Source organism: Panthera uncia (assembly GCF_023721935.1).
Source record: "Panthera uncia isolate 11264 chromosome D3 unlocalized genomic scaffold, Puncia_PCG_1.0 HiC_scaffold_8, whole genome shotgun sequence".
Taxonomy (NCBI): Eukaryota; Metazoa; Chordata; class Mammalia; order Carnivora; family Felidae; genus Panthera; species Panthera uncia.
In genome coordinates, this window is record NW_026057586.1 from 21,384,503 (window position 1) to 21,456,591 (window position 72,089).

At 37.3% G+C, this 72,089-nt stretch overlaps 1 protein-coding gene across 1 annotated transcript; it reads right to left on the minus strand.

Annotated features, from left to right (window-relative positions):
- Positions 1-15,136: 15,136 nt before the first annotated feature.
- Positions 15,137-58,535, minus strand: LOC125914296 (netrin receptor DCC-like). Its single transcript, XM_049619553.1, has 7 exons — positions 58,529-58,535; positions 57,680-57,818; positions 54,857-55,083; positions 50,465-50,581; positions 36,707-36,862; positions 26,971-27,183; positions 15,137-15,300 (listed from the first exon to the last, which is right to left on the minus strand). The coding sequence occupies exons 1-7, from the start codon at positions 58,533-58,535 to the stop codon at positions 15,137-15,139; spliced, it is 1,023 nt and encodes a 340-aa protein (XP_049475510.1).
- Positions 58,536-72,089: the final 13,554 nt, after the last annotated feature.

Consider the following 72,089-nt stretch of genomic DNA (forward strand, 5'->3'; position numbering starts at 1 on the left):
ATCTGACTTGAGATATGGCCAACCAACCCTGAGACTAAACAAATATCGTACTAAACAGCCAAATCCTGAAAAGTAGTGCAATGGATTCCTATAAATTTGAATCTTTTTAAAGCATACAAAAAGGTATGTTAATCATATAATATACTTGTGCCATTCACACACATACACATATTCAGTAGTTTCCAAGTAGTTAAAATATCTTATTGTTTGCAGTACCGAAAACAATAAAGTTAAGAAAAAAAAATGTACATTCAAATGAGATGATTCTAACCTGTTATTTCATCTTTTTTCCCCCTTTCACTGTGATTTTTCAAGGCACATATGTCAGTTTTTTGCTCTCCTTTCAAATGCTTTCCCTTGAATTATATTCAGAAACACTCCAGAGTTTTCTAAATTTCTGCTTTTAGGTAGCATCTTTTCAAATCTCCCTTACAATGCATTTGGAGAGAACTGTTCTGCTCTCAAAATTTAGATTTTTGGTCTCCACTGATTTTCTTTCTGAGTTTTCTAATGTGATCACTTTCTAGCTTTTTCCTCTAGCTACAAACTTTTCCTCTCAAATAACTAAATAAAGTCACACATTCTGTAGTCATCTGCTTGTGTTTTTAAGATTGCTTTTTGAGTACAGCAGTAGTCACTGCTTCACCTGATGCAGCATAAATTTCAAGGATGGCCTTACGTTGGCTGGATCCTCTGTTGCTTTGTGGCTTTCCTCAGATACTTCAGGAGCTGTTGGCACAGATACAGGAAGCAAAGGAGATCTTGCCTTACCAGCCAACCCAAGAGAGGCTGTTTTAACATGAGTCTTGGGAAGAGCAGGCCCTGAAATAGAAAACACAGAGTGATGAAAGTAATGTATAAAACATTCTGGGGAAAAATCTCTCAAGTGTGTAAGCCAATTCCAGTGGGTTGGCATTGATTCTAGGTTATTGTTCATTCTGTAGTATAGAGATGGATTATGACACAATAAATGGGCTCATTTTATTTCTATTGAATGGAAGACAAATTCTGATTAGGTCTCTTCAGATGAATCTTCACCAGTCACATGTAATTTCAAGTGGATTCCAAATCATGCTGTGAAAAGGTTGCCTGGGCATTCCAGACTGTTCATCACACCCTACAAAGTGTCAGTGGAACTCATTTGGTGCTGGTCTCAGCTTTGGGCCAGAAAGCCCTGTGTTAGCCCGCCTAAATGAAGCCTAAATTGTTGAACAGTACCGAGGGATATTTGTGCAATTAAAAGGTATGGTCACTCCTGGTCTCCAAAGAGTATTAGATGTTATAGTAAAACAAAATCCTTCATGGCTAAAGTGATAGAATCTCATTATTAATTCTCTTTTGGGGGGAAAAAAGTTATTCTGTCCTTACCAGTATAGCTTCTCTCAATAAAAGAAATTCTAATGTTCATGAAAATCATTTGTGGGAACTGCTGAGTTTCTACTAGATGACATTTCTGTTATAAACAATGGCTATCTTTTCTTGGGGGATCTGAAATTTGCCTTATAAATCCTGCTTAGCTTATAGCAGTGATATAATTTGTCCTTAGAACCTAAAATAAAAGTTTTATGAAGGCTTACTGAATCAGCTAGTATACCTCACATACCTAAGGACTTTGTCATTCTTAGCTTTGTAACCAAAACCTCAGCATAGAAGGTATTGAATTAAACCATGGAAAGAAGTTTGCCCAAGTTGTCTTGTATCATCAATAATGACATTTGAGTTCTAATGATCCTAACAGTGTACTAATGCAAAATCTGGGGGGGAATTTTTTGTTTTGATCATACTTTGGTCCACATAATCCTAGTTAATAAAACTCAGAGGTTATTCTACAATCAAAGAAATAGCGCACATTTGCTCATTGGGAAAAAATAATGCAAACAGTCTAATAGGCCAGCACTTGGGTATATGCTAGGCAAAATAGCATGATAAATCATAACAAAGAACCTTTTCTCATCCCTTCATATTTATATGGCTTGGCATGAATTCCTTCATACTTGTTTTCTTTCACTCTTAAACTTCAGGGATCAAAAGTTTGCAGTTGGAGTGATTTATCACTAGAGGGTGATCTTAAGTTTTTGGTAGCTCAGATGAAAAGAAGTACAGAGACAGGAGTATGAATCATTTTCTTTAAGAGAGAATATAATATTAACTGAATGTCTACTAAACTCTAGACCTATGCTAAGTACTTTGTCATTTTAGGGAAAATAACATAGTGGGGAGAATTTGGGATTTATTAGTCTAATCTACATTCAGATCCTAGAAAGCTCAGCTGTGTACTAGCCATGTAATCCCTTGGTTAACTGACTTAACTTCCCTTGCCTGTTTAGTCTTCTATAAAAGGGGAATGATAATTTGTGAGGATTAAATAAGATGAGGTAATTAAGGTGGTTGGTGCCTATAACTTGTTCAAAGAGGGCAAGCTATTATTAATATTTAATTTTGAAAACAATTCTACCAAATGCCATTATTGTCAGTTCATATATGAGAATGCCAAAGTGGAGAGAAATTAACTTACCCAAGCTCACGCATTTAGAGAAGGGCAGGCAGAGGAAAGGTTTGTACCAAGATATAACTAACTCCACTGAACAAATTAAGGTTCTATCATTAATGTGTTGATCTAGCCCATCCAATATAACTAACTTGAGGGTAGAAACTATTTACTGTATTATGGTTTCTCATGGTTGAATTGAGTTTTAACATAAAGGGGCAAACAAAATTCTAATAAACCTCTGCATGAATTTAAACTACTTTTATTACAATTCTATTTAAATATATATAAACATAACACATGGCATAGCTTTTATAAACTTGTAGTTCTTATACTGTGCTATTAAACCAAAACACATTTGAAATCAAATAGCAAAGTCCTATAAAATTAGCACAATTTAAAGTTACATCATTTAATATGACGGATGAGGTAGTTTGGATAAAACAAAACAGCCATATAAATGTGGTACTGACTGCTATGTCAAAAGTCATTTTGGATTTGTCTTACATGCTCAGTTTTCACTACCAATTTCCTCTGGTTGAACAAGAGGCAAACCTTCTTTCTTCTGCAGAATGTAATGCCAGTTAGTCTCCATTGGATATGAACAAAATATTTGTATATTAAACCTACCTCTTTCATTTTTCTCTTTAGACTATGACTATAAATGCAGTGTTCTTGGAGCCAACTTAGTTGTAAACTCAAAGGCAGGAACTAAAACCCCTGGCAAAGTGATGCTATAAAATGGCTCTCCAGATGCTCCAATATGTGTGGTTGACATTAATATTGTAGATAATTAAGTGAAAGCACAAAGTTTAAAGAGGAATTTTCATAGAGGGCTGGTGAACCTTGAGAAGGTAGCTATTGAACCCCTACTTTGAGTTACAGTTTCTGGATTATGTTTATCTTCCCTTCTAGAATGTTCACCATGCTTTGCTTAAATCTGAGTTTAGCTTTATTGCCACAGAAAGCTGCTTCTCTTAGAACATTCCACGAGCCACCTCTTCCTTCCCTATATTTAATAGAGTAGGTGCACTTTAAAAACTAACACGGATTTCTGTACATATCCTTATTTATCTTTTATTTTTATCTCTAATTTTGACTTAGGTTTTCTTGATTATGAAATCTACTTATTTATTTTTAACTTTTAGCTTTAAAATTTTTAATAAACTAAACTATGTCTGAAAAATTTACACTTCAACTCTTAAACATATGCAGTGTGTGTCTAATGCATATTGGAAATCAATTCACTTTAACATAGATATCTGCAAAGAGAATGACACAAGAAAAAGTCAGTAACAAAAGCATAGCTTATTGTGTAGGAAATTCAAACAAGCTGTGCCTGTTTCATCCTAGGAAAGATACAAGAATAAAGATTATTTTAGAATTTATTAGATTGTTCTATAGAATTCCCTAATATTTATTTGAGTACTTTTATTTTGGTAGTTTTGCATGTGGGGAAATTATAGTTCTCACTATAAAAGTATATTTTGATGGTGTATTTTCTGCCCTGGATCCTAAACACTTGGGGAGATCCACAGTGTATTATACTGCATCTAAAATACTTATATTACAATATGATGCAAGTATGCCTAAAGAGTACCATAATTCAGACCTATTATAAAGATCATTATAATAATTGATTTTCTCTAGTGTCCAGGCAACAGTTATACATTCAGAACCTACTGAGTGTTGAACAATATACAAGACACTGCATTTTACAAAAGGAACTAAAGACATTGTTTCAGCTTCAAAGACCACACAGAGTGTTTAAACCTCAAGTGACTGCCTTTTCTCAAGTAATATTCACAGATTCAAAGAAATTCAGAATGCTGGCCCCTTGAGAGCTCTTGGAGTTTATCTAGTGACCTTCCCTTTATTTTGCTGAACAGAACACTGAGGTCCCTGGAGATCAAAAGATCAAGGTTGAATTAAATTCCATGAAATTCCAGTATAGGTGAAGAATCTGAACCCTTGTTTAGAGTTCACTGTTAATAGGGTTTGTCTGATGTAGTTTATGGCCTTAAATATTTTTCTTACCCTTTCCTGGATGGGAATTAAGAAAAGACTATAAGGGAGATTTCTCAGGAGAGATCTTCCAATATCCAAAAAGACAACTTGGGTCCCAAAACTGCCCTTTAGTAAAGGGGAGCAGATATCGTAAAACAAAGACTCCTATGAAAACATGCTATATTTGAAAGCGGATGCTCATGTTCTTACATGTGCACTAGCTCTGTTGCTATGTTATATTTGCATTTGGATAGATTCAGCATTTTCTACTCTGAACCACCGCTGTTTTAAGCCTGGACACTGGTGAAACTTGGGCCCTTACAAGCTCACTAAGTTGAACCTCTTCCCTTACTTACGTACTCGTAGTTCACCATGTGTTACAGGTTCCTGTCTGGATTTTCTAGTGTGCATCCTTATCCTTCCACAGGGCCATGAGACATGCCTTTAATCCTTTACCTTGTGGCTTACTCCAATGGTTAAATTCTGAATTCATTTTCTACACCATTCAAACCAAACAAACATCTTTATATGAAATCACCAGTCTCATGGCATCAACTGTGTTCAAGTGAGAAAGCGGCATAATCATTTAGCATTTGTATTAGAAAGTGATGGCTGGGAGCTCAGTCCAATCTGAAGAGGACACTGGGAGCCATCTTGCTGCTTCTTACCTACTGAGGAATTCCAGTTGTTGAGGGACCATTCCTTCATACTGAAGCTTCCTAGATTTCAGTAACGGGGGGGTGTCGCCACACTTCCTCCATTGGGGTTTGGCCTTTTCTACACTGCCCTCAGAAACCAGTTTAAAAGCCAGCTTTGTTCTTGCAGCCCTGGTCCCCCCCTATTCTCTATGTACTCATTCTTCACCCTCGGCTGCCTTTGCTGTACCGGGGGGTATTTGGACACACTGAAAGAGAACCACAATCCTACTCTCCCAAAGAACTCATGGAAACAGTAGCAATTAGAAAAACCATTTACATTAGGGTATCGAACTTCTGTTCTTCAACATTGAGAATGACAGAATTTTTTTTTAATTTTTTTAAATGTTTTACTTATTTTTGAGACAGGGAGAGACAGAGCATGAACAGGGGAGGGTCAGAGAGAGGGAGACACAGAATCTGAAACAGGCTCCAGGCTCTGAGCTGTCAGCACAGAGCCCGACGTGGGGCTCGAACCCACGGACCGTGAGATCATGACCTGAGCCGAAGTCAGCCGCTTAACCGATTGAGCCACCCATGTGCCCCGAGAAATGACAGAATTTTTGATAGCTTTTCCTACTTTTTGTAGATCTAGGGAGTAACCAAAAGAAAGACAAAAATTAAAAGAATTCTTTCTATGGCTCTCAGCTACTAATCTAATATAACCTTAACCTGGTAGTCAAGATTCTCTGTGATCACTCCCAAATATGAAGGATGACTTTCAGATGTGAACAAGAAAACCCATGTCACTTTCAGAGAGGATGTGAACAAAGCTGAGGGGGGCAGAAGTGATAAGAGGGCTGGCACTGGTGCTCTGAAGAACTGTCTCCCTACAGACTGGCCTCTGAGAGATGAGAGGTTCCCAATCCTGAAGACCAACCTGGTCTTCATGACAAAAGGTTTCTGATTTCTTGTATGACTTACTTTTTTTCTTCTCATGAGAGTAAAATATGTATGATCTATACAATAAATTCCCAAAACAGAATGTGTGTTCAAAGAAATAAATATTGAAATTGACTCCTAACTTGGGACTTAGGAGTCCCAGTTGTATAGTTTTGTGACTGTCGCTCCACAGCCTACTCTTTTGGTCTCAATTTCTTTGTTATCTATAAAGGTCTAACAATCTAATCTTTAAGCGATTAACTAAAAAGTATACAAGGAAGGAGAACACAGCTGTTCTACCTGTACTTAACTTTACGTTTGGATTTCTTTGCTCTCCATAAGATTCAGGAAGCATTAGTTAATCCAAGGTGAAAAATGAATCCAAAGAAATCTCTGGCAAGTATATCCTTAAAATTCAATTACTATAATGTAGGAGTTGAACTGGTGCCTTCCACAAGAAAATGTTCTATTATTTTCTCTTAAAATTATTAATGAGAAACCATAACAATTCTGGTTGTTTCGCTGTTTTATTTCAAATTAACAATGGACAATTCAACTAAAAACAGGCAATGTTAAATTACTGTGAGTTTACATTACCCATGATTAATTGAAAAATTTAAATTTACAAATGCTCAATCTGAGACCACTATAGATTTCCCCCTACCCAGGGTGCATGTTGAAGAAGTGTTTCAGGCGACCCTTAGGTAGAACACATGATGCTGATGTGCTAAATAAATGGGCCTACAACGATATACAACTAATTAAGTGAGCACTGCTTTGGTTTTAATGTTACTTTCCTCAGCAGGACCCACTAAGGGGATAAAATACAAATGAAGCTGAAGATCTCAGATGGGCCAGCCGTGTGCATCAGGTGTAGATAAGCAGCCTCAGCAGGAATTTACTGTTTTAAGCTTTATTGTCACAGTACAGTTATTAAACATTTCATTTGCTCATTAAGTACATAATGTATGACTGCCAGGTGCAAACTCCTGCTAGCATCTTCCTGCAGAGGGTTCTCCCAACTCAAATGATTCTTGGTGAGAAATGTGAAATTAGGCTGCAGCAGGAATGGAGTGAGCAGAGTCCCATGAGTCAAATCAGAGGCCAGTGGGGAGCATGATTTTGATTTCAATATTAATTTTCACATCTTTGCCTACTTTTCCCCATTTTCTGTCTCATTTTCCACTTCCTCACCCTTAAGAATACAGACAAAATGGGTAGTTTTGAAGAGGCTTGGGTTCACATCTCCACTTGGTTTCTGACCCATTCTGTGATGCCTGACAAATGAAATGGCCTGTCTTGGTCTAGTTTCTACGTGAACCATAATTTCATTCTCACATATATTTACTATTAAGTAACTACTTTGTTCTTTGGGGGAAAATGGACGTATCATACAGTCATACACACGTCTCACATGCAAAGAGCTTTTGAGGCTTTGGAAGAAATAAGAAACATGTACACAGGAAATGTGTAATATTCTCTAGCTTTTCATGTTGACAATATATTGAACAAAAAGTGAGTGGCTGTATTAATCTCCATACAATAGCCTCAGGCATTCCTCCTGAGTGATCGAATTTCAAGCATGTAAGCTTTGGCATCAATCTTAAAGCATTTAGTCTACCATGTGTATTCTATTTTAAAGGTGAGAAACATACCTAAAAGTCACTTCTGGGCACAGAAGCTTTGTGCTCTTCTAACCTCCTCTCTCTTCAAAAATAAGGGAAACACCAAGGGTGTGTTAATGAGGTGTTTCTGCCTACCTCTCTACCCCTTTGTAACCCTCCCCCCCCCCCAATGTAAGTTGCAAAGGAGGGGCTACTGTGAATAACAAGTAAGGTGGCTTTCATTGAGCTACCTCTCTGTGGAAGGTGAGAGGGTGGGACTAATATGCTAATGGTCACCTCTCAAGTTCTTAAACCTGCCTGTGCTCTGACTCCTAATTCTTTGGCCTTGAACTTTCTGAAGGCTGCATTCCTTAAGCAAAGAAGGAGAGGCCCTAACTTCAGCAGGGCAAGTAGGTCTCTACTGTCTGTTCTAGCTCACAGCTCATGGGTCCAATAGTACTGCAGCCAGGGAGGGAGGAAGAAGTCTCCCAGCCACTACTACCCAGTTATTCCAGAGTTATTACATGATTTGCTAGGATCCCTGATTTCCATTTGGTTATCAGCATTTTTTTGTCTATTATATCCATGAACTAGAACCCAGAGAAAGAAAGGGTAAAACTCAGGGGTCCTCTCCCTGTCCCAGAGGTACATAAACTCCAGTAACACATCTTCACCTACATCGTCTTATATACTCTTTAAAAATAGGCCTTTTAAATAATATCTTCATTACTCATGTCTTGGAGATGGGAAAGTCAAAGTTCAAAGAAGATAAGGGACTTGCTCAAAGCTATTCAACTGGTAAGTGGGGGTTGACTGCTATATTCTTAAAGTATATGCTTTTTCTTAGACAAAAAGAAAAAATAAAATTCTACAAAGTAGGCTTTGAAGAAAAGCAGAGTGAAGTGGACAAGAGATTGTTATGCTGGAAAGAGAAGGAGAGTGTGGGCAGGAGAAAAAGAGAGAGAAGACAAGTTACAGTGTGAAATGGTGGTGGTGGTGATGATGGAGAGAGTAGCAGAAGGAATAAATCAGCATATTCCTGCTCTCTTCCCTATCTTGATCCCAGTTAGACTCCTTTCCAGCTAAGCAGTGAAACAGTGTGAACATAAACATCATAGCATCATATAACTGAAATCTCCTGATGCCTTGGAGAAGAATCATAAATATGGTTTATTATTAAGTAGATAGTTTGAGTTTGCCTTTGTTTGAATAATGCAAGGGTGAAAAATGTCTTTGAATATCTTTCCTCTTTTGTACCCCTTTTTCCTTTTGGGATGCCACTCCCCTACACACTGCCCCTATACCCTTCTTCCTGGATACCCAAAATGAAACACCAAGAGTCATCATACAGCACTACATCCTTCCCCATAAGAGAAAATGATCCAATAATTTAACTATTGACAAACTGTTAGTAGCTTATCATCTTTCCCTTCTTGGGTTTATTTATATTTTTTACAGTTAAATATTAGAAAGGGCAACATTTTGGATGCTTTTATTTTACTAATGAGTTTTCTTTCACCATTGCACCAGGGTAGAAGAGATGCTCTTGCTTCCTAGGAAATCCCTCAAATCTGATGTTAATATTTTTCTGTCTTTTTTCTCTAGGTGACAGGTGTCTAACTTATGCTTGAAGTACTAAATAATAATCCAACAGGTATGTTAATTCCTTCTCTGAGGTAATACCAAGATCTAATAGCCCCAATTAAGAAGACATGCTTTCTTAGTTCTACCTATTTGTGTTCTGTTGCACATTGGAATCTAAGTCCTGAATTCACTGGGCCAACAGTAACTGAAGAAAATAGCAAAGTTTCCAAAATACTGGAGGGAAGAAAGTGATCAACTGTGTTGAAGACATGAGTTAAATATTGTCCCAGATGGCTCTGAATCCATTAAAAACCCTGTATACAAGGGAGGTGTTTATTTTACATTTATAATGGGTAAGGGAGAGCTTTACAGAAGGATTTAAAGGGATCTAGAAATAGTCGTTCTATAAAGTTTATGTTGGAAAATAGTTACTAAGGATGAATAAAAAGCCCTCAAGGACAAAAACACTATCTAATGTGTCTTTTTGTCCTTAGGACCTACAGCAGTGCCTAATCAATACAGAGTAGAGCTGACATCATACTTTGTGGAATTTATTCCTGAAAACAAGCTAACAATAAGCAGAGGAGGCTGCAGAGATTCTGCACTCATAATTCAGTTTGTTTCTGCTTCTTCTTGATTTAGGTACATTCTAGAATAAGAAAGGTTTCAGGAAAATCATCAATGATCATGAGAAATGAATTCACCAGAACACTTCTAGATCTCCCCCTTTCTTTTGATGCTTTTCTGAGGTTTCCTGATCACTTATTAACAAGTAAGAAACTACAAAATCAAAACTAAACACCTGAGTTGTTTATTGGCAGGCTCCCACAACTCAAGTTATATAGGTCTACTCTGACTTCCTATGTTATTTTGCATATAATGCCCAAGTCAAGAGGCCTCTCAGTTAATTTCCTGGATATTTCAGATCATTTTTAGATAGTTTGCTATTAAAGGGATATTTGTAGCTTCCTCCCAAATTGATAGTTTATTTTTTTCTAACTTTTTCTAACTCTATTTTCAAGAAGAAACAACAGGTTTGAGCTCTTTGTTTATGTCAATTCATCAATTCAGATAGTTTATGCTCATAGGAGAAAAATTGTCAATTATATTTTTTATGAAAAATAGGTTTAAAAACTTTTCTGTATTACCTCATTTTTGCTATTCTAGTGATCAAACTTCAGAGAAGCCACATTTTGAATTCATAAAGAAATAAGTGACTCTGCATAAAATTTCCATATGGTTTCATGAAAACCTCAGAAAAATGCAGAAACAATGCAGAAATCCAGACATCAGTCTCATACAACTTTTATAATTATGTACTCTGTGGGGAATGCCATCATTCTAAATTCATCCGCATTGGTATGCAATAGATTAAATTTCTGGTATATTTCACATGATGTATAAATAGAATGATTTTTACTCTCCAAAAATCAATTTATTTTGTAAATATTGGAAATATCTCCTTTTATAAAGACAATTAGCCATAGAGGATTCTGTTTTTATAGTATAACCTTGATTATTCAGAACAAGATTTCTTAATATCCTGTAATACTTGATTTTTAAAATCTGGTTTTGTTCTTTAATAGAAGTCACCAAATCTCTCTTTGTCTCTGTCTCTGTCTCTCTGCCTCTCTGCCTCTCTGCCTCTCTGCCTCTCTCTCTCACACACACACCCATACACACACACACACACACACACACACACACACACAAATGGATATCTAGACACTGTGACCATAAATATAACTTCCAGATTATATTTTGGGGTTAGTGAACTATCATATTAACCCAATCTCTTCCAACTTTTACAAGTATACCTCTCAGACTGACCAAAGCACAACATGAATAGTATTCATGTCACAAGAACATTTTAAAACCTTAGAGAAACTTAATTAGTTAATGAGGCGATCATATAAGTCAATGACCATATAATTTAAAAATATTTTCGGGGCGCCTGGGTGGCTCAGTCGGTTGAGCGTCCGACTTCGGCTCAGGTCATGATCTCGCGTTCGTGAGTTCAAGCCCCGGGTCGGGCTCTGTGCTGACAGTTCAGAGCCTGGAGCCTGCTTCAGATTCTGTGTCTCCCTGTTTCTCTGACCCTCCCCTGTTCATGCTCTCTCTCTCTCTGTCTCAAAAATAAATAAATGTTAAAAAAAATTTTTTTTAAAAATAAAAATATTTTCAACTGTCAGAGTTAACCGCCATCACTGCTTCCACCCAAAAGAACATGTGTACCATTAAGGAAACCAGCTTAAGTGAGCATTTTCATTTTCCCCATCAAGAAATCAACTTCTTTTCTGTATTTTGCTGCCATATTTTTCGGGGTGGTCTATCTTGCACATTACCTATTTATTTATTCACCATGGCTCTCTCAGACATCTGGCTTTTGACCTCACCAATCTATAGAAATGTCAGATATAAAGGTCATAAATACTATCATAATTTTTCAGCCTAATAGGTATCTTGCCTTGTAAACCTTTCTACAGGATTTGTTGGTATTATGTTTTCTCAGTTCTAAGATTCATAGAAATATTCCTGAAACCAGGATACTTCTTACAATTGGTTCTGTACAAATACTATAGTTTTTATTTTTTCCCTTATGATTATACAATCAAATCAATGGAATACTCCAAACACAATAGCATCTTATACACTTGCTGAAGTATTTAGGGGTAAAGTGAATGGATGCCTGCAATGTCCTTTGAAATGAGTCAAAAATTAAGGTGGATGGATAGATGAATAGATATATAAGAGGCAAAAATAGAAAAAAAAACATGTTAATGATAGAATCTAGGTAGTGGGTGTAGGGAAGTTCACTGTAAAAATTTTCTGAGCATTTAATATTTTTATAATAAAATATTAGAAGGGAAAAAGAACTATGGGAACTTTGCATCAAGGAACCATTGTATTTAAAACTGCCTTGTCCTTGAAATTCTTTCCCTTCCTGGCTTCTAAAAATTATACCACCATTGTTATCCTACCTGTGGTACCTCTTTCTTTATTCCCTCATAAAATGCAGATTTACTTTAAATTTCATTTTTCAAATTTCTTCTTTTCCTTCAAATTCTTTTTCTGGGAGTTGTCATCTATCTATGAGGCACTAAAACTTTCACCTCTCTGAAAATGATTCTAGGATCCACTTTTCAGTTGTGACTCCATCTTGAATTCTTACCACTTCCCCACATCCACAGTATATCTGCATTTAGATGTCTCCTGCCCCTTCGTGCTCAGCAAACCCTACTCTCTGACTCTCCCTTTCCTCTCAGAGAGTACCGTCTCACTCACTTCCCTCTTTCCATTTGTTTATAACTGTGGTCCTCAAAACATAGGATTCAGACAACTGAGCCACCTTGGACTTCACTTCCTCCCTCATTCTTCATAGCCAATTATTCACTCAATTGCCTGTTTGTTCTTTTGGAAGATAAGTCCAGCCACTGTCTCTTTCATCTATTTTCACTTCCATCAATCCACATTACACACTTTCCATCTTAATCTCAGTTTTCCATTTGATCCTCCTAAGTCACTACTCTGCCCTTTTCTAGCTTATTATCTTGTGATTACTCTAGGAATCATCTTCTTTAGCAAAAGAGATTTACCTGTAGATTCTGAAAACATGTTGTACTTTCTCATCCCTGGGATTTTTTTACTCACTTTGGTCCTCCTTCCTGGTATACTTTTGTGATCCTCCAGCAATCAGGGAAAGAATATTACTGCCATGCAGCCGTACATCCTGTCCCTGCACATTAGTAACTGTGACCTTGGAGATGTCATTCAACTCTTCTACACTCTGGGTTCATTCCATAGAAAAGACATGGCTACTTTACAGAGATGGTGTGGGATTTACAGACAAGGCCTGTGCAGAATGGCATCTCCACAGTCCTGAGTTTATAGCTATCATAGAATTTCTCACTGATAAACATTTTTTTATTATAAAATAATTTGTATTTTACCCTGAGCCATCCAGAAATGCAATTTCCCGAGAACAGTCTATTCCCCAAAGCTACTAGTTAATTGAGATTTTATTCTTTATTTATAGTGGAACAAAATGTCAATGAAAAATTCTGATGAATCTTTGTCATGCTGGGCCAAAAAGAAGATCTCTTCAAGCCCATATATGGGAAATTATTTATAAGGAAAATATGTTCCTAAGCAATGTTTCATAAAGTTTTCAATATGTGACATGTTCTGCAGCATGAAGTTTCCGAATATCTCATATCTAGAAAATGATTAGAAGCTAGTTCCAAAAAATGGGCTATAGGATATCTTGTAATAGGCTAAGAAATAAGCCCATAGCAGTATCTCTGGGTTTTGACATCTATATAAATATTTATTTTAGTCTCCAATGAGAAATAAACTTTCTCTGGTTGGATGTGTTGGGCCAATTCAAGTATGAAAAATATGTAATCAATACATAATTGGAAAGGAAAATGAAAAAAAATGTGACAAATGCCAATGGAAATATAAATAATACACAGAGAAAACAGAAATTTAAAAAGTCCTTTTTTTTTCTTTTCCTCCTGTGAACATATCTGGAGTATTGTGTCATCGAATAGTATTAGCATATCTCTGGAGAAAATAACCTTTCTCTCTCTTTACATGTTAAAGAAGATGCTAAAATTGTTGAGTGTGTATATTTGTGACATTACTAATCATATAATCATTGGCCCTTTATGTATATGATTATAATATAGTTGTTCAGGAAAATAGGCTTTGGTTTCAGAAAGTCCTAGGTTCAAATCGTGGTCCTGCCATTTTAATACAATGTAACATGCAATTAACTATTTTATCTTCTTTGATCCCAAGGTTCCTCATAAGTCACCATGTTCCTCTTTGTGTTTCTGTGAAGATTATATGACATAGCAAATTCATGACTAAGTGCTTGCTAATGGTCACTGTCAGACATATCACCACGCAAACATATCACCATGGTTAGAATCAGTTCATTTTCTTCTTGAGTATCTACTGACTGGGTCCCAGCACTTATTAGGCTTTATGGTGCTAGTAAAGAATACTGAAAAGTGGTGTCTATTATGATCTTAAACGTTGGTTTGCATGTGTGAAATATTTTGTTAGAATCATACTACATATAGAATAAATAAAGAGATCAAATCTGAGATTAAATGCATTAATTTAATTAGGAAGGGACTGACTGTATGGCATCTGGAAGACAGTGAGAGCAGAGGAGCTGGAGCAGGAGAGTGGGACAGAGCCTGCGTAGCAGATGTAGCCCTCACCTGGCAGGGGGTTAGTTTTCAGGAACTGGGTCCTGCACCATCTGTCTAACCCGGGAGCACAAGGAGAAAGGTAAATATGTGCGGAAAATTCTAAAACATTAAAAATTTTTAAGCACTTTTCTCATGGTACTTCTCAATATTCTATCATTATTCCTCTCTCTGATCTGCAATTTCTCAAATACTCACGAACTGGTAGGTGCTTGTATAGGACCTGTTACCATTTAAATTAAGAAGCTGTGATGGGGGTGGGGTGGACACACCACCAGAACCTTCTAATACAAAAGAAAGAAAAAGAAAGAGGCCAGGAAGAGAGGAAAATGAGAAAGAGGGGGCACAGAGGGATGAGACTAATTGCTCATTTATTGGAGAAACGGGTTCTTTTTCTTTAAAAACTCCCCTCTTTCCCACCTGCTCTGTACTATCATAAAGCCTTCTCAAACATATATTTACTCCTTAGAATTATTTAGTACCCAAGAAATGATTTGTGATGATATTTTTCAGGATATCATATAATACATCCTCACTACTCAAATAAACATTTCTTTTATTACCTCCCATTCTCTGTGATTTATATTACCACTGTTTATAGGTTCGCTTACCCTACTACCACCAAAAAATTTTGTAAAACATTTTTTATAGGTTTCATATGCTAGTCATCCTGGTATGACACTGGCTGAATCTGAAATCTTTATTGAACGACGAGTCACCGTTTGAGGAAATGTGTGTGTAATCATTCGGTCTCTGCTGAAGTGCTTTCTGTGGCACAGCAGAAATGTGGGATGCCACGGACAGATTACGATGACCTCCTTAAAAGACAACACACTACGGTTTCCAACAGAACCTCCGCTTCTGGAGAAAATTCATCACAGACAGTTACGAATCTTATCTACCAGTCTTCATTTAAATAACGACAAAAGAAGAGAGAGTTTCAGAAGCAGAATCTCTTTTAACATAGTAAAATATTAATCTAATTCCTCATTAGGCACTGACAGATATGCACTAAGGCCCCAGGTGTTTGTACAAGAAAGTGAATCACTTAATTTTGCAGAATTTCATTTGAGCAGGGCCAAAACGTTCAGCTCCTGGCCTGAGACTCCACAAAGTTACTCCACTAAAGGCTTTTGGATTGGTCTAAAACACAAAATGAAGCAAAACAATAACACTTTGTGGTTTACATCGAACAGCTGAGCCTAAATGCAAGATGATGACACAGTGGCGGGTTAAGTGGCCCTTAACTTATTGTAGATCATGAACAGTTTGAGACTAACAAAAGCTATAAACCCACTCAATGGGAAAAATGTATGTGCACGTGCGAGGGCACACACACACACACACACACACACACACAGGTGAATTTAATTTCATGTGCGCTACCAGACCCAGGAGTTCTTCCATGAACTGCAGGTGAAGGACACAAGATATGTTCTAGAACCTCAGTACTCAAAATGTGAGCTACAGAGGGGAAGCATCAGCATCTTCTGAAACCTTCTTAGAAACGCAGAATTGCAGGCTCTCCTTCAGAGTCACTCAGTCAGAAACTGCATTGTAGTAAGATCTGCAGGTGATTCCCAGGCATATAAAATTTGAGAAGTACTTTTAGATAGTCATGTTTATGGGGAGTTTACAATTAAAAACCGACATGTCAAATCACATTTAAAATGGAATCCCACTACAGTGTTCCTAATAAGACGAAATATATTATTTGTAAATAAGAAGACAAAGGTGTCAGTAATGTTTTACATATGTTCAGTGAGAAATAACTTCTTTTTCCCACTTTCAATAGCTCAGCTCCTGCTCATTTCTTTTATTTATTTATTTATTTATTTGGAGAGAGAGCGAGTGTGAGCAGGGGAGGGGCAGAGAGAGAGAGGGAGAGAATCCCAAGCTGGCTCTGTGCTAATGAGGGTTTTGAACCCACAAACTGTGAGATCATGACCTGAGCCAAAACAAAAACTCAGACACTTAACTGACTGACCCACCCAGGCACCCAGCTCATCCTCATTTCTTACCCTTCCTTGTCCTGTTTTCTCTTTACAGAGGGTTAGCGCAGGGAATAGCGAAGTCAGATATTAATAGCTGGGATCTGGGAAATTCCATAGGCTTTAGTCACATTAAACTGGGAAGGAATTCAGGAAGCGTAGTGTTTCTAAGAGAGAAAGTCAGGCACATGACCATCAAATCTACCTTTTGGACATAAATCCTTACTGGGTTTGAGGAATGGGCCTTCATAAGAGTTGGTGGAGACACAGATTAAGAAATTGGAGGGGGAATGCTATTTGATGCAGTTTCATCATTTAAAGGAGCTGGTGGGAGCTTCCTGGATGTCAGATAGGTTTATAATTTGAGAACAAGACCTGTGCAACTGGAAAGGCCGTGCTTCTCTCTAGACTCAGGAAATGCTATTCAGGCAGCTCTGAGATACCACTCTGCTCTTTTTTTTATTAATGTTTATTTTTGAGAGAGAGAGAGAGAGAGAGAGAGAGAGCGTGAGTGGCAGAGGGGCAGAGAGAGAGACACACACACAGAATGTGAAGCAGACTCCAGGTTCTGAGCTGTCAGCACAGAGCCTAATGCGGGGCTCAAACTCACAGACCGCAAGATCATGACCTAGGCTGAAGTCAGACGCTTAACCAACTGAGCCACCCAGGTGCCCCTATGCCACTCTTGTTTGTTCACCATTCTGTCTTCATGCAAGGGCTCTCAGTTCACTGGCTGCCCTTTCTCTGTTGCACACACTTGTGGTGAAATATAACATTCAGGAGTTAGATCTTGTTTCACCAGCCACGAAACCATTAAAATTTACTTTTAACCCCGCTTCCACATGATCCTACAGCTTCTGAATTTAAGTTGTTGGCAACTTCACAGGCCCAATTTATAAGGCAATGTGGTCTCCAGCTTATATCAAATCAGAAGCTGCTGGATTCAGTGCTAACATTTTTAACTAGTGTAATTCATGTTTACATGAACAAACCCTTTCCAGAATAGATCTTATTTCAGCCATTTATAGTTGTGAAAAATGGAAGCATAAAGAGGTTAAGTTACTTATTTGAAGCTAACCCAGCCAATGAGCAAGGAAGCTGGGTCCTAGAGTTTTCTTATTTTCTTCCTGTAAATGCTTTTTCAGTTGCATTTGGCTCCAGCCAGAGAAGAGACCTGGAAGACTGGGGTACTTCCTCATCACATGACACCACTGTCCTGCCTTTTGTCTTGCACTAAGCAGCCTATTTCTATGAACTTACTGACGCACCATTCCAGAGAGCTGAAAAGAGAATAAACAAAGAACTACAATTTTAAATGCAACACCAACTGAAACTCAAGTTTAAACTGGCAATCTCAGCCTTGAAAGGTAGACTAGGTCAAGACATTACTATAGTTTGAAATATGCTGTTTCTACTAAAAATCATGGCTCAGGTGACCATAGAAGTACAGAGATACAAACAAGTGGGTAAGAGAATGGGGAATGTGGAAGAAGGATGTTTAAGGAGGGCACTTTGGAGTAGGTGTGAAAAGAGCATCCTTGTAATTATCATTACTCCTAATTCCTATAAGCCTCTGTGCAATTATGTCATAATATGTCTCTTGGTTTCAAATCAATAGGGCTTGCTTATCATTGTTTTTCACAAGAAGAAGAAGGAGGAGGAGGAGGAGGACGAGGGCAAGGGGAAGGGGGAGAAAGAGGGCAAAGAGAAGAAGGAAGAGGAGGAGGAAGAGGAGGAGGAAGAGTACAAAGAGGAAGAGGAAAGGGGAAGAAGAGGAAGCAGTGGCAGCAGCTTGTTAGAATTCCTTTACCACAAAAGATAAGGGCATTCTTTACTGAGAGTCTTGACGTTCCAGTAGATAAACAGACTGGCAATAAGAACATCCACCCTAGCTATGAAATACACAGGCTGTTTAACAGGCCACTTGAATTCTGTTAAGTTCCTGCCAGTAAGATAAACATTATAAACATTCAGAAGGAGTAGAGCTCTAGATGATTTTAACAATGGTTTTCTCACTTTATTTTAATATCACAGAGCTTTTGCTTTCAGCGTGCTAGATTTTTCACAGCACATTTTCAGTCGTCCATCAACACAGAGGTTTATGTGAACACTTTTCATTTGTTTCAAAATTTCCCCTGGCTCCTGAACAAAGCAACTGGAAGCTGGTATTAATTGATGAACTATAAGGAACTCTGTCAAATAACTTAGAATACTTACAATGCACACTATGCAGTTCAGAATCCATTTGAGTGAAAACCTTTCTCTTACTCATACTTTTTCACAAAGCAAAGAAAAAGAAAATACAGAGAGAATATCCATCCTTATGTCTGCAGTAATTAAGACTTATTAGAATTTTGTATGTTTCATTCTTCTTTAAAGATGAAAGCCTATCAAATTTCACAGATGAGAATAAATAGGATTCAGGGGAGCAAAATTATACCCAAACTGACATAATGGAAAGACTCAGGACTCTATTTCCACTGATCTGCACTCCTGCTTTTTAGGAACAAAGCGGACGTTATTCTCCACCGCAGTATGGATGTTAAATTAGTGAATACTTTCCAGGGGTGGTGCCTTCATTATTGTTTTCTCTACTCTATGCGATTTAATTCAGTGTTAGAATAAGATGTTATTCAGAGTTCAGAACATAATGTTTTATGAACAAATGACTGTGATTTTGGAAATGATTTCAGCTTACCTAATCCTTAGGTAAGGATTATGCCAATTCTCAAGTTGCTTTGCTTCACCTACAGTCATCATTCGACTTGAAAATGAAGACCTGAAATCACTTTCTGGCTCTTACCTTTATTGTTCTATTCTGATCAACTCAATAAATATTTATTGAGGGCTCACGGTGGTTTATGTAAAGGTCCCAAGGATAATGACACATGAGCCTCGAGAAGTTACAAGTTATTCAACCTCTCTGAATGTCTATCTCTTCATCAATAATGGTGATTATAGTTACTTCTCCGGTAGGCATGAATTCACTTGGAAATGTGAAACTATAAAGTATAAAAGGTGGCAAAATCTAAAGCATTAACTTTTTAATTTCACATAAGCTTATTTAATTTTTTAATTTTTGAGAGAGAGAGGGTGCAAGTGAATGAGGGGCAGAGAGAGAGGGAGACAGAAAGAGAGAATCCCATGAGGGGCAAGATAGAGATGAGAGAGAGAGAGAGAGAGAGAGAGAGAGAGAGAGAGAAGCAGGGCTCACCCAACACGGGGCTTGAGCTCACCCAATGTGGGCTTTGAACTCAGGAACCATGAGATCATGACCTGAGCCAAAGTCAGATGCTTAACTGACTGAGCCATCAAGGTGCCCCTCACATAAGCTTATTTAACAAATCACTTTGATCCTCAAGATATTTCATATATAACAAAATTTATACAGTATTAGTTAACCATGTGACCTCTGATGTTCTTAGGAAATCTGAAAGGTATGTTTCCTGCTTTGAAAACAACCTATTGCTATCCTTTCCCTTCTCATTCTCTGGCACTCATGAGGCCACCCACTCCCAGCAAAATTCCAAGGACATTCTTAAATTATGTGTTTCAAATTATGTAGTGTACTTGGTAACAAAGTTTTGAAAATAGATTTTTTTCATTTTCTCTTATGATTATGTAGGTGGTAACTCAATACTTTAACCCCAGAGTTTAATTGTATTAGGTTTATAATTAACCTCAATTTTATATATGATATAACCACTTCTGGTGCAATATTTTATTTTTTTTTAAGAGAGCAAAAGTTTGATCGAATGAACTCAAATTTTGACTCAGCTGCGGTCATTCACCCCCTCCTGCCAATAGATTTTTGCAATTCTAAAGAAATGCCAACTGTTTGTTTTTCATTCTCATGGACGCTCACATTCTCTAACCCCCATTCTGAGTAATATTCTCATGTGTTTTAACTTTTATCTTCATGTTACACTTCCTTTTATTGTTCTTTATTTTTATCACTGGACTCCAAAGTCCTGGCTATCTGTGATGTGTGGTACAGAAAACAACAGATATCAGCTCCCTGGTTCCTTACCTCCCTGAAAAGGGACACTGACAGGTTGGACAGGTGAGTTTGAGCAGAGAGGAACTAGTCCTCCGTCCCTGGTGGACACTACTCTTGCTAGAACTTCTTTCCTCCCTCTAGCCTACATGAAGGAATAAAACATTTATTCAAATGCTAAGCTAAATAACTCAAACTACCTTCTATAAAACAGTTCTTTCTTCAGGATATTTAATAACTAGCATCATCCTAAAGGCCCTCTTATAGGGAAAAAAAGAAGTTGACCTAAGAATAACTATTCTTAGTTAAATAAAGTTAAGTAAAATCCTTTGTTTCCCTTCAATGTTCTATTTCTCTGAATTCTTTAAACTTAGCCACTAGCTCAATTGTTGACCTTGGGCAAACTGCTTAACCTTTTAGGACATGGTTTTGCCATTTATAAATGAGACACCAGTCACGTGACTTACTCCTAGTGTTTCCTCTAGCAACCATTTTCCTCCCTTGGAGGCAATTAAAAAAGCTCTTTCCTATTTAAATAGTGGAACCCCATTCTAGAATAAATAGTACTTTATTAAAACACCAACTAGGCTCCAGAGTCACAAACATTAGTGATACATAAGGCAAATTTGACTTACATTTTACTAAGGGATAATTAAGGATGACTAGACCAAATCAAATCTGATTTCATCTATTAAAAAACAAAATCTGTTAGGAATGAGGACAGGGCAATTTCAAGGAGCTACCTGCAAAAACAAACAAACAGAAACAAACACAGATGAGTTTACATACGAGATGAAGTTTAACAGGAGTGAGTGTAATTTTCCTCTCTAAAATGGACTGGTATTGACTCCAATAACTTCAAATCAACACATCTCTCCTACTTAGCTGTGCAAATGATTTATTTGACCTGACCGGCCTGAAAAGTGACCCTCTTGTTTCACCTGTTTAAGAGTGTCTGATCTCCCATGACCTCTGCCTGTGACCAATTCCAGCAGAATGGAACACTCATGTGGTATCCTTGATGAACACCCCCAATGGTGGCCTACAAGTGGCTCAGGGAATGCAATTGTATTAAGGTATTACAGTAATTTATTGGCAGTTTTGTGTGATAGCATATTTACTGAAATGAGGCCTGTCAAAAAGATCAGGTTATGGCAGGAACACATGATTTCCCAACCAGCCATAAAATATAAATCAAATGCCTTTTCTGTCCACTGTCAGCCACCTCCACCCACTCCTTGTCCTCTGTCCTCAGACAAATTGAAGCACATGCCACAATTTGCAGAGGAAAAATCAAACTCAATTTCGTAGTACAATGAAGTGAGTTTTGGTCTTGTCATGTCCACTGACATATTGATTCCTAGAAGATTGAAAAGATCAGAATGTTCTAGGTTTTTGCTTTGTAAATAAAAATGTGTAGAAATGCAATGTGTAAATAGAGGCCAATAAAGTACATGTACCCCTTTATGGAGATACAAGAACTCCAGGGGGCTAATGTTGGAAAACAGTTACTGTTTAGTATAAAAGTCACTATTTAAGAGGTCAGATTTTCTTTCTCTTTAGAATTACAGCCTCAGAAGACAAATGGTCTAATCCAGGTTCATTTAAAGTGCAGCTGATCACTTCACAGCTAAAAGGCATTTTTAACTAGTGAAGAAAAAAAAAAAAAAAAAAACAACCCTATCTTGGCCCTTTGTAGAATTTATGTCAGATCTATAATGCCATAAGCACAACACTCCATCAAACATTTTCTATTTAACCTGAAAGGGGATGAAGCCAAATCACTTATATGTCCACATCTGTGATTTGCAAAGTGCAGTGATTGTAGCCTTCCTGAAATGTGTAAAGACCGCACAGTTATTCACTGTGGAGCATTAAAAAAACGGAACCACTTTATCACGAGGTGATGATGAAATTGTAAGAAATGCCATAAAATACTCTAGCCTAGTAAGCTAAATTTCTAACACGGCAGGTGGAAAGGAAAAATAAATGAAGGAATGAATCCGTGTTTTCAGGTAGGCAGAATTTCAGTCGTTATGACAACAAGATGACTTTCTAATTACCACTCACTATAAAAATACTGCAAAAATCTCCCCAACTCCGTGGAGATGGTTACTCATAGTATGTGCTGCTGTATCCTTCACATCCTGCAACCACAACTCTGTGTGCCTTACTGGAAGTCAAACTGAGGCACAGATCAACCATGCTGCCCTTTAGAAAACACACACAGGAATATGAGTAGGCAATGAGTTTCTTCCTTGATCCTAATTTCAATGGTTTCAAAGCAGAAGGAGCTTCTCATTTGGTGTGATCTTTAAAAATTATGGCAATGCCTCACATTATCATATTCTGAAGTAATTACTCGCAGTGAGTAAAGATAAATTCATTAGAAATTACGCAGTCCTTTATTGTGAAATCCAGAGTAAAATTATTTCAGGTATTTTTTTTTTTTAAGCCGACAAGAGAATGACTTTACTTCATCAATCAGTTTGACTAAAGTAATGATTTTCTTAGAATTAAAATTTGTTGAAAGCTCTAAGTATTTCATCTTTTAGGCTAAGAAGCATGTAGTTAATGTCACAGCTAATACATTTGTCAGTCTGCTAATTTTCTTTTTCTATTAGAATAAGTAAACATCAGCCCTTTCTTAAAAGCATACTATTTACCATGTGTCAGGAGCAATGCAGGAAGAACTTATTTGAAAATCATGAGGTAAGACATTATGAAATGAACAGGAATCACAGGGAGACAATGAAGGAGAAACATGAAAAGGAAAGGCATTTAATAATTCCAAAGTGATGGCAGGGTATGCCTCAAGGTGAGGGGGCGGGGAGGGTGACATTTAAAGGAGAACCATGAAAATATAAAATCAACCAAAAACTCCAAGATATAGGAAAAGTATGAAAGAGGAGATGGTTTTTAAGAAATCATCTAAATAAAAACAAGAACAATGGTTTAAGAAAAAAGAAGGCTCTTAAGTGTACAATGGAAATAAAAGAAAACGAGTTCTTGCCCGCATGGCATTAGATCAGAGAATGGTTCTCAGATATGCTTATTATTTGAGAGAAGAGGTGTAGAGAAAGCAGAAAGGACTCTATTTCCCATCTTTTAAAGACATAATACACTTATTTATCCTACATTGTGTCAGACTTTGTTTAAGGTCGCTTTGGTAATATTGTAACTGGAAGAAAACAATAAAGAGTAAATAACAATGCCATTGCTTTATTCTGTCTGTTGTCAGATGTTCTTTCTAAAATTAGGGTTCTTTGTCACCATATCTCTGGAGCATGGGTTGTTTCCCAAACATTGTATTCCAAGCCAAATATTTCTGCCACAGTAAATTTTCATGTGAAATAGACTTCAGAATTTTATTTTCGTCTTCTTTTCAACGTGAATCTTTACTTAATTGATCTTTACTTCCAACTAGAGAGAATAGTTAACAGTATAAAGTACTTTGGCACATTAGTTTTTTGTGTTATAAAACTGGTGTTCTTTTGCATAAAACAGTTAAACCTCTTATGTTTCCTCATTAAAATGTGAGTGAAGAAGGCTTGTGAAGAATTGGTATTCCTCAACTCAAAATTATTTCAGATGTTTTTTGTTTTTTTTTTTTTTTTTTTTCTGTTTAGCAGTTTTGGCCTGATTTGATGTAATAAGTTTTTTAAAAAAAAATTACCTTTGCTGTTGTCATTAAATAAGTTAGACACAAGCTAAGATGTACAAATGAGTTCCTAAAATTTCAGAACTCATGCTTTCTGTAGTCAGAAAAAAAAAAAAAAACGAATGGGAGAAGATTCATCACTCAGTAGTTGTGCACACTTAACTATGCTACTTAAATTATCTGTGTCACAATTTCTGTATCCATGAAATGGGGTTAAGAAAGTAGCTACCTCACAAAGTTTTTCTGAGGATCAAATGTACTGTTACAAGTCTTCAGAAGCATGCCAGCCATATAGCACATGTTCACTAAAGAGTTAGTTATTGTTAATAGTTGCAGTTTACCTGCTATCTATCCTGAATACCAGTCCTTCCAAGGTCTATTCTCTTGGTTGGTATTGCAGTGGGGAACAGTGCAATCAGAAATCACCGGTCAGTGTGCTCTTGATGCAGGAATTTCATTAAATGAATTCACTTCCTTTATACTTGTCCTTGTCTCAATTAGCTAAGACCTCGTAGTTTCAGGGCACTATAAAGTAGAAGACTCTCCCCATAATGTGCATGGAGTGCATAGATGTGGGGGATGGGAGAGGGGATTGGGCAATACAGATCTGCTTTTAATCCTAGTGTGGGCTTCTTTTGGATTTGAAGAGCTATTTCCTGTGAAATGAAGTCATGACCTCCATTGAGCCTATGTGTCAGAGAAGACCTCATCCATACATCCCAAGGGATGGAATCCTTCCTGTGCTCCAACCCACCTCCCAGGGTCTGGTAGCTGAGCATCCACACCACATATCACAGGGAAGGAAGAACACCAGAGGGCATGAACACAAATCAATTTATATGGTACCAGGAACACAATATGTTCTTAATACTAAGATAACAGTCATAATCACAGTAGTATTTTTTTCTAGTTTTGCAGTCATCATGAGGCTTATAAACTAATGTAGTGACTACAACTACTGTAGGTATGGATCTGAGTAACTGAAACTTAAACATACTTGCCAAATAGCAGGTTGACCAATCCAACTGTGTCTATTAAGGGGGCCACCTCTAATTACTTGGAACCATTAAACTTTATTCTCTTATGCTTGATATATTGGGGCTGTTAAGAATTATTCCAATAGCTCAAATACTTTTAAGCACTACATAGTTCTTTATCTTTATGTATCTACGTATCTATTTATTGGCCTATCTTTCATCCTGTCTGTTGATCTTCTTCTTTCTTCTCCTTCTCCTCCTCTTCCTCCTTCCTCTTCCTCCTTCCTCTTCTTCTTTCCCTCTCTGCCATCCCTTATCCCCCTTAATCCCTAACAGAAACAAAAAAGAGCTCTGGATTAGCACCACTGGATGCCAGACGAAGTGATAAACTGAATACTGCATTGGGAATTGGGGGCTCTGGTTATCATCTATGCCGATTGATTTTATTAGAAAGGCATTCTTTAAGGTTGGTGTTCCCTAATTCCAGTGTTGGGTGTGTGTGTGTGGGGGGGTCCCCCCACCAACACTAACCAATTCTTAGGCACCAATAGAGTATCTAAGAATTCTACTCAGTTCTGACATGATCTATCCAGAAATAGTATCAGATTTCACAGGTTAAGAATTCAGCCAGACAGGACTGCCTCCCACTCCTGACTTCAGATGCCAGTCACAAGCTCCAGGCTGCTATCTGTGCTTCTGAGCTACAGGCTACAGGTGGTTCCAACGACCTCCTCTTTAGGTGTGATTAATTTTCTAGAGTGGCTCACAGAATTCAGGCAAACACGTTTGCCAGTGTATTAAAGGGTATGATAAAGCCAGATGAAGAGATACATAGAGCGAAGAATGGAGAAAGGGCATGGAAGTTCTATGCCCTCTCCAGTCACATCATTCTCCCCAAATCTCCACATATAAACTAACACAGAAGCTCTCCAAACCTTGCCCTCTTAGGTTTTTATTCAGGTTTCATTGCACAGTCATGATTGACTAAGTCATTGGTCATTGGTAGATTCCACCTCAGCCCCTCTCTCCTCCCAGGAGGTTGCGAGGGGGACTGAAGTTCCAACCCTCTAATTATGTGGTTGGTCCTCCTGGCAACCAGCCCCCACCCTTGGGGGGGTATCCAAAAGTCATGTTCACAAAAAAAATGTCATGTTCATCAACATAATAAAAGACACCTTTACCCCCTTATCAGTAAGGAAATTCTAAGGGTTTGGGGAGCTATGAGCTCCAGAGTGCCCAGAAACTGTGGAGGAAGACCCAATATATATGAGAAATATATTTTGGCCATCTGAATGACCACATGTGTATTTCTCATAAAGCACAATATCATAGGCACCACAGAGATGCTACTTGCTACCTAAGTTTTTCGGGTTTTTTTATTCGTAAAATTAAGAAGTTGGACTCTACCCTCGTTCTGATACTCCTTTCTGGCCCTGGAACAGTGATATAAGAACTTCCAGAAGATGACTACTGAAAGGCACAAAGCAGAATAATGGGATTACATGCCTATCTCTAAAAAAGTGGCTTTTCAGACCTTTGTGCCTTTACCTCTAGTCTTGGAGTCTAGCCTTAAATTCTAGGATCCATGTGGCAGACTAATGAACCAGAAAATTGTCCAGCAGGGTTCAGGATCAATGAACAACTTTTCAAAGGAACGAAGGGCACCTACAACCATCCAGTTGCTTGCCAAGGCAGGTACTTAAGAGCTGTTCCATAAACATCAGTAACAGACAGGAGCATACTGGGCATGCAATCAGTGGTGAACAGATATATTGCACCCGGCCTTCTCAGGAACCCTCATGCACTTAAGTAGAGGCACCAAGGATAACAACTACTTAAATATGAACAAATGAGCATTTTACCTGGCTGAGACAACAGTGGTGTGTAAGGGACTTTCGGTTCTATTGCACTCATTGGTGGAGGTAGCAAAGGGTTAGCAAAGCTGCGGAGTGGGTGGGTTGGTCGAACACAGGCCGTGGGGATGGTTCTGCTTGGTGCCTCTTCACTGCTGGGATGCTCAGGCTGTGCTGGGGGCAACATGGGTGGCTGCTGGGTGGTTGGTCCTTCACTCACCGCTGCAATGGAAACAAGAAAAGCCATTCATTATTCCAGGACAGAGCTTGCTTCCCCTAAGTCAGCTGATGGGCCTCTGAATGAATTCAGAGAAAGAAGTCAGGATCTGGACAATCTTTTCTTTTAGTTATGAACATTCTCATTCTCTCCCTTCATACATTTCTGGGATATAGCAGCCCCACCCCTTTAAACAGTGGCTATAGATCCAGCAGGACAGGGATCTATCTTGCAGGAAGAATAGTAAAATATACACAGCATTGACTCTATTGCCTGAACTGGTGGGGCCCTGTAATCATAAGTGATGAAGCAAGAAAAAAGAGTTATTTCTCCTTTCACAAGGAGCAATGCCAGTGAAATTCAATATCCCAAACCCAGCTACAGCTGCATTATTATCTGCCAGCCAATATGCCAATTTTTTCTGCGATTTAAACATGCCATGTCAACTGTCAAACAAATCAGAGTTACCAGGTGTGCAAGGCATTGCTAATAAAATGATACAAATAATAGCCACTATCATTGTCTTCCAAAACAAAAAAGAAGCACATCCAGCTAAAAAGTTATATGAGAGATGACTTTGCTGGAACAAGTTGCCTGAATGCAGGATTGTAATTTTTCCTCTTTGGCAGCAAACCTCGCAATTTTCAGTCAGATTACTATAGTTGAAGACGTTTCACATAGTCATTTGCGACTGCCGTTGGGTATTTGGACACTTTTTTATACAGAGACACACCTTTTCTCCAGAGACCACAGGTGAGTCAGACTAACATATTGGCAAGACAGTTTCTTATGCTAGGGACACTGTGACTTGACTTTATCATTCATGTTCAAAATCACCAGGTCCAGGTGAAACTGTAAATGAAAAGAGCTGGATAGGAGGTATAAGGTTGATGAAATAAGAGTATTTCTGATGACTTTTTTTTTTTAAAGAAAGCTCTATTGGGTAAGTGGGAAAAATGCAATGATAGGAGATAATATCTCACTTTGAAAGAGAATTTTTAACCAGGAAATATTTCAAGATAATTAGTTTGCAAGATAATTTTGAGACAACTCTCTGGGAGGCTCAGTGAGGTCAGCAAAGGGCAGAGGAGCTAGAAAGAAAACTTGATAATGCTGAAGGGAGTAGAGATTAAAGATGCCAAAGATCAAGACATTATATTAAAGATATGCAGAAGTGAAATGTGCCTTCAGAGGGTATTTGATATTAAAACTCATTTTTCTATATTCGGAAAGGTTAGAGGTCTTCTGGGTCACTGAGAAGCCTCCAGGCTTACCCCATTCAAAGATGGAGGCAGGGAGACATAGGGTTGGCTGAGGACAGGATGTAGCCATAAAGCAACCAGAGCTAGTAAACAGGCAAAGTTGACAAAAGATTTCTTCAAAGAAAATGTAATCAAGACAGCAAACTGGAGAGAACTCTGGGGGTAAGAGGAGTTTGAGGAGAAGTGCTTCCTCTTTAAGCTAGGAAGTCCTATCATGCAGAGGAGGGGTGCATGCATCCAAAATATCAAGATTAAAAGGTGGGGCTGCAAGGAAAACATTAAGGCAAATCCTTGGTGATGTGGATTCTCACAAAAGGGCAGAAGGGATGGAGACTTCAGGCAGGTGTTTATTAGGAGCTAAATTGTTTGTAGGAACATAAAGGAGAAAAGGGCACCTGCCTGGTTTAGTCAGTAGAGTATGTGACTCTTGATCTCAGGATTGTGAGTTTGAGTCCTATATTGGATATAGAGATTACTTAAAATCTTAAAAAATATATATAAAGGAGAGAGAAACAGGTGTTCTTGTATTCAAATTACACAGTCTTGATTGAATACAAGAACACCTGTTTCTCTTTCCTTCATATTCTTAGGAACCCCTGGCTGGCTCAGTTGGAAGAGTATGTGACTCGATCTCAGGGTCCCGAGTTTGAGTCCCACGTTGGGCAAAGAGATTACAAACAAACAAATAAATGAAAACTTTAAAAACTGTGTAATTAGATGGTTGACAGTATAGAGACAAAGAAAATTATGCTTGTTTTACTCTGGACTCATTTAATCTAAAGGAGAAAATGACCAATGGTCAATATCTGAATAAAAATATAGTATCTCTTAGCTTTAGATCAGAGAGAAGCAGACGTAGGAGCCCAGACCTGGGTCCATCTTCATCACCAATGGGCTGGTTTTTATTACAGGTCCATATCTTCCAGGGAAAGAAATTTCATAATTTTCCTTAGAAATCTGCCTTAAGTAATTCTATTGAAGATGGATTGTAATAAATCCATATATTTTATATTTTTAATTTCTTTTTTTTTTAACATTTATTTATTTTTGAGACAGAGAGAGACAAAGCATGAACAGGGGAGGGGCAGAGAGAGAGGGAGACACAGAATCTGAAACAGGCTCCAGGCTCTGAGCTGTCAGCACAGAGCCCGACGTGGGGCTCGAACTCACGGACTGTGAGATCATGACCCGAGCCGAAGTCGGACGCTTAACCGACCGAGCCACCCAGGCGCCCCAAATCCATATATTTTAAAAACTGCTTTCACCATTAGAGAAATAATAATATATTGTGTGATATGCTTCTTTATTCCATCCTTCATATTTTCCTGTTCTATTGCTTCTACATTTTTGAAATAAAAAAGATCTATGTTAAAATATTATTGTGACATTAAGTTTAATAAAATTTGCATGCACTTTTTTAGTCTTCTAAAATTTAGTTTCTCAAAATCCTCAGGCTTCACAGGAATTTTGGTGACATCGCGGAATGTTCTGTGGCCACTCCCATTCCTATTCTCTTTAGTGCCATTGCTCATTGGCATCTCTAAAATTGCAGATTCTCCACAGGCCCCATCCTCCATCCCAGGTCTTCAGGTGGCCACCACGATTTGCACCCGGAAGATACCTGAGGGAAGTAGTGGGAGCTCCACACAGATAGAGAAGAACTTGGGGAAATCAATCTCCAGCACCAACCATTATGAAAAGGAAAGTGCCTAATCTAGTGCTAGGTGGAAATGGGAGAAAGAACGCATCGCTAATCCACAAGGGACTATTTCTGTTTTGTTCAAAAATGGCAAGTTTGCTTAATACCTAGTACAATGGGCAAGGTACAGATTGTCCATAGACAATTCATAATTATTTTACGTGGAGCAAAAGAAATGCTTTCAGAACTGGTTGACGTTTGAGGCAGTCCAAACTCTTGATGCAATAGCAATGGCTCCATAGGAGAAAAGCCCTCATGTCAGATGAACCCATTTGGCCAGTTCAGGCGCCAGCTTCAAGACACCTGTGTGAAACAAACTGGCTCAGTGATATGATATGGAGATGTGCGAAGAGCTCTGAAAGCAAAGAAAACCTCTCTTTTCCCAGGAAAGTATAGCCACCTTGCAATTCAGAAAGTAAAGTGAGAATCAAATATGTGCTGGCAAGGTACTGGTTTTCAAATGATGAAGTAGTGGGAATGCATTGTACAAATAGCATACAATTACACAGTAGAGTCAAATTTCAAGGCACTTTATAATAATTAATGTCAACACAGAAATAATTGCTACAGAGTATCTGGCAAAAATATTGCGAAAATGGAAATGAGGATTTTTCTTCTATCTAAAATTGCAATATTTGAAAGAAATGTAGCACACCAATAACTCTACACAAAGACTTTGAGACACGAATGCTTAAGGAACCCAAGTCCCTCATTAATCTCAGAGCAACATCATGCAAAATTCCTGAGTAGCCCCAGTTCCTTCCTCACAGGGTGGATTCTTGCAAAGACCCTAGAGAAAAAGTCATTAGCTCCATTGGGTCTGTGATTTTATCTAGGTCAAGTCCCATTATATGATTTCCAATTTGGGGGAGAGCTGCCACAGAAAAATAACATGGGTAAAGGTGACCAGCCTTCTCATTAACAATGACAATACACAAAACTAAAAGGAATGGTAAAAAAAATCATCTAATCTCTAGTATCCACCTGTTTCAAAGATGAGAAAATAGTGGCGCCGATTTTATAGTGACTTGCAGAAATGGGGCCTCAAGACTAATCTACTGGTTGAAGTTTTCAAAATATAGCACTGTTTCTTCTTTCCCAGGGACAGTTTGCCTATTGAAGCTAAGAACAGGACTACAATTTATTAGTAGGAAGAGGAGATATTTGTCTGTCACAACTATATATAAATCTTTATCAGTGGATCACCAAATGTGTGTAATGCAAATGTACTATATCCTGTATTTTTCTTTTCCTTGTGGTAGGAGAGAAATTCAGCTTCATTTTTTGAGTTCAGAAAGCAGCAGATCTTTGAGGGCAGAGTTTTAGTGATTCATTTCTTGTGCAACTTGAAGGTCTTTCAGAAAACTTTGGAGGAAGGAGAGTCTCCACATTTGGCACAGATTTTTCTTTTCCTATGTGTGACTTGTTGTTTCTCAAGGTGACTAATAAGACATCTCCAGCCAGAGTCATGAAATGTTTTCTGCTTGAGAAAGAACACGGGTGTTTAGTGTTCTCCAAGGCATTTAGAAGCCGATACTGAATGGCTGGAAGTTAACTGGTTCTGACAGTGATTTAGAGAATATTTAGTTTCCTACAAAAGAGGGTGCTTATTTTTTTTTCTTTTCTAAGTAATCACTTGGAAACACAGATCTGTTCCTATTCCTTTGGCACTGCACATTCCTTTTGCTCCAAAACCACTTGATGTATGACTGAATGTGTATTTTAAAAACCTGTAAAATCTTGCCCAGGAGTGGTATGTCCATGCCTTTTGATTTTAGATCAAGTTCAAAAATTACTATGCTAAGCACTCTGTTAGGAATCCTTTTTTTTATATAACTTAATATAATAGTTATATATTTTATATTTATATTATATATTATAGTTATCTAATCACCCTTATTTAATAATCCTTACTTTAAAATAAATTAATAAAATTTTAAAAATTATTGAAGAGACTAAATGTTTCTTTATTTCATTCATTTATTTACTCATTCATTCATTCATTCATTCCTTTATATCTAGTAGACTTTATTTTGTAAAAGCATTTTTGGTTCACAGCAAAACTGAGTAAAAGGTACAGTGATTTCCAATATGCCCTCTGCCCCCACATATACAGCCTGCTCCACTATCAAAGTCCTGCACCAGAGTGGTACATGAGACTGTAACCACAGATATAAACCAATCTGTAGTCCCTAAGCACAAATAAAAACATATTTTGTCGTAGTTCACTTAATGTTCTTTGGATTGGCATGCATCACTCCAATCTCTGCCTCTGTTGTCACATAGCCATCTTCTCCCTGTGTGTCTGAGTCCCTTCTCTTGTAAGGATACAAGCCATATTAGATTAGGACTCACCCTAATTCAGCATGACCTTACCTTAACTTGATAACATCTGAAAAGATCCTATTTCTAAATAACATCTCATTCACAAGTATTGGAGGTTAGAACTGCAACATATCTTTTTGGGAGACACAATTCTATTCATAAAAGTCTGCCCTCTGGCCCCCAAATATTCATGCCCTTAGAGGTCTGGGTCTATATAATCTCTTCAAGCAGACGGAAGACAGCCATGTGAGGGAGGCAGATATTGGAGTTACAGAAGCCAAGGGACACCTGGGACTACCAGAAACTGGAAGAGGCAAAGATGGATCCACCCCTAGAGACTTGGGAGGGAACATAACCTTGACAACACCTTGATTTTGGAATTCTAGCTCCGGAACTATGAGATAATAAATTTCTATCATTTTAAGCCACCTGGTTTATGGTCCCTTATCAAGGCAGCCTAAGAAATGAATACACACACTGTGGAATGATCTGAAACACAGACTCTACAATGAGAAATGGTGACACACCCAAGTCCTCCTGGTGAATAGTAATCTGTGGTAGATTGTATTATTTGTTCACAATTCACCCTCCCCTCCCTTCCCCTGTGAATTCTCTAGTTCATGCTGGGTGGAATATATGTATCTCTATCCCATTGGTATTGCGTTTCTCTGCGTAACTTATTTTGGCTGGTGGGGAAAGAGGAGAAAATTATACTAGATTATTTATTATTTTTGCTTTCATTGACATTTAACTTTTGGAATGATTATCCCTGTGATTCAATGAGGCAGTTTTGCATGTTGCACCAAATCAAGAGAAAACACAAAGAATAAATGGGATGCTGAATTCTCAGAAAGAACTATGTCTTTAAAAGAGAAAAAGAAACTACAGGAACACATCATGAATCAAATAAAATAGTTAACTTCTTAAAAATAAATGAAGTGAACTTTGGCTTGTCTTGGTCTTGCTATGGTGGAGAGATAAAGGTCATTTTACACATTCTTCTCATGCTTCATTTTAAAGTCAGAGAATATAGATGAAATCAAAAGAAAACACTAGACAGTGATATGATGAGGGAAAAGCTAGACTAAAATTATAATCCCCTCTTTCTTTCTGGGGAGAGTACATTTCAGAAGCAGAAGAAGGGCCTTGTGGCTTCTGAATTATTTGACTGGAATTCTTTTCCTAGTTGTCCTGGGATTTGGAAATTTTTGCTTCCTAGACTTCCCATATCTTCCTCGTTTAGTCCCCTTTGATATGGTTTGGGGAATTATTTTTCCTTGAGTTTTTGCACACAACTCTATTACGTAGACACGATGTGCAGTGAGAAAAGGGAAAATAAATCTAATTCTCTCTTGGCAGATTTTGATGCCTTTTAATTCTAACCTTGCTACATCTAGACGATTTATGATTTCTTAGCGCTGTCCCTGTTGGGTTGGAAAAAATATAGCTTACCTCACAAATATATTTTATTGCTGTTACCATCTTATCTATTACAAAACATCCTATCTCACATGAGCTGCTGAGTCACCTGTTCCTAACTAAGGGAAGAAAGCCATAAAATCGATTTTAAACTGCTGTGCTTGAAGAAAAAAAGAAAAACAGTCAAATGGTATAGGAGAAACCACCAGGGTGTATACAATAGATTGAGAATCTCTCTCCATACCTACTTTCCTTAAAACAAATGAAATACTATCCTTAGGATATAAAATCAATATACAAAAATCAGTTGCATTTCTATATGCTAACAATGAGCTATCAGAAAGAGAAATTAAGAAAACAATCTCATTTACAGTTGTATCAAAAAGAAAAAAAAAGCACTTAGGAATGAATTTGACCAAGCAGGTTACAGATCTGTACATTGAAAACAATAAGACATTGACAAAAGAAATTTCAGAAGACATAAATAAAAGGAAAGATAGTCGTGGGTAGAAATGACTATGCTCGTGGGTAGAAAGAACTAATATTGTTAAAAATTTCTGTACTACCCAAAGTGATCTCAGATTCAATGCAATTCTATCAAAATTCCAATGGCATTTTTTCACGGAAATAGAACAAACAATCCCAAATGTGAATGGAACTAGAAAAGATCCCAAAACAATATTGTTAAAGAAGAGCAAGCTGGAGGTATCACACTTTCTGATTTCAAACTACATTACAAGGATAAGATAGTCAAACAGTATGGTACAGGCATAAAAACGGGCACACAGATTAATGGAACAGAATGAAGAGCCTGGAAATAAATCTATGCATATATGGCCAATTAATTTATGCCAAAGAGCTAAGGATATATGGTGGGACAACAATCTTCAATAAATGACGCTGAGAAAACTGAATTGCCACATGCAAAAGAATGAAACTGGATTTCTTATGCTGTACACAAAAATGAACTCAAATGTTTTAAACACTTGACCTTAAGACCTAAAACCGTAAAATTCCTAGAAGAAAACAAAGGGCGTGAGCTCCTTGACATTGATTTTGGCAATGACTTTTTGGATTTGACACCAAAAAGCAAAGGCAACAAAAGCAAAAATAAACTGATGAGATTGCATCAAATTAAAAGCTTCTGTACAGCAAAGAAAACCATCAACAAAAGAAAAGTCAACCTATGGGATGGGAGAAAATATTTGCAAACCACATTTCTGATAAGGGGTTAATGTCTGAAATATATAACAAATTCATGCAATATAATAGCAAAAAATTAGATTAAAATGAGCAGAAGCATTGAATACACATTTTTCCAAAGAAGACATGTGAATGGTCAACAAATATGTGAAAATACACATATATGTGTATTCACACATATGTCAAAATATGTGACCTTACTAATCATCAGGGAAATGCAAATCAAAACCACAATGAGATATCACCTCATACCTGTTACAATGGCTATTGTCAAAAAGACAAGAGATCATTGTTGGAAAGGATGTGGAGAATAGAGAACCCTTGTGCACTGTTGGTGAAAAGGTAATTGGTGCAGCTACTATGGAAAACAGTATAAACGTTCCTAAAAAAATTAAAAATAGAACTACTATATGATCCAGCAATCTCACTTCTGGGTATATATCCAAAGGAAATGAAAACAAGATCTCAAAAAGATGTACATACTCCCATGCTCATTGTAGAATTATTCACAATAGCCAAGATATGGAAACAACCTAAGTGTCCATCAGTGGATGAATGGTTAAAGAAGATGTGGCCTATATACAACGGAATATTACTCAGCCTCGAGAAACAAGGACACTTTTTTGCAGCAATCTGGATGGACCTTGCAGGCATTATCCTAAGTGAAATAAATCAGGCACAGAAAGACAAGTGCTAAATGATATCACTTACATGTAGAGTCTAAAAAAGACAAACTCATAAAAAAAAAAAGACTAGAATGGTGGTTACCTGGGGCTGGGGGGATAGAGAGAAAAAGAGAGATGTTGGTCAAAGAGTACAAACTTCCAGTCATAAGATGATTAAGTTCTGGGCATCTAATGTACAGCATAGTGATTATAACTAATAATACTGTATTATATACCTGAAAGCAAGAAAGTAGATTTAAAACATTCTCATTACAAAAGGGAACCATTCTTATGTGACATGAGGGGGGTATTAGCTAACTTTATGGTGGTAATCATTTTGCAATAAATAAGTATCTCAAATCAACACAATGTATTCCTTAAATTTACATAATGTTATATGTCAACTCTATCTTATTAAAACCAGAAAAACAAACAAACAAAAACAAATGAAATTCTACTCTGGAAATCTTTTTCTCCAACAATCATTACTTAAACATGAAACGCTATTGCTTAACCGATTTAACCAAAGAAAGCTAAAGCATTCATCTAAGTACTGGTTCATCAGGAATCAGTGAGACACCTTTAAATACATCCAACAGACACTTACACATAACATGTTGGAATATAGTCACTCGATTATTAACTTCCTAGTTGACAGCAAGTATTAATTTCAAGCACCTGGCACTTCATTGTTTTACTGAACTGGTTAACCTTTGTTTCCACACAACTTCCCATATTGTCTGCGGAGCGTACTGTGGAAAGACTCCTAGAGAATCAGTTTAAAAGCATGTGGTAGGATCCGAAGGACTGACTGTGCTCTGATTCTGGCCCAGGGCAGAGGAAAGTCAATTTTTCCAAGGGATGATAATGTCAGAATGCTATACATTTAACAAGACATCCTTGGTTATTATTCATTCGTTCTTCATAAAAAGAAAGGAAAATGCATCACACTGACTTTTTCCTGCTCCAAAACCTCGGTCCACAGACAATGTTGGGAATGGCACAGGCCGGAGGGTGAACTGTGGGTGGGGGTATCCACACGTGGGAGATGGAAGGATTCCTGGGTACTGGGCGCTTTCCAGGGTTGGCACAGGGATGGCACTCACGACAGCTGCAAAAACAAAGATGTTGTTTTTATTATTATTTATCTTATGTTGTCAACTACGAAGCAGAAAGGAAATGGCTAAACTTTCCCATCTTCAAATCCATGCATGCTCTTCATAGTATCTTATAGGTTCCTTTACTTACCTCTCTTTCCACAAAGTCTCTCTTTTAAAAAGCTCACGCCTCCAGCACCTTACTATAGAACATTACTCTGAGATGTCAAACTTCCCACGGTATCAGTTAAAATTTTTTTTTTTTTTTCAGAGAGTGAGGGAACAGGGGAGCGGCAGAGGTAGAGGGAGAAAGAATCTCAAGCAGGCTCCGCACTTAGCGTAGAGCCTGACTCGGGGCAAGATCTCACGACTACGAGATCATAACCTGAGCTGAAATCAGTAATCAGATGCTCAACTGACTGAGCCACCCAGGCGCCCCCCAAATTTCCTATGGTTTCAAAGAAAGAAACAATGAATCAAGTTACTATAAAAGCACATTAAGGCTTCCTGGTGATTTTTTTTTTTTTTTTTGCCTTTTATTTTCTCCTAAGCAAGAACCCAAGAAATGTTCGGTTGTTCAGAACTGAATATATTGGGTAAAGTGGGCTAAGGAAATGGGAATTTTATGTTAATTCTGTGAAAGATGTAATGCTCTTGAGAGATGATCAGGTATTGATAGGTATAATCTCATAATCATACTTAGGATTTTTATTTAAATAGAAAATGTCTTCAAATAGCAAAACGGTACAGCTTAATGACACATTAATTTAAATATAACTGAATGTTGTCTGGGAACACCAAACATTTTTTACTTATACTGGCTTAAACCCACAGATCAATATCTTACACAATATTTCCTAGGTGTATTAAGCGTTATTCAATTCCATTATTCAATATCTATTAAATTATATCACATTATAAAATATTTATTCTAATTGTAGTCAATCTTCATCTTACATTATCTTAGAAAATGTTTCGTATTTCCTACCTCTTTTTAATAAAAAATAAAATTTTAAGCTAGCTCCTGGAATGATCTTCAGCAGTATATTTTTGTCTATTACATTACTCAAGTTGTTTCTATTATATGCATTAGTTTTATTTAATTACACCCTAATGCCAATCCTGGAGTTCAACATGCATGCGCATACATATTTACCAAAGAAAAAGCTTTCTCTTTATCATATTCCTCTTACATAAGTAACTTCATAATCATTGATACAGATTACTTTGTATTATTTTAAGTTAGTTACAAACAACATGTAGATTTAAAGCATATTTTTTAACCTAAAATGCAGATTAATTATATTAAATACACAGAATTTTAAATCAAAAGGGCTGCTTCTAGTAAAATAGCTTTTAAAATTACATTCTGGAATTTATTTCTCAGGGTATTTATAATGCTCCTTGAAATGCATATTAACAGGCTTATTTGAAGTGAAAAATAAAAAAAAATTGGTTTCACAATAAGACTAATTCTTTTAAGTAGGTGAAGTGATGGGTGTTTTCCACAAATTGAATTAAAAGCTGTATAGATTTTAAGAAAAACATTTTTCAAAGAATTATATTGTGATGGTATAAGTGATATTTCAATGCTTCAAATCCTGTCTTAATATATTGTATTATGTAAAGTGCCTCCTAGTGAAAAAAGTTTGCAGATGTATCTTATAATTACTCTGTAAGACTTGGTAAAGCTTTTTATAGGTGCATCTCTTAAAAATGATGAAGTAAGTAACTTGAATGAGTAACAAATACTTTTGAAAGTCAGGCAGTTTCTAAAATTTATACTTGCAGTATAATTGGAGGACAATATCTAGTTGTTACTTGAAACATTATAAAAAATAACTTCAGGTGAGAATTAAAAGTATGGGATTCTGACATATAATTTGAAAGTTCAAATCATTGAGTGACTGCTATAAAAATCTCATTGTGACAGTCACCCACACATAAATGCAAACAAAGTTTCGTAGTGTTTAGATAAATTAAAAAAATATTGGAATAGAGTTTATGCAAAAAGCAACATTAATCCACAGATCTATGCAGTAAGTGTATGGAAAAAGCCTCATTCATGTCATTAAGTGATAGAATTCTAATAAAATCTTTCTTTACACACAATTGTACAGAAATACTAATTGCAGTGTTAACTCAATTCAGAAGAAAAAAACCCAGCAGTTGAAAACTTATGCTCACATACGTCGATAAAATAACATATAATTTCAGTTTATAGAAATATTATGTTGCAAAGAAATAAGATAGGTGATCAATAAAAGACATAAAGACACATGACATTTGTATATTATTCTGTAGGGAAATTAAATCGCAGGTACTAGTTCAAGGAGAAACAAGTGTAAATTTTTGTCAGTGAAAGAGAAGCTTCCTCACATATTTTGTAAATGGATGGTGGTGGATATCAAATTGATATAATTTTTATGCATTTGAATTTATTTAAGAGAGTGGTATATGAAAAAAGTACATTTTTCACAGGTATTTATAACAGCTCTTTTAAACGTTAAGTTCAGAATGTTTCAGGTGATACAAAGTTTTCAAATTAGTTTTGGGACGCACTGAATGAAAATTTGAGAATAAGTGGTTTACAGCGCAATGTCTTATAAAGATACTTTAGAAAGAGTAAATTGGGATATACAAACACATGAACAGACTCGAAAAGAAGAAAAAGAAAAAAAAGGACAGAGAAAATGGTAAAAAGAATCAGAGATTCAAGCCAGATATCAGCTAAAATGACTATAAATTCCTTAAAGAAAAGAGGTTATAATTTTGTAAACTTTGTGTCTCTCACACTATGCTGATAGAGATACTTCTGATTTTTCAAGTGAGTTAATAAGAAGGATTTTCTAGAAGTAATATTTAAAAATCTGTCATTTCAACCCACTGCAGACTTTTTAAGTGGTTTGATGTATTATTTAGTTTCTTACGGTTTATAGTTACTATAGGAATAATGGTAGTGATAATAGACTTAAATACATTTGTAAATAAGAACCATACAATAATATAATGTCTATTTTCAGAAAACTTAAACTCTCAGTCTCCCAGGTAGTCAATTTAATGATATCATCTATCTTACTGATCAAATGGGATCACTGCATAGTCATTAATATAGATTGCCAGGTTGTAAAGCTATCCCTGTGTTGACAATTTTTACCCATAAATAAATGTGACAATGATAGTTTCGCTTAGATACATAGAAGGTACCCACTCCACAAATTGTGCACATTTCCTTATCAATATTATTATTTGAACTTAACCAATATCTTATAATACACTTAGAAAAAGAATTTCATACATATCTCTTGGTTGGAGCTGAATAAATTTGAATGGAGAAACAAAAAATAATTTGGCAAGCCACAGAATATAAAATCAGAGAGCTGAGAGAACCCAAGAGATTAAATTTATATTGCAGTTCCAAGTCTTTCATTATTGAAGAAAGAAATTTTCCTTTCTAAGAGTTTTGCATTTTCACTACTGACCTGGGTACAAATGGCTTGCAAATAATAATTCTTTAAAAAATAATAAACCTATTGTATGTTTCTGCATTTCAGCAATTCCTATAGTTCTATTCCCTGACATAGAATAGTCTGTATTCCAAAGCTTTGGTTCTGAAGTATTTTGATTCATGATTCATTTCTAAAAGGGCACAGAAGTCTACACCTACTTATAACATAGTTGTTGCAGAAATGATCATTCTAAAGTAAGTTGGATACAACACAATGTATTGAAATGCTTTTTAGTATTTTTCTGCTACGTGTCAGTTTTAAAAGCCAGAAACACACATCCACATCCACACACACATTCTCTGTCTCTGCCTCTGTCTCTCTCTCTCTCTCTCTCTCTCTTATTCACACTATAGTTTAAAGCATTCGCTGCACTATGTTTATGTAAAACAACTCGGAGAGCGATATCATCAAGAATTTTCAATAAATCTCTGCTCTGTGGCCAAAGATGACAAGAAATCTGCTCTGACACAGCTTGCTGACAAGTGAATTTATATCTCACACTGATGCACAAAGAATTTTCAAGTTGAAATTTCCTCACCAAATTACTTAGCTCTCTGAACAGGGCACACTGATATCTGAAAGCTTTTACAACATTCTTAAAAATGTTAGCAATAAACACAACCTATAGGAAATCTAAAGTAGAGATTTTTTTAAGCTATAATTTTAATAAATAAAGCCCTCTGTAGGTATTTTTCAACATGGTACTTGACATAGTTGAGAGAGGTGCTGAAGAGGAGAGGCAGAAAAATAAGAGTAAAGATAATATTTCGAAGTGGAAAGAATTTATGTGAAATGATTTCTCATTCTGCCTCTCCTTACCACATCTTTTCTGCAATGACCGATATATCAGTTGGACTACTTGGAAATTTAGTGCCTATGGCCCTTGATAAATATTTTTTTTATCTCCTTCACATTTTCAGGTGTCCATTGGCAAACACTTTTCATGGAATATACACGAAAAAGTCCACCAAAAGTCCACCAAAGTCCTCTTTAGGAAAAGTGTGAACATTCACAAATATGTGTTCTGTCGTTATTCTCCATATCATGCTAAAGAGCCCAAGCACTGAGGTCAAACTGCCTGGGTTCATTATCTAGTTCTGCCACTTTAGCACTGAGTAGGTGTCACAGCCAGTATCTAAGATGCCTCCCATTGAGTATCACTGTGATATTCACATCTTTGGGGAGTTCCCTGCCACATTTCACCAGGGTTGGTCTGGTGACCAATGGAATGTCATAGAAATGCAGAAGAAATTCCACTTCCCAAATCAGGTTTAAAAAGATTGTCCTCGAGGGCACTTGGGTGGCTCAGGTGGTTAAGCATCCAACTCTTGATCTCGGCTCAGGCCGTGATCTCATGGTTTATGAGATCGAGCCCTGTGTCAGGCTCTGTGCTGACAGTGTGGAGCCTGCTTGGGATTTTCTCTCCCTCTCTCTCTGCCCCCCTGGTTGCTCTCTCTCTCTCTCAATAAATAAATAAACTAAAAAAAAAAAAAAAAGATTATCCTCTCTCTTTTAGATCACTCCCTCTGGGGGAAGCCAGGAGTCACGTCTTGAGGACATGCTGGAAAACCTGTGGACGTGATAGAAGCTGTTGAGAAAATGAGTGCTTGTTTTATGTTGCTTCATTTTGGAGGTAAAGTGTTATGTAGTAATGGATAATTGCTCATTAGCTTGGCAAGTGATTTAAGGTCACTATTTCTTAGTTTTCTCTTCGTAAAGTGGAGATGAGAATAATACCAACTTTGTGGAGTGGCTATGAGGATTTGAGAGATCTTCCTTAGTACAGAAGAGAGGAGCGTCAGGGGTCAGGCCTTCGAAAAAGCTGGTTATTGTTATCAATCTCCAGGGATCCAACAGATCTTAAGATTGTTTGTTTGTTTGCACTCAGTAATCCTAGGAAAGCATTCTTGGTCGGATGTAGGCATTCACAGGGGCTACAGGGTGATAGAATGAATGCCCAGTTCTAGAACCTGTTAAGCTGGGATCAGTCTTAGGATACTGGCTTCTTACACCATGAATGCAAGGTTCAGGCAAGGATTCTGAGTTGGAATCAAATGTTTTAGGGGTTGGAATGATCTTCGTATCAGTAAAAGATGGAATTCTGGTAGTACAGCACCTCAAGCCAACAGAATTCTAGTTTTTAAAATCTGCTTCTTCACTTCTCAATAGCTTCTCCAACCCATTGTTTGAGCTCTGCAGTCAAGTTACTAAAGCAGATGGTGGGAGTGGGGAAAAAAAGAGTTGGCTTTCACAGTGAGTGTTCTAGAAAGCCCCAAACCAGTGGTCATAAGCAGCTTCTAAGCTATCACAAAAGCAAAACTGTATGCCTTCCTTTGCCTTAGTCTTTTTACTAGATACTTTCAGGCCACTTTTTCAGACTTCTTTTTTTCCCTTAAAAGCTGGGATTGCATTTTTTTCCCCTTAAAGATGTACAGGGAAACAGAAAAAAATGAAATTCAGGAGGCTCCTGCCCAATAAACTCTCATACATTTAATTATCAGAATTTTATAACTAATGTAATCTTAGAGGTCACCTGCTTCGATCTATATCCCTCCCATTTCTGCTTCCTCGCCTTTCCTCTAGCATTTTACAGAAGAAAACACAGGTTGAAAATGGAAGGGGGAACCAAGGTCAAACAAATACTTATGTTCCATCAGGTAATAAAATACTAGAAATGTAAGTAAATCTTTATCCTTCCAGGAATTGCCCTCAGCCAAAGAAGTTGCTTGCCCAAGATTACACCCCACTTTGCAGGGGCAGCCTGCATCATACTTGAGACAAAGTCCAGAAACCCACCTCCCTTGCCTCCTTTGGGAAAACGCTAAGGGCAAGCCCAGCACCAGAGCAACCCATAGGGTCAGCTGCAGCTCCCATTAAACTATGTCACCAGTTCAATTTCTCCCTCCTCCCAGTCCTGCATCCCTTACCCTCACAAGTGTTATTCCAGAAAGCACTTGTTAATAAATTGCCTGTATTCTAAATTCTGTCTCGGAGTCTGATTCCTGAAAACCCAGCATATGACCCTTAAATACCCTTTAAAAATTCAGGAAAGTTATACTTGATGCTTCTGATTTCTTTTTTTTTTTAAGTGTATTTATTTTGAGAGAGAGAGAAAACAAAACATAGTGGGGGAGGAGCAGAAAGAGAGACAAGAGAGAATCCAAAGCAGACTCTACACCATCAGCACAGAGCCCAACTGGGGCTCCATCTCATGAACTGAAAGATTATGACCTGAGCTGAAACCAAGAGTCAGATGCTTAACTGACTTAGCCACCCAGGTGCCCTGTTGCTTCTGATTTTTCATAAATAATTTCATTTATAATAAGAAAAAACATTTAAAATAATTCTTTGGTCATTCTAAAAATAGTCAGCCTTTGCTACCATTTTAAAACAAAGTGCTCGGGATTGGAAAATCAAAATACGTGGGTATTTTTGCCTGTGCTTTCAGCTAGTGTGTTTCTCATGAGCATTAGTTTACTTTGTTGTGAAATGTGTTCAGGGATAGGAGCAACAGAGGCCACATAATGTTTTCAACCAATAAGTTGACAAACCTTAGACAAATAAACAGATGTTGCACTCCAATGAAATTAAATACATTTCCCCATGGATTTTAAGAACAAAAAGCCACTTCAGATAGTCTATATTTGATCTGCTAATTTACATTTTATAAAGCATGCTGAGAAATGTCAAGGAAAAGGGGAAAAGACAGTCTTACAAAAATAGCGATTCTTAAGTGGAACAGCAAACATCTTCATACATGTGACTAGAAATCAGCGCGATGCTACGATGTAGTTTATAAGACTCAGTAGATGAAAGACTTGATAAATCTAAATAATACTGCAAGTGGGGCCATCAGAAAATGTATCTACTCTTCTGAATGAAATCATAGCTCTGCCAAGATACAGATTTACAATTTGTTCAGCAGAGTTATCTAAGACCTATCAATCATGTCAATTGCAAAGAGTTTATTTTATTTATCAGAAAGCTTAAGAATTTATTTTAAAATCAACTTTGATTATATGTTGAAGTCATTTCCTTTCGTTAGATAGAGTTTTACCAACACAGAGCTTGGAGGTAACAAAGAATATGATATGACAAAGTTACTTCAAAGATATATTTTCTATTGAGTCTTCATTTCTCATAGAAATTTTATTTAGGTATAATATATATCTTGAAAATTGGAATATCCAAAGTAGTGCTCAGTGATTTTCCAAAGTGAAATGCCTTGCAACTATCATCGAGGGCATGAAATAGAACATTATCAGAAGTTGCCCTATGGTCTCTTCTGGTCACTGATCATCTCCCATCAAGAGTAACTGCTCTTCAGAATTCTGACCCAATAGATTATTTTGCCTGTTTTTAATTTTACATAAATTGAGGGGCACCTGGGTAGATCAGTTGGTTAAGTGTCTGACTCTTGATTTCAGCTCAGGTCATGATCTCAGTCTCCTGAGTTCGAGCCCTGCGTTGGGTTAGGTGCTCACAGCACAGAGCCTGCTTGGAATTCTCCATCTCTCTGCCCCTCTCCCACTCACACTCTGTCTCTCCTAAATAATGTTAGAAACTTAAAATAATAATAAAATTTACATAAGTTGAATCTCATAAATGTGTTAGGTTTCTGTCTTACAACATTTTATCTGTGAGATTCTCCCTATTGTTTATGGCATTTTAGTTTGTTCAATTTCATTGCTGCATTATATTCCACTGAATATAATGAATCTGTTACGGTGTAATAAAGATATGATATGGGGAACAGTACTGCCACACATATTCTTGTTTGGGTCTTTTGGCGAATACATTATGTATCTCTGCTGGGTAATTTTACCCAAGGTTAAAACTGGTATAAGATTGGGATTGCTGTTGGGGTGCCTGGGTGGCTCAGTCGGTTAAGCGTCCGACTTCAGCTCAGGTCACGATCTCGCGGTCCGTGAGTTTGAGCCCCGCGTCGGGCTCTGGGCTGACGGCTCAGAGCCTGGAGCCTGCTTCCGATTCTGTGTCTCCCTCTTTCTCTGCCCCTCCCCCGTTCATGCTCTGTCTCTCTCTGTCTCAAAAATAAATAAACATTAAAAAAATATATATAAATAAAAAGATTGGGATTGCTGGGTCAGAATATTCTTATACATTTTATAAAACTATTTAACTATTTAAAATAATGTACCTGCATTATATGATAATTTTTAAGATAGCAACAAAATTAGTTGCTGGTCATTTTACGGCCCCCATTCATGTAGAGTAGGACACCAGGAATAAGGAAAGGTTTGCTGTTTTAGGCAAAGAGCAAGTTGGAGCTCCAGGTGACAACCTGAGGTGGCACAATGCAGTGGACGGATCTAGCACAGGTTTTGGGTTCCTACTCTCACATTCCTAGTTTCCATAATTGTAAATTGGATGGGCTACTGTCAAAAATCTTTTTTAAAAGTATATAAATAATATAAGGCATGCAAATCATCTTAGCCCTTGGAGAAGCAGAATACCAGAGGTTCAGAGGTTGTCCAGGTGTGTCCTGAGGTAAGTCAGTAAGCTGAGTCTCTTATCTTATCTGAGTCTCGCTATCTGTAAAATCAGGATAATCTCACCACATGATAATATTATGAGGATTCACTGAAATAGTAATTAGCAAGGCATTTAGCAAGTGAATAATATTCAGAAATTCTCAGTATTTGTTAGGTTTCATTTCATTTTTCATTCTTTCTAAGCTCATTATTTCCTTTCCTATTTAGTAAAAACAATTTTAACTGCCCTTCATACATCATAAAATCTTATTAGAAGATATTCTAACTATAACTGATTTTAAGAAAGGTCCTTAAACACTGGTGTGTTACAAACACAAGGCAGTCTTATAATGCATTTACTTATTCACTCATTCATATGACAGACGTTTAGCAAGCACCAGTTTTGTGCTAGTACTGAGCTATACAATGTATGAATGCAAAGACGAATTAGATGCATTCCCTCCCTATCATGAAGTAATTCACAACCTGTTAGAAAATGACAGATTTGGACTGGAATACCTAAACATATGAGGCAGTACATAATTAATGCCACGAATATAGTAGAACGAAATGCTATTCAAACATGAGAAAGGAAGCCACCATTTTCTGGATACAACATTCAGAAAAGAAAGAATTTATGAGAGCATCACTATCTGCTCTGGTCTGTGAAAAATGCATACAACTTTGTTAGGTAGAGATAGACACTGAGTCATTCCAAAAAGAAAGAAATGTTCAGAGGGAAAAAACAAAGAAAAGACCATGTATATTTATGGACAGGCAATTTAGTCTAGCCTTGCAGGAATCTAGGATATATCTCTATCTCTCTATCTCTCTATCTATCTACCTACCTACTTACCTACCTAACTACCTACTATATCTATCTAGGCATAGGAACAGGATACTAGAAATGTAGACTTAAATGTGAGATGCTCAGCGGTTTGTAGGTGTTTTTTTCTTGGCAGGCAATTGGGAGCCTTTGGAGAAATTTATAGAATGGAATGCCATATTTAAGTTGTTTTAGGAACACACCTGTCAGGCAGGATACATATGAATCTGGAAGATGCTAGAAGGGGGGAAGACTCCTTATGAAGCTGTTTCGACAGTTCAGGTGTGAGGTTATAAAGAAGAGAATTAACATATGACTTCAGGGAATGGGAAGGTAGCCAGGGATTCAAAAGATATTGTGGAAGGAAAATCAACAAGATATGAGAACTTATTGCATAAGATGGTTGTACATGGAACAGAAGGGTCCACAAAGGATTTTTTTTGAGTATAGTTGACACAGAAGAAACTATAGAAGACTGGCACCACTAGAACTTTGTTACAAGAGGAAAGTAGCCGGAGGGGAAAAGTGAAACAGCTCAGCGTAAATGTCTCTGTATGTAATGAAAGAAATGAAAGAAGGACAATGGCTTCACAGGGCACCTCTGTAGGGAGCTTAGTGATTAGGAGCTCAGAACTCTGAAGCCAGACCTTGTGAGTCCAAATTCTGGTTCTGCCACTTAGATGCTGTGTGACTAAAAGCTAGGTACTTAAACTCTCTAAGACTCAGTTTCCTTATTAGAGAAAGAGGCATAATAATTATATCTATCCCATGAGTTGAAGAGCTAGAATTCATTATAAATTCCATAAAAGTTTTTGTACTTATTAGAGTAACACTGAAAGCTGCAATGGAGCATGGAGGAAACATGACATATAGTAAAGTAGAGAGAAGCAACTCTTAATTCATTCACCTAAATTATCTTGATTGAAGCCTTCCAGGCTCTGTTCTGAGTATTGAGGATATGAACTGATCACAGAGACAAAATCTCTACCCTCATAGAAATTACATTAAAATACAGGAAACAAATAAACAAATACAAAAATGTGAACAGGATGGTCATACACATTAATAAAGAAAAACAAAGCACAATATACAGAGCAGAGAGTGACCACAGATGCTATGTGTGACATTTGTCAGGGAAGACCTATAGTGGGAGCTGTTGAACACAGAACTGAATGAAATTAAGGAAAAGCCATGTAAATACCTATGAAAAGAGATTCCAGGGAAAGAGAAGAGCAAGTGAAAAATCCTTGCATTTGAACATGTGTTATTATCCAAAGAACAGAGGGGAACGCTATGAGGCTGAAAAGGATTAGAGTAGTAGCAGGAGATGAAATGAGAAATGAGTCCAGAGGTTTTATCACATGGGGCCTTGTAGGACATGGTAAAATCATGGATTTCACTCTATATGTTATGGGAAGTTAAGAGGAATAACATCATCTAATTCATACAATTGAATGGCTGCTCTATAGACAACTCGCTATAGGGGCAAGAGCTAAAGAAAAGAGACTAGTTACAGGTTTAGAACTGTGGTCAAGAATCTGTAACAGATGGTGGTGGCATGGGTTAGGACAGAGCAGTTGAGATGGGAAGGAGTGGTCAGATTTGGGACCAAATCAGGTATTGTAAGCAAGAACTGTAGTACTGATGAAAGACTGAATTTGGGGTGTGATGAAATTTGGATTAAAGAGTATGAAACTAGATTTTTCAACAAGAGTAAATGGATGAACTGTGGTAACATTTATTGAAATAGGGAAAGAAGTAGGAGGATCAAGTTTGGAGGTGGGAAAGGGAATTATGAAAAGTAGGATCTCCATAGCTGAATTGCCTATTAGACAGCCATATGGAAGTATTGAGTCAATGGTTGATATGAAAGTTGATATGGGTTATAAGAGATTAACTTAGAGATAAAATTTGGAATTTAATAAGATTTAGATGGCGTTAAGGCTCTCAGAACAAAACACCATAGAAAGATCTAGGTAGGTAGAAGAGAAAAGGCTGTAGACTGAGCTGTGGGGCATTCTCTGACTTAGAGACTGGGCATAAAAGGAGGAATAAGTAAAAGATACTCAAAAGGAGCAGCAATGGGAAAGAAAGAAAACCAGGATCATTTAGTATACCATAAGGCAAGTGAAGATAGTGTTTCATGAAAAAAAAAAAAAAAAGGGAGAAGCTATGTCAAATTTTGCTGAGCATCTGAGACTTGGCCATTTATTTTCACAATGTGGAGATTATTGATAACCTTGAAACTCTGGTTTCAGTGGACAGAAACTGTCTCATTAAAACTAATAAGGAAGATTACAAAGAGGGAAAAGCCAGTATAGATAACTTTTAAAGGAGTTTTTTGGGAAGGGAGAGGAATAGGCTGTCGTTGGCGGGGAAAGTAGTACCCAAAGATGGTATTTAAAACAGAAGTTGTGACAGAATGTTTGTATGCCAGTTGGAATTATCTATGAAGAGAGAAAATGGATGATACCAGAAATGGAAGGGATACTTACAAGATTCCCCAAGTAAGTGAGAAGGGATGGCAACAGGGGAAAGACTTGGCTTGAGACAGGAGCACAAACACATTAACTAGATTTGATGGAAGGATAAGGATACCAATTCTCAATGCTTCTCTCTTCTTGGTAATGTAAGAAGCCAAATTATTGGCTGAGCATGGGGAAAAAAGAGAGATTTGGGGAGTCTGAGAAGAATAGATATAAGACATTCATTTTATAACCCGAAATAATGAATGAATGGAGAAATGAGTGGCATTACCAAACACCACTATTTGGTGGTATTTGACTGCTAATACCTGGCAAGGAAGTCATGTGTTTTCTCCAGATAAATCAGCTGTTAGTAGAGTGGAGCCAGTTAAACAGGGTTGAGTTTTTTTCTGGTGAATATGATGGGGAAGGAGGACCAACAGAGATGAGGGTGTTTGCAAGGGACTGAGGATGATAAATGACTACAACTTCTCAGTTGAGTTTGGAGGCTAATCAGGACAGGAAGCAGATGAGGGACAGTGGGAAGGTGTCAGAGTTAATGCACTGGAGGTCTTAGTGGGATTGCAGAATTGTTGCCAAGGGGGGAATAAAATAAGTGAGCAGGAAAGTAACAAATAGAAAAAGGGATGATAGAAACTAGAGATTATAAGGGTTACAATGATTGGTTTAGTGCATGACACGGACTTGATGAATTGAGGTGGGAAGGAGCCAGCATCATTGTAGGCACCATAAAGGGACCAACATTCTACTGTCATTGGATGAATTACCTACATGGAAATTATAATTACCAAGATTAATCACAGAGGTAACTAGAAGGGCGGCGATCCCCAGGTGTGCTAATATCTTCAGTAAATGTGGGAATATGACAGAAAACTTCAAAAATAAGAGGGTAGTAACTGGATATCTGTTAACACTTGCTTCAAGGGTGCTAGATTATTTAAAACTGGAAATGGGACCCATTAAAAAAGTAAAAAAAGAACAAACCCAACTATGAATGTGATCATTAGAATAAGATCAATAATAGTGACAGAAATTTCCATTTTTTTTATATGAATTCATATTTTTTTTTACAATTCCTTAACACTGTAGCCATATGTTTTGCAATTGGATTATATACAAGAGAAACCACAATAGCAGTGTATGTTTGACTTCAAATTATAAATTAGGGTTTTAGTCATTCTTCATTTTGTCCAGATGCCCAGAAAATTCAGGGGAAACTCTAAATATTTTTGATAATTTGATATAGAAAAGATGAAAACAGAAAACCCTTCATTTCTTCATTGTGGTTCCAATCTTTACCCACCAGGATTGTTGGACTGAGCATCCATAGGAATCATAAGCTTGGCCCGAGGGGCTCGGCGGGCAGCCAGTGACCTTTCCAGAGTAGACATGGAACTCCCTGCTTCTTCAGTGTCTTGACCTACAAGAAAAACAATACTGAGAGATACACCTTTTTCAATGATGCAACACTTTGCATAATTTCCAGCCAGGCATGCCAATGCCTTTTTTATTTTATTGATATTTAAATAATAATACCTACTTTTTTGTTACCCAATGAATATACTCCCATTGCACAAACATTAATAAAATGTATCATAACCTCATTACTCAGAAAGAACTATTGTTTATATTTTGTTCCTTATCAGGTTTGCTTACGTGTTTATATGTGAAAGTGAGAAGGTATATATTAACATATATATATATATATATATATATATATATATATTTACTAAAGTTGCATTATACCATATATATCATTTTGTAAACTTCTCAGTAATATGAATGTCTTTCTCTGTCAAGTCAGTGTTATTTATTTATGTATTTAAAAATGCTCATGTTTCTAAGTTTATGAGCACCATCCATTTTATTTTATTTTATTTTATTTTATTAAGTACACTGTATGCCCAATGTGGGACTTGAATTCCTGACCCTGAGATCAAGAGTCACATGCCCTACTGACTGAGACAATCAGGTGCCCCGGTTTTATCATTCTTTAACAGTTCCATTAACATCCCATTGTATGAATTTACCATAATTTATGCACCTAGTACTTAGAACCCAAAGACATTACATCTTATTATAAAAACTCAGAAAATAAACTACATTTTTTAAAAGTAAGTGTAGGCATAGTTATATACATCTATTATAATGCCACAAAATGTCATTCTAAAGAGTCATTAAAAGTGGTAAGAATGGTTTGTGTAGATTTAAAATGTATATAAAAAATACATTTGAAAGGCACCTGGGTGGTTCAGTCGGTTGTGTCCAACTTCGGCTCAGGTCATGATCTCACAGTTCATGGGTTCTAGCCCCACGTGGGCTCTGTGCTGTCAGCCCAGAGCCTGAAGCCTGCTTCGGATTCTTTGTCTCCTCTCTCTCTGCCCCTCCCCTGCTCGCTCTCTGTCTCTGTCTCTCTTTCTCCAAAACAAATAAACATTTAAAAAAAAATACATGTTGAGAACAATAAAACTGAAGTTTTGAATAGTATGTGTATCATTTGTGTAATATACATATGAAAGCATATTATATATACATACACATTTGTATGTGTATAAATATATAAATGTAAATATATCTGTATATTATATATTATATATGTTGTATGTGTGTGTGTGTGTGTATATATATATACATATATATATATGTATATATATATATATTTGTATACAAAGGTTACACACAAAATTCTTAACATTGCCTTCCTTTCATGAAAGGGATAAGGAATTTGGGGATGGGGAAAGGCACTCATACTTTTTACTTCCTTTGGATATTATTTTCACAACTTTTTGTACTATTTTTTTTCTTTTAAAATTACATGCACATATTCTTTTTTCAAATTAAAATAGTAGTTAATAAAATTTAAAATACTGATGGGGGAAATTTCTATGCAGCCCAGATAATGGCAGCTGCCTAGATTTGTATCTGTCCACACATCCTCCAAAAATCTATACAGAACTATACAAGACAATAAAGCTGCACAAGATGTACCCTTTTGAAACGACTAAAGGAGAAAGAACAAACAAACTCTGGATTTCCTACAGGCACAAAAATAAATAATATTTTCCAGCAAAGCTATGACTCAAAGTTGAATATTTGAAAAAACTACACAAAAGACAGAAGAGGGGAATAAGACTCCTAAGACTGACCTAAAATCATTCAGAAAAGTCTACCCCACGGAAAAATGTTTTAAAAGTTTCCTAGTAGACCAGCACTTAAAAGTATACTATTTATTGACATGGAGTTTTGTTCTTTTAACCAGGAGAGTACAGAGAATGCTTACTATAATGGAAAATATAACCAGCAGGATTTTGAGTTCTACTTTCCTTTTACAATAGAGTTGGCAAGTAGGTCCTCAAATTAAAAACAAATAGGCACAAGAACCCTCTCATTCTAAAAAAAAAAAAAAAACAAAAAAAAAAAAACAAAAGAAAACAAACAAAAAAACAAAACAGCCATCACTTGAAGTTAAGCTTCTTCCAGGACTTATTAAATGATCAAAAGTAGTCTGGCTGTCCCCACTCCAAATGCCATTTTAGTATATAAATGAGAAAGGGAAAAATAAAGAAGGAGGAATCCTAGAAATAATTGGCAAAATCTTCTGCAGGCTGAGAAGCAATTCTGTCCCCTCCAGTGGGAGGCAGAGGTATGCTCTCCTCCTAATGCCCCACTAGGAACCAAAGCTGCCAGAATAAACACCTGTAAAGTGTGGAGGTTCCTGCAAAAGAGGTCTACCTTTCATTCACTCTCCAGATAGTAGTCTCTTCAGGCAGCTGGCTTGCTGGTCTACCCTGTGTATATTTAATCAGAAGAGGTTATTGAAGAGAGCAAGACTGAAAGAGTGACAGCAGTGGAGTATAAGCTCTCTCATCATTTGGCCTGGAAAAGAAGTAGGAGCTTCTTCTGGGTCAAGTGGGCACTTGAAAAGTTGCTCAAGCTTGAGTCTTCTTGCTGGAATTCACCCAAGTGCACCTGACCCACCTAAAACAGTGAGGGTGACAGAGCTGTTCTTGGTAGGAGTGGGGTAAGCCCTGACTTGATATCTCACATGGTGTAATGAGCCAGGGGAAGAATCCCACAGGATCTCATAAAGAATTCGTACTTGTGTTTCACAAGAGACCCAGAATTTGGATGTTGCATGAGGACAGTCCATGTGCTCACAAAGCAGCACAGCCCTTCAAACTGTCCTTTCTGCCCTCTCTCCTTGCCTCTCTCCTCATCTCCCTTCCCCATCCTCCTACAAAGCCAGGAAGAACAAATAAGTAGGAGGAATAAGTAAAGGTGTTTCTGAAACAGACTGTGCCCCCTCCTTCTGTCCCATCCCCACCTCTCCTCCAAGGTGCTGGAAGCTTTAAAGAACAAATTACAGCCCTAGTCCTCAGAGTCAAAAGTCTAGCTGGCCATAAGGAAAGGAGAACCTTTAATTTAGATTTCAGGTGGCAGTTTTGGACAGAACCTGAATGCAGTTTAACCAAATGAAAATGATGGGAAAGTTCAGGAATCTGCTTGATATATTCTTCAAGAGCTAGAAAAAGTATACTCAACAACTCATGGTTAAAAATCAGTAAGCGAATTCCTTGTTTAAACAATTCTAAGCTGAAAAAGTCTAGTAAGCCAGTTACATATTCCAATACCTAAAATATTTTAATTCAGTTTTAAAACAACGGCTACTCATTCTGCAAACACATGAGTAGACCAAGAGTTTTGTTTTGTTTTGTTTTTTTTGATGAGAGTACTTGGTTTATTTTTCTGTTTTCCATAAGCAGTTCAAAAATATGATGACTAACAGAAAGTGAAATATCTTACGACCAATTTTTAGATTTTCTTAGTTATTCCTAGACGTGGATTGTTCTGTGCCTATTTATTAAACAGCAGGCTTTTTTCTTCTGATCACGTTGTATGTCAACATCGCCTGCAGACAGACTCCATCAAACTAGGCTAGTGATCATATAATGTGAATACACAGGGACAAAAGTTGATCTTTACAGTAACCAAGGCTGAAATAACAGGAGATGTTATGTTATTATCTTCACATGCCATGTGACCCTAGTGTGATTTTTTTAATGCAATGAATTGAGAGCAAATTTAATTTTTTAAAAACATTTTATTAGTTTTTGAGAGACAGAGAGCATGAACAAGGGGGGGGGGGCGCAGAGAGAGGGGGAAACACAGAATCTGAAGCAGGCTCCAGGCTTTGAGCTGTCAGCACAGAGCCCGACACAGGGCTGGAACTCACGAACTGTGAGATCATGACCTGAGCCAAAATCCGATGCTTAACAGACTGAGCCACCCAGGTGCCGTGAGAGCAAATTTAAAATCAACTTTCAATTATCCATAGACATAAGGAATGAAAAAAATGTACAAATACCTTCACATTTTGACAAAACTCTCATTCGAGATTTAACAAAAAGCAGTAAGTTCATTTGGCTTTCACATTTCAGTATTTCCCAAATGTACCACCTGTTACCTCTTAGAAGTTTTAAGTAACGTTGCAATTATAAAAGGCACTTAATAGGATGCTGGAAAAGAAACTAGTTAATCAACCAAATTTACATCAGATTATTTTAACTATTGATAAATGACCCACAGATTGAAGGGAAAGATGTCTCCATCAAAGAGGAGACAAAGAGGAAACTTTTTGTAAATAAAGTTTCAGAATGGTGGGGGGTTGTCCTGATGCCTGAGATGAGAGATTTACCTGAATGAGAGGTGCTTTTGCTCCCCAGCTGGGTTTCTGACTGGCTGTGGCTGACTGGTGTGAGGTCTTGGCAACTTTGGATGGGGGAGTCCCTTCCTGTAGGGTCAGTACCTGATGGCTTCTCAATATTTTTCATCTCCATTTCTTCATGATGTATCCAAAGATCAGGGGGCCTGAGGTCCTTCTGGCTGCCCTTCCTTTTGCCAACACTGTGGGTGGCCCGTTTCCTATGGAAGAAAAATTAGAGAGCAAATGTGAATGCTTCTATTCAGTGGTCCTTCCTCTCTTTTCTCAGTCAATTCAAGTTAGAAGCAGAGAAGGATAGAAGAGGGTTCCCAGGAGGAAACCTGTGAAATCCAGGAATTGGCAGGCATGTCTTGGCTGCCTTTCCTCGTCTCCCCTGGAGATTCACCACATTATAGGAGCAGTGGTGCTGAATCCCCAAGGCCTCGGCTGCCTGCCAGAGAGTGCCTGACTCTAGCTTCACCAGCTACAAATTCCCCACAAGGTGACAATGGGTGAGATGGAGCCATATGCCAATCTTTGGAGCCAGTCATAAGATACTTCACTGCAACATCTGTTTAGGAGATAAATGAAGGAGTCGTGTTGAAAGGGCAAATGGAAATAAAAAGGCCAGAATTTGTGCCAGCCAAGACTGGGGTTTAGAAGAAAGTCTATAGCTCAGCTGTATAATTTAATGTGCTATTTGAAGACAAAAGGCCGAATGAGGACACTCTAAGGAGAATAAAAGCACTTTTGCCTTGGAGTTACTAAGTATCTGGATGAAAACACAGTAGGATCCATCCTTTGAAAAGAGAAGAATACAGTTTAGAAGTATGCTTCAATTATCTCCTATTTTCCTCAATAAGAATTTAGCAACCATAAATTCATTTTTCAGTGGTAGTCTGTTTTTGGGGCTAGTCAGATTCAAATGCTCCCTTTAGGCTAAGTAAAGTAGCATGATACTCGTGGCTAGTCATTCTCTACAGTAGGCATCAGTAAAGTATGGCCTGCAGACCAAATCTGCCCACTGCCTGATTTTGTAAATAAAGTTTTATTGGAATCCTACTGAACTCATTTATTTTTACACTGCAGTGTGTCGAGTGGTTGCAACAAAGAATGTATGACCCACGTCTCACAAAACCTCAAACAGTTACTATTTGTACCTTTTCAGAAAGTTTTCAACCTCTGCTTTACAGTTCTAGTTTTTAAAATCGCTGCTTGTATCTTCTATTGGTAATAATGTCTCTTCTAAGACAGAATTCAGATGGTTTAAACCCAACATTTTATAGAGCCCCAGAGAGAAGTAACTCCCTCTCACTTCCTCCCTTGCAACAAATGGTTTATGAGGATAGCTGTTTTCATGGTTGCTAAATGACTCAAACAAACCACTTCAGTGAAAACTCTTTGTAACCTGTACAGGCCACTGAGAGCGGCTTCATTTTCCAATGCTGAAAATAACCTTTGCATTCGTCAATTAATACATGTTTAGTGATGTGACTTGCTGAATTTTAATATATTTTTATCTTTTTTGAAGTGTGCTGATAAGGATAGGAGACAAAGAATGCCAGACTTAATATTTATCAAGTAGTTTAGTACAGAAATAATGCAGTATTTTCTGTTCTAATATTTTCCCTACAGCTCCCGCATTTTGCTGATTTCTTGGCAACAGTCCCACACTGACTCTGACAATGGTCTGTAACAACCTTTAGATCATTTTCTTATATCTAAGATAATAACTCTCTGCTAACCATCCATTCCCTGAATTCATTTCCTTATACTTCACCTGCCCAAATGTACTAGTCCGCAAATGACACACAGCTCGCTATGTAATCTACCCCTGGTCACTTCTTAGAACAATCTAATGTCATTTTCAGACTTGGAGATTTCACCCTGTTATCTTTCTAACAAATCAAAATGCTAAACCACTTTTTAATCCCAGTGCCTATCAGACTGAATACAGAGAAGTACCAGTTCCCAAATCCAGGATAAGATGGCCAATGTTTTCATAATAACTCAATATTTAAATAGGTATGGGAGGGAAATGTGTCAAATAATTTTTTAAACTAAAAATAAGTTATGAATTCTGGTTTCCTCTTGCTTACACACATGCCTCATTCATTCATTCATTCATTCATTCATTCTTCATTCACCAGCCCCTATAATCTCAGTACCAAGCATCCACAAACGTAGTTTACTTAAAAAAAAAAAAAAATCCCAAATCTGACTGAGGTAGAGCTTTTTTGTATGGTGTGATTTATAGCCTCCGTCTGGGAAAAAATTATCATTCTTCATAAAATGCATACACATTTTTCTGATGGATTTTAGTTAGATTAAGGCCTTTTCTGAGAAGCTACTCATCCACTTAGCTGTCAGCCAAGAATCTAAAGACTCTAGGGGAGCCTGGGTAGCTCAGTCGGTTAAGCATCTGACTCTTGATTTTGGCTTAGCTGGCAATCTTGCAGTTGGTGAGTTCGAGCCCCAGGGTTGGCTCTGCACTGATGGCACTGAGCCTGCTTGCAATTCTCTGTCTCCCTCTCTCTCTGTCCCTCCCCTGCTTGTGACCTCTCTCTCTCCCCCCCACCTCTCTGTCAGAAAAACATAAAAAATAAACATTTTAAAAAAACTTTAAAAAAGAATCTAAAGATTAAATAAACTTTATTTCCTTTTTGTATATATTCTATGAGAGGCCATCTACTAACTACTTTTGTTTTCTATCATGTCTCTTATCAAGAAAGATCTTTGACCTTGGAAAGGCCTCCCTTCCCTGCGGGTGGTAGTAGCCCAGCCACCAGGTACAGCAGGTTTTGTAATAAAACTAACATCTGCTCATAACTGAACTGTCTGAGATTTGTCTTAAAACCTGCAGGAACAGTTGTCATCTCAGCCTTCTGTCCATCTGCTGGTTCTCTGATACAGGACCCACTGTGGTCCCCTCGATCCTCTGTCTCACCATTGGAATCTTCAAAATTTGTATGCAGATGAACCTGTGCAATGGGTCCTGAGGTGTGGTCCTTGGACCAGCAGCATCAGCATCACTTGGAAACCTGTTAGAAATGCACGTTCTCAAGCTCCACTGTAGTTCAGAAACTTGCAGATGGGGGGTGAGAGGGTGCAAGTGGGCAGGAGAGGGTGGGGCCCAGCAGTCTGTGATTTAACAGCTCTCAAGGGAAATCAGATGCACTTCAAGTTTGAGAAACACCACCTTAGTGAATTTTTTTTTGTTTTTATTTTAAACCTAGTTTTTGCATTAGATATACAATATGTCACATGTTTGTCCCTCCCTACATGCACCCTTTCTCACAGGTACCAGTAATCTTCCAGTTTCCAAAAATAGCCATAGGATGCCAGGGTCTCTTCTCACCCCATGGGCTATTGAATAAAGGCAAAGCAAGCATTCTTTCAAGGCTCTCTGCTGTCTCTTTCTCATACTGGGGAGCAAAGTTTTCACAGCATAATCAAGTGTTAGTGTTTTTTGTTCTCTCTCTCCATCTCCCTCCCTCTCTCATTGTACTTTTGCCCAGAATGCCTTCACAATCCTGTTTACTTACAAACTACTGACTCTTGAAGATTTTCTTCAAGCCTCTCTTCTTCAGGAAGCCTTCCTGACCATGCTAGGTCAGTGTCATCTTAACATACCTAAAGCATTTCCCTTGTCTCTTTACCACTCACCTTGCATTGATGACCGTCTGTCTTACTGAGCTGGCCAGATGCTGCCAGTGTGTGTATTGATTTCCTCCCGTGAGACTACAGCAAATTCTGTTTCTTTCACTTATCCAACATCATCCGTTGTTTTGCAACATGTATTCATTTATTTATTCAGTGACCATTTACAGAATACTGAGTATGTGCCCCAAAAATGTGCTAAGTACTAGAAATGCAAAAGATAGGCGAGACATTGGGAGCTTGATAAATGAATGGGAAATGGCATGGCTACTCTGAACTTCTGCATTGTTGGAGTCATGAGCAGGCAATGGATCATGGCAGTTGGTAAAGCTGAAAAAGTGGAGGGACCAAATCACAGGAGGCCTTGCCTCCAACAGAAATATTTTTAATAGTATCAGGAAGTCAGTGGGGAATTGCAGGAAGATCTTTAGCTCAAGAGTTAACATTAATCAGATCTGTTATTTTCTGTAATGCAGATTACTAACTGAACACATAGTAATTACTTGAATTAAATAATAAGAATTTTTCATTATCGACTTGGAAGTATTTTTTTTGGCAAGATTCTCTGATTTTTTATTGGCTTCTGTGTTTCTTACTTTGCACGTAACCTAGTACTGTAAGAGAAGTTTGTTTCCTCAATCACTTTTAATCAGTATGCTTAGGATGTGAAAGGGTAAAAGCCAACATTGGTTTAGTATTTTAATGTAGTCAGACAAGCTGTTGATAATCTACCCAGGTAACTGCCTTTAAAATGTGATAACCATGCGTCCTGGATTTCCAGCGTATTCTCAATGTCAAATCTTTTGTCTTTAGTATCTACAGATACATTCTAACTTATCATAATCCATATTCTATGGCTTGGCCAGGAAAATGTCATTACTTTATTAAAAGGCACAAAGCCCCTCGCCTACTCCCCATTAATTTAAGCTTTCACAGACACATTTTTTCCATCTTAGGATATTCTACTATGATTTCACTAATTCAAAATGCGTAAGGGGAGTCCCTCTTCAAAGTAGTAAGCAATTTTAAATTAATAACCAAAAAGAAATACAAAATTATTTTTTTATTTCATATTAATTTGATGCCACATGTTACCATGTGATTCTACAACTTGATAGCATTCCATGGGGAGTTTCAGGGTTCTGAGGTAGAGAACATGACAGAATGTATTTATCCCTGTTTCTCATTTGAGGAAACTGACATTCAGGGATTAGGTTTCATTAACCACCACTAATTTAATTCAAGAAGTGGGGAATCAGAACTAGAACTTGGGTTCTACCTTCTGTTATTTTATATCGTAAAAACAAAACGTTACCAACTAGAATGTGAATCAATCAGATAACTACCTCATTATTAAATATATATGTGTATACAAAAAACCGTACAATAAAATATGTGGACATTAACTTGAATGATGTACTGTGAACAGTGCACATAAATATGCTTCAAATCCGTTGGATGCAATTCAAGAGCCCCAATAAAACACAAAGACAATTTACAGTCTCCAGCACCAATAGGTAAAGAGATATTGAAGCATCCCATGAATGTGTTTCCTATTTCACTTTATTAATTACATGAAACTCTCATTTTTCTGAGGGTTCTGTAAGGGACATTACTCCTGTTTTAGATTGGAATTGGTTTTGCTTTCATCTGCATCATTTAATTTGTTCAAAAAGTCTCAGTGATGGTGGTATCAGGAGGAAGGATCCTCAGTAAAATCAAGAAGAGTTAAATTAAAACTCAGGAATATCTTGAAGGCGAAATTTTTATTTTTCACGTTTTCTCTGTTAATATATACAAACAGAGAGGCCAGGATGAAAGGCAATGGGTCTGTTACAGAAGAAATATAGATGAGGAAAAACTGTGGAAATATGCCAAGTAAATATTAAGAGATTTTGAGTGAAGGCTGAGGAAAAACCAAAGTGGCAGTAGGACAGAAGCTATAAATTCACCTTCTTTGGTTTTCAGTCATTCATGGAGTGATTTATTCTTTCATTCATCTCCTAATTTAAAAATGAGTTCTATCGAGGGCTCAGCCTCTACTCTTTCTAAATAAAACCTTCAAGCTCTTAAGAAGTGCTTAGCGTGGGATTTAAGACAATTTAAGAGTTTCTAAAAATAGCATGAAATGCCACTTTTGCACATGGAGAAGACTGACATTTTCTCTGTGAGGAAACAAAGTATGTCCAAGAATCCAATTCATCAGGTCCACATAATCCGCCAACATTCTTCTCAAAAGGATGAAAATGAAAAAGCCAAAACACCCCACTACAGGTGGTTCCGAGGATTCAACTGAGTTTAGTGAACACATTCATGTTTTTCAAGCCATCATGAAATAGGCCAAGCTTGGTTTTGGTGCCTTCCCCACTTTCCTTCACGTGAATATTTCTCAGCTCTACTTCAGCGGCCTGTCACATAGATGTCTTCCCATTCTATGTCTCTGCACAGCCCCATTCCTGGGATTATTCCACCAAGAGACTGTTGAGTGCCTCACCCCGTTTACAGTTCTTTTTTCTCCAGAGCCTCACTAAATGTCCAGCACACTGGAAGTTCTGTGTAATTATGATTTCCTAGAATGCTCACACATGAGAGTAAGTTAAGCTCGGTCTGCCTGGCTTCTTGTTTAAGCACAATGGATTAGCACATCGGCTATCACTAACTCGAAGATAGCCCAATTTCACACATGCGGCCAAATATAAAACTTGTCCTGCCATATAAATAAATTAAGTACAAAGACTGCATCTACACTCATATGTCACTTTCTTTAGCTTGTACATCTTCCTGTATCCTATTTCTAAATACCTCATTTCAAAAGGTTGGAAGATACAATACAGATCAACAAATGGGTCATAGGATCTTTAAAAAGAGAAACTAAGGTATTAGCAAGGGAAGAGAAACAATGATTTGTTAGAGAATCTTTCTCTGACACTGTGTGTAGCATATAGTTGTCAAATCAGCCACCTATAGGCCCAGTGCCTCAGGCTTTCAGAGCCGGCACTACGCCTGAGGCCAAAGGGAAAAAAAAATCAAGGGAAGATCTTATCAGAGCCAATTCAGTGAGAGAGTACAGCTGAAAGGGACATATCAGGCTGGATTTGAAAAGTGCTAGACAGGCAGAGAATAACCAGGAGATTATTGCTGATTCCCACAACTTCTGACACAAGGTTAATACGCTGGTTATGGATGTTGCTGGAAGGGGATAAACTGAATTAAAACCATCTTTCCATTCTAAACTTTGACTTTGATGTATCATCCTCTGCATGGGCTATAACCTAGAATTGCATAATATGGAAAATTTTTTTAAATCCCTCAAAACGTTGAATTTCTGAGAATCAACCACAGCCGGGAAATCCGAACATTGTGAATTTCTAGGATCTCTCTTCTATCCTAAGTACTGTCTCCAAACTAAATACTCCACTGTATTATAACTACATTGAGTTTGGTAGTCATTCGTGCAACAAGCATTGGTCAAATGCCTACAGGCCTCCTTGCCAGAATTGATAAATACTTTCAAAGGAACACACATCTCCAACATTTTACACATAATTGCAGACAGGGCCATGAATTGGGACATGGTGAAGTCCATTTTCTAAATGTTGCTAAAGGAACATGTGCCCTCCTCTGAAAGGAAGGATCTGGCCCAGAGAAGTCAAGTCAAGCAGAAATGCCACGTGGGTCTCCAGGTGGATTCTATTATTAAGTCTGCAAGCCTAGCCCTCACTCACTCAAGTTATGGACCTGAAATGAACCAAAGGCAAGGTTTTGCTCAGGTCAGAGGCTAAGGAATATGTGGTAAATTATGAAAAAGAACACCAGAAGAGATTTCTCAAAAATATAACTCAAGAAGGTGATAGGTCAAACCGTGACCTCTCTCCTCTCAGGAACCAGCCGTTACCTACTTTCTCTGCTGGGCTGAAGAGCGCCGGGTGCAAATCACAGCCACGATCACTACCACCAGCACTGTGATGACGCCAACGGTGACCACAATGATTACAAGCAGGTTGCTGTTCTTTTGAGGAGTGACACTGCCGTGTGGGGGGTGCATCTGGCCAATGGGTGGCTCTGGGAAAAGACAGGCAAATGGAGATCAGATTTAGGGGTTGTGACAGCTCCGCGTTTATCAAGCTGTTAAGGATGTGAATGTTCCTATTGTTCTGGGCATTCTTGAAGCTGGGGAAAAAAGCAATGAAAAATGAGAGGAAAGATCTATGTTACCTCCCCAAGAAGAAAATTAAATATATGTCCACACAAAATCCTATACGGAAACATTCATAGCAACATTATTTAGAATAGCCCAAAGTGGAAGCAACCCAAATGCCCATTGACTGAATGATGGATAAACAAAATGTGGGGCTTCCATACAGTGGAATATTACCCAGCCATAAAAGGGAATGAGGAACTGATACATGCTATGGCATGCATATGCCTTAAAAGTGTTACTCTAAGTGAAAGAAGCCAGACACAAAAGGTTAATATTGTACGATTCCACTTATACAATATATCCAGAATAGACAAATCTGTAGAGACAGAATGTAGATTAGTGTTTGCCAGTGGATGGGAGGAGTGAATGGGGAAGGACAGCGAATGGGTACAGGGTCTCCCTTGGGGATGGTGAAAATGTTCTGGAATTAGACAGTGGTGCTGGTGGCACAGCCTTGTGGATGTAACTAAAAACCACTGACATCGTACACCTTCAGAGGGTGAATCTGTAGCACGTGAATTATTTCTCTCTCTCTCTCTTTTTTTTTAAAGAATTAACCTGTCATATTGAGTAGAAAGTGGGGACAGGAGGAAGGCTACTTTGTACTACGAATATTCCAGGGTTATGAGAACCACAGGAGGCTATGCTTTATGAGAAAACACTATTTATTTGAGGGTGTGAAAGACAAACTATTTGACTCTAATCACTTACAGTTTATTTCCATTTTTTAAGGAAGCTATCTATAAAGTTTTAATTTTACGTTTAATTTTCAACCTATTAAAAGTGCATGAATCCCACTTAAAAGCTGTCACTTGGTTCAAAAGAGTGTCATAAAATCCTGATATGAATGTTCTCTTGTCTTGCAGTAGTACCTCATGGTAGACAATATTTAGGTGAAAATAACAGACAAGACATTTTTTGTTATAATTTGCTTAGGTAAACAAGAATGGCTAATGACACCTTAAATTGCTTTCTTTAAATATTCAGTAATCAATTAGAAATATTATGTCCTATGTTATGTTATTCATTAGAAGTAACAACGTTTTAAAAGGTAAACAGTAGCTTGTTTTATTTATAAATTAATTTAAAGGGGTGCCTGGGTGGCTCAGTCGGTTAAGTATCTGACTTTGGGTCTGGTTGTGATCTCACCGTTCATGAGTTTGAGCCCCACATCAGGCTCTCTGCTGTCAGCACAGAGCCAGGTTGGGATGCTCTGCACCACCACCCCCACCCCCGGCCCCTGCCCTGACCCCCTCTCTCTCCCACTCTCTCTCAAAAATAAACAATTAAAAAAAAAAAGAAGGGTGCCTGGGTGGCTCAGTTGGTTAAGTTGTCTGACTTCAGCTCAGGTCATGATCTCACCGTTCATGAATTTGAGTCCTGCATTGGGCTCTCTGCTGTCAGCGCAGGGCCCAGTTTGGATCCTTTGTCCCCCTTTCTCTGTCCCTCCCCACCTCATTCGTTCTCTCCTTCTCTCTCTCTCTAAAATATAAACATTTAAAATATACACATATAGGGGCGCCTGGGTGGTTCAGTTGGTTAAGTGTCCATCCGACTTGAGCTCAGGTCATGATCTCACAGTCCGTAGGTTCGAGCCCCAAGTCAAGTTCTGTGCTGACAGCTTGGAGCCTGGAGCCGGCAGCCTGCTTCAGATTCTGTGTCTCCCTCTCTCTGCCCCCTCCCCACTTGTGCGCTCTCTCTCTCTCTCTCTCTCTCTCTCTCTCTCTCTGTCTCTCTCAAAAATAAATAAAAACATTTAAAATATATACTTAAAAATTAATGTAAAAAGTCACAGAAAGCACTGATTTTGGATATTTTCCTAGACCTAAGTTTGAATGTGCTTCTTTAACAAGCTATGTTAGCTTTTTATACCTCCTGAGTGAAGTATTTAGGCCTTTTACACCCTCAGTGACTTTGTCTGCAAAATGGAAATAAGAATACTTATTTTTACAGGTATTGTCAGAATTAGAGAAAATACATACAAAATGACCATCTCAGCACCTGACAGGGAATAAATCAAAATCAAAACCAAAACACTATCTTTTGACAAGTTATCTAAGAATCATTGTTTTTTTGAAACAATAGTCACCTAAATTTAAATTATTGCTGATTCATTGTTATTGGAAAAATATTAAGCACTTCGGATATAACTTGAATCTCAGGGGAGGAACTCATCAAAAGTGTTTAAATAGCACTTTCTGTTAAACATTCTCTTATAAGTGAAAGAAATAAGATATCCTTGAAGTAATTTTTACATTTACTACAAAGGAATGAGGCAAGTAATAAAAGGTCAGAACTTTCTGTATCATAGTTTTACTTACAATTTAAAAAGTCATTTTACAGTAGTATCTCAATATGCCCTTTCTGTGCTTAATAAATTAATTGATTGGAATAAATTAACCTTTTATGTGAGAACTTACAGTGAAGACAGTTGGAGATATCGTGGATTTTTATTAGCATGACTTCAATTTAACAGTTCACCATTTCTGACAAACTTAGTTTCAGTCATACAGAGCAGTACACCTAGTGAACATTTTTAAAACCTTGTAAACGAGAATTTTTCAAATTTCTACTCATTTCTTTTTCCTCCCCACCCAGAAAGGCATCATGTTTCAAGTCTGAAAGTAATGACTCTGGACTTTGCTGAACATGAATGAGATTATATCGATGCCATTTGCCTTAGAGAGTTAGGGATCATGAGGACTCCCATTATAAATCTTTGATACCAGGCCTTTACGCCTTCCTCATAAAAGTTCCCATCAGTTTGAAAGTTGATATTCAAGGTCTTTCATTAATTTCCCAATCTCAATTCAAAGGCTGAACAATCAGAATATTTGACATCAATGGGCAGTTAAGAAAGTCAAGTGGAATGGAATCTTTTGATGTCGCTGACCCTCATTATCTGCGGTAATTTGTTCTGTAGGGTTACTGTAAACACTGAATTAAGGAATACTAAGTATTGCTGCTGGAGGCAATGCAGTGTTAGGTTCCTGGGAGCCTCTGGTTACAACATTTTTATCAATCAATATATAACCTTGTTTTATGTGTGTTTCTTTTTAAAGACACTTTATTTAATACATAATGTTCATTCATTGACATTGAACTCACAGTCAACAACATCATAACTCATGCTTGAGTGAAGCTTAATTAACACACACATTTTCTCCATAAGCTACAGCATACAGCCTTTTGCGTGTAGGAACAGTAAACAGCACTTCAGCACTATATTGAAGGCCACTTTAAACCCTGAAACCACCACTAAAAAATGCACAAAAATGTAAAAAAAAAAATGGTACTACATACACTGTAGAAAGGATGCTTGTTTACACTGTGAGAGCTGAAACAATAAGGCAGAGGGTCATCTTGTTTATTTCAGCTGAGTTCGTGAGCACTGGGCTACTCAAACTTTTGGCTGCTCTGCGCATGTCCACAATGACCATAAAAGCACTACAGGTATTGATTTTGGTGGTTAAAAATAAATTCTAGCAGTAAGTGAATTCACAATAACAATCTGCAAATAATGACAATCAACCATATATTTGAACACATCAAAAGACTGTTCCAAATTAGGAAAAATGTTAGAGCTCATCAATCTAGATCACTACAGATAAGAGTTCTGGAAGACAGCCTGACTCCAGAAGAGGCAAGATGACATTTACTATCTTTTGGGCTTCAGAGGGGAAACTTCATGATGTAATTCAGAGATTTGCAAATATCCTTCTGGACACTGTGATTATTTCATGAGATAATGGATGCAACACACTGGCCACAGGCCCTGACACAGGGTTGGCTCTCAATAGACATTATGAAGCGCTTCAATATTCATTCTATGTGATCTTTCCAACTTAAAGAAAAATATAGTGTCCTGATATATCTGTTCCTGTTGTTACTACAATAGCTTGGGTATCCAGTGTCTTGGTAATCAAAGACTTAGATGTGTTTCATTAAAATTGGTGAGAAGAGAATTAAATTTTGAAAAGTCACATGGGCATTCCATCCACTTTTTATTTTCATAACGTTTGATTGCCATAAAATGTTTCAACCTTTTCATACTACATTTAATAAAAATAAATATATACTTCATAGTCTTATGGGCCTAAAGTCTCAAGTAATAATTGGAAAATTGGTTTCATGAAATAATAATGTCTTTAATTTTTAGAGTATTTGGGAGAGAACAGATCCAATGATTGCTTGGGACTAAACTTCTTTCCTACATTTGCAGTCTTCCCTGATAACAATTTTGTTATTATAACACTTTGAGCTCAACATATGTCTCAATAATTTTACAGGTCTTTGAATTTGAACAGAAATTCCTATGGCATTGAATATTTCAAAGCATCTCCCCCTGAAATAAAGTGCTATATAGTCAACCAGCTGGAAGAAACTTTACAGATAATCTAGCCCAATGTTCCCTAAAATGAAATATTAATCAGCATTATGGGGTTGGGAGGAAGTTCCTTGGTCAATTAAGTTGGAAAACATATTTCCTTTCTCAAATCTCAGAATTTTAAACATGCTAATGTGAACTGTGAATCGCTAGGAGAGATAGGGCAGGCACAGTAAAGAATATACCCAATTATTCTAGAAAAATGTACTGAAGATCCAGTTAGGTGCTGGGGATATGATGCTGTGATCCGAACATGGATGGACCTTGAGGGCATTATGCTAATGAAATAAGTCAGACATAGAAAGACAAATCTACATGATGTCACTTGTATGTGGAATCTGAAAAGGCTGAACTCATAGAAACAGACAGTAGTAGAATGGTGGCTACCAAGACTAGGGGTTGGGGGAAATGGGGAGATGTTGGTCAAAAGGTATAAATTTCCAGTTATCAGATGAACAAATTCTGGGGTGACAATGTACATCATGGTGATTATGGTTAATAATACTGTACTATATACTTGAAAGTTGCATGGATTATAAATCTTAAATTTTCTCATTACAAAAAAATAAATGGTAATTATGTGATGTGATGGGGATGTCAGCTAACACTATGGTGGTGATTGTTTTACAGTCTATAAGTTAGCAAATTAACACATTGTACACCTTAAATTTATACAGTGTTATATGTCTATTATACCTCAGTAAAGCTGGGGAGGGGGATGGTGATGGGCAGAGAAAATTCATGAAAGGATTCAAGCAGCCTAAAAGAAAACTATAAGAGGTATATACATACAGTTGTGATGTAGCCTTCAGCCTGCCCAACTAGTCAGAACAGAGGAAAAAATCAATATATATTAAATGGCCTATCTTTTCCATTCCTAAAACATGTACCTTGTCTGGGTCATTTCTCACCTGGGATCAACCCATAGCTCTTACAAGGAAGAATGAAAACTCCATTTCTGAGCTATTTTTCTGGAAGAACAGAGAGGGAGCAATAGCCAGGCTATCGAACCACTAAAACGTATTTATAGGGCCATGCTTATATTGTTTCATAATAATTTGTATGTCATTGTCTTATATATTGTGTGGTCTGAGAACAGTTTCCAAATTAGAATTGGAAACTACTGGGGAGGCGCCCGAGTAGGAGGATCCTAGGCTTGCCTCCTCCCAAGAACACAACTAGGTAAGTATCAAATTAGAATATTGTGATTGCTCCCCCCTCACACCCCTCAAAGAGGCATGATTGTTGACTTCATGGAGGTTACAACTTACTGGAAAAGATGTATGAAACAGATCATGAAACAAATATAAAATTAAAACTATAATTGGTATTTTTAAAAAGTAGAGTTCAAAAGAAAGATGCAATAGGAGAACATAACAGTCCTTGGAGGAGAAGAGAGGTCATGAAAGGCCTCATTACAGAAGTAACATGGAGGCAGAATCATGGAGTATCCTAGGAGTTAGCTCCTCTTTCTTTACAAAGGAACTGAGAGAAGATCATATGTCTGGAACATTGGGAGCAAAAGGGAAATGGCACAAAATGAGGTTGGAAAGAGAAACAAGACCCAGTTCATTCAAGAGCCCTGTAGGTCACATTCAGTTATTCTCAGTACAATCACAGACCATTTAAGGGCTTTCAGGAAGGAAGATGTTGCTGGTGGAAGCAGAGAGACCAGCTAAGAAGATGTTAACATTCTCCAGGTGAGAAGGAGTGATAACTTCAACTGAAATGGTGGCCATGGCAGTCAAGCAAAGTAGACAGGTGCAAAACACAATCTGAGAATGAATAATCAAAAGCAGATTGCATATGGAGGAGGAAAAAAGGAAGCATCGGGCAGGTTTAGACTTAAGTGATTGTCCTATGTCTGAGATGAGGGAGAGGGTGAAAGACCAAGAAAGGAAAAACAAAAGCTCAGTCTTGACTATGTCAGGTTTGAGATCTTATGATAAATTATAAAGAGGCAGCTAGAAGGTCTGGGTTAGAAATATAAATTTCGGAGTTGGCACACAGATGGGAGTGGACAAGGTCACCGAATCAAGAGTATAGAGTTAGTGGAGATGCTTTCTCAAGACTAACACCTCTAGTATTCAGGTAAAAGGGGAGAACCAGGCAAAAGAGAAGTGAGTGGCCAAAGTTCCCAATACTTATGTGACCATGGACCATTTTTTCTCAGAGCTTCTCATGGGACCCATTTACCTTGGAACAACCTTTGGGGAATTGGTGATCTAGATCAGTGGTTTTTAACTGAGGAGATTTTGCTCCCTAAGGGGAAATTTGGCAAAGTGCAGAGGTATTTTTGGTTCTTAAAACATGGTAGAGGGGAAATACCCTTGGCATGTAGTGCGTAAAAGCCAGGGATGCATAGGAGAAGCCCCACAACAAAAAATTATCCAGTCTCAAATAATAATAGCTCTGAGGTAGAGGAATCCTGATCTAGCTTAACATTTTCTATGTTCAGATGAAAAACTAAGATCCCAAGCGTTTAAGTGACTTGATTCATACAGTTCTAATCCTTGGCAAAGTCGTATTAGAACCTGGGGGTTGGTATTAGTCTGGGATCTTTAAAATCATTTGTGATAGATAATGGTTGGACGGCAGGTAGGCAGAGCCCCTTATAGACTAAAACTTGAGACCCTGGACCACTCCAATTACCTTTCTATGAATGATGTAAAGTTTTATTTCTGGACCTTTCCTTTGGCATTAAGGTGTCTGTTGAGTGCTTACAATAGCTCACCAACCTCAGAATGATCATTTCATGCAAATATGGAAGAGCTTTTATGTCTATTTTATTTATATTAGTTAAAATATTACTGCATTCTGAAAATAATAAAACAAAAGTTTTTAAGAGTAAGGGTCAAATCATGATCTTTTCTCCCAAACACACAGTGTAAGGCATATTTTACAGAACACCTAATATGATTCTGAATATCTAAAAATTAATGATATTGATTTTTAGAAATATTTCACCAAAGCATCAACCTATCAAAGTTAATTTGGGTTTTAAAGGTTGAGATCAATACAACCACATATTTGTAGGGATTATAGATCTCTTAACCAAAATTACTAATTTTATAAATTACACACAGATCCATCAACAAAAAAAATTGCTGATTTATCTTTCCCAATGAGAACAGCAAGATTGAAGTGATTTTCAGTGTTGTATTCATACAAATATAAACTACAAAATCACATTTTCAGAAGTTGAAGATTTTCCTGCTTTGAGAATGTGGACCACAAAATTGAATACACCATAAAAGTAAAATACTGCCATATCAGTACCTATTAGCTTTGATTCTACCTGTCATAAGAAAATAATTTAGGAAGCCTCTTCAGTTTCCTCAATTTAATTAAGGGCTTACAACTACAAGAGTAAACATGAACTATAGCTTTGTTTTTATTTGAATTCCAAGAGTGCATTTTTAAAGAGTGTCATGCTGTAAGAGAAAGTAAGTGACTAGTGAGGTCTAAATTTATTTGCAACTAGCTTGAGGATCCCGACAATAAGCCATTATTCTATTATAATTCTTTGAAGGATGAATACAGGAAGTGTAGGGAGAGATAGGAAAACTCTAATTCAGTCATTCTAAGAGGAGATATATGAAAATTTCCTGGTGTATGAGGTTTAAAAGCTCAGATTTTAAAATGTTTTTGTTGACTCAGCCTAGGTTGGGTGGGTTTGGAGTTTTATCAGTCAAGGTTTTTCATTTGTACATTGGATTGGAAATTATAACCCTTCTTAAGCCATAATAAGACATTAGCAGAACTTTAATTAGAAAGGTAGGGTTTTTCAGATGCCTTTGCTGATTTGCTCGTAATAACCTAAGCTAAAGTCAAATTACATATTTACCATCATTTATCAGTTAGAAAAATAGAATGGGAAACAGATTGAGTTTGCTCTCCACCATCCATGTCTCTTAGAGGTTATCAATTCAATCAAGTAGCCTGTAATAATTTGTGATTCCAGTAAAGATTCTAGAAATGATTCAGGTGCTTTGTTCATCCCATTCATTTAACATGAAACACCTAAAACATCATTATGTGTTGCAGAAAATTGAGAAGGGGTGATGGGCAATGATCTATCTAAGCTGGTTCAAAGTCACTGGCTATTGTTCCTCTATTTTATCTTCATGACTTTCTCTAGTGAGATAATGTATATCAGACTAAATTTAATTGCAATTATTTTTCTGACTAGGAATCTTAAATGGCAAAAAAAAGAAAAAAGAATACAATAACATGCATTCCCATCAATTACTATAATTCTCTTCATCTGAGATCTGACTCCTGTGAAAAGTTCTTGTTGACTTAACCTGTTAGCATCGAATTTGGTCTGGGGTTTCTTTTCAGAAATCTCACTTTATTTTGAAGGGCAAATTCAAATAGTCAATACCAAACTTTCAAACTTGATCCAAAATTAGGACTGCTATATTGGCTCAATCAAATTTCAGTTATTTGTAGTCACTTGTACATGTGCACCTTGAGATGCATACATACTTTGAAATGGAAATTTCTTGCAATAGTTTCCTTTATCTCATATATATAGGTGATTAGAAACGATTCAAATTTTCTGGCCTCCTGTATTTTTACTTGCTAAACTTGAAAATTCTATTCAAACTTAGAGTTCTTTAGGACATGTCATTTAAGAGAATGCCTAGTTTTATGTTTGTGGCTTACACTGGCTCCACCCTTAACATGCATGACCACTGCTTATTAGAGGGTAGAAACAGTGAAGGGACAATTGTTCCTTCTCAATTAACTGTTCTGGCTCTCTCTTAATTTCTTGGCACTCTGTCTCTTCAAAAAACACCATCCTGTGCCAGTATAGATAGTCAGCCCTTAGCTGCAGATGAATTCCATTTTGAAACTCTCTGTAGAAACCATATCTGAAAATCAGCTCTGCAGGATCACTCTAAAAAGGGGATCATGCTAATTCTTGGCATGGACTCTAAACCTAGAACCCATCTCAGGGCAAAAAACACTAC

Coding starts and splice junctions, on each gene's coding strand:
- LOC125914296 (XM_049619553.1), bottom strand. Junction 36,863..50,464: donor TGCTCAGTCCAACAATCCTG/GTGGGTAAAGAT, acceptor TTGTTTTTGCAG/CTGTCGTGAGTGCCATCCCT. Junction 15,301..26,970: donor ACCACTGTTGTCTCAGCCAG/GTAAAATGCTCA, acceptor TTGTCTTTTAAG/GAGGTCATCGTAATCTGTCC.